At 36.5% G+C, this 71,246-nt stretch overlaps 1 protein-coding gene across 1 annotated transcript; it reads left to right on the forward strand.

The window, feature by feature from the left end:
- Positions 1–42,758: 42,758 nt before the first annotated feature.
- LOC131051129 (protein IQ-domain 26) lies at positions 42,759–47,761 on the forward strand. Its single transcript, XM_057985505.2, has 6 exons — positions 42,759–43,847; positions 44,554–44,719; positions 45,051–45,386; positions 45,470–45,697; positions 46,043–46,156; positions 46,320–47,761. Exons 2-6 carry the CDS (start codon positions 44,594–44,596, stop codon positions 47,103–47,105), a joined length of 1,590 nt encoding a protein of 529 aa, XP_057841488.1. The 5' UTR covers positions 42,759–43,847; positions 44,554–44,593; the 3' UTR covers positions 47,106–47,761.
- The last annotated feature ends 23,485 nt before the right edge of the window (positions 47,762–71,246 follow it).

The following is a 71,246-nucleotide window of genomic DNA, read 5'->3' on the forward strand; positions in this document are numbered from 1 at the left end:
TGGACTCATACGACATATTGCTTTTGTTATCTTCTGTCGTTCTTTATTGATTTATGACTCGTACGATAAAAGTTTTATGTCGTTCCATTTTATGAGAATTATCGTACAATTCTGTTCTCTATTAGATTAAAAACAAGTTTCACTTTTCGGGGTTTTTTTCTTCAATTAAATTTTGATTATGCTAATGCTAAACCCTGAATTGTCTTTTGTTTGCCTAGTATTTTCACAGCCTGACCAGTTTCTTGCAGGACGCTTGTCAAAGAATTTGTCAATCAAACATATGCCTGTCAAAGAATAAAAACAACATGACTACTGATGCGTTGTTTTTGCAGGTTGCCTAAAGAGAAATCAATCAAACATCATGTATTCTTTAATTTTTTTTAGGCACCTAACTTGCTATCTGGGTAATGAACAAATCTGTCTTTTATGTTTTTTTTTGGAAAATTCCAAGAGGTAGGAGAGTATGCTCTTGTCTTTCTAAGACAATCAGAAATCTAGACCCTTGAGGCTTTTTCTTTGTTTGAGATTTGTACAACTTTAGCAGGCCTGCCCTCTCGAGGGGTTGAAAAACTCTTAAAGTCATTACGGCCGGTGTGAGGGGAACGACCTTAGTGGGAATGACTAAATGCCAAGTAATCCAACCCACTATAAAATAAACGTGATTTGATGAAAATCAAGTCAATGACAGTGCTCGGGAATAGCTCTCCTCAGTACCTTCGGGTATATTGAACCTTGGTTTTCAAGGCTGGGAGACCTCTTAATTGAGTTTATACCTCGACGTGACGAACAGAACCCTTACTAGATCCAATTAAAATTAGAAGCTACCTGATTCACCTCTGAAAGGTTGATAATCTTTGTGCAAGAGAGATAGTAACTCTCCCAAGACACTTGTCATATCGTGCCCCCATTAGCGCTTGGAGTTGGCTAATACGGCGTTGAGAATCCATTACGTGAGACTCAGCGGCCGTATTCTGATTAGTTATTGGGTGTGTACCTAAGTCAGCAAGCAAAGGTTTTCTTCTCTAAGCCAACTTCCATAGGGTTTGCATGTTGTGATTGGAGTTACTATTCATACTGCATGTTTTTTGTGTTTTCATCCCTCAAACTAAAACTAAAATACTAAAACTAGAGAAAACAAATCAACAAACTCAGTGATCAAAACTGTCCGTGTCACAAACTAGTCTATCCTGGTCAAAAATCAGTCCATCTCAAAATTGGTCATACTCAGTTGTCATACCCAGCCATTGAAAACCTCATAATTTTTGTCTATGTCTTGTTAACAATCGTACGAGTCTGGTAAATTGTCGTCCTGCACCATATCCTGTGTCGTATGAGTCTACTAAATTGTCATACAAAGCTCAATTCTCTGTCATACGAAACCCAACAGTCTATCGTTTCAAGCTAAATCATGTGTCGTACGAAACATAACTGCTTAGAATTATTTGTCGTTCGAGACCTACCCATTTGTCGTATGATACTAGGCAGCAGTTGTATGAAATAGAACTATCGTCATCCTGAACCTGTTATACTGTTGTACGGTTTCAGAAATTATGTCGTACGGGTCTTTGATTTTGCCAGTCCAGAACAGTCAAACCTATCCAAAATAGTTTACAGCGAGCCTAAAATTGGCTATCATCCTCTTGAGCATAAACAACCTTGACAGTGTACCTCTGTCATTGTGTTGCATGATTTTGTCGATCATCTTTAAGCTAGTTCAAACAAATATCTTATCAAACCTAAGTTAACTTAGATAACGTCTTACACAGTATAGATCATTCCTGAAACCAGACCAGATCTTAGTTACTTCTCTCAATCACTACGTTAAACGAACTACTATCTCTCGGTCCTGTCGGTTACAAATGCCTGTTCAAACCAAAAATTCTCACAGCAAAAGAGACAAAGAAAAAGAAACGCCCTTTTTGTCAAAAATACAATCCATTTTTTGTGGAAAACCCCTTTTACAATAAACCGTCCTCGTCACAGATACCAGTTTACGACATACCAATCTTTGGTCAGCCCCTATCTCCCACCATGTTTGGGGAAAGACAAGAAAGATAAGCTAATAAATGAGACACTCATGATGACTTTAGCAATCATGCCACTGGTAGTGATTCCTCATCGACTGAATCTGAGCTTCCTGATCCTCTTGAAGCTGAAGTACATAGATGTCAGAATGATAAACAATTTTGAAAAATGATGAAGGTCATCATGGATAGGGAAAAAGAAGACTATTTCCTAGAATTAGCAAAGAAAGGCGCCAAACTCCCTACTAGTTATAATGTGGAGTCCCTCGTCACTAAAGAGGAAGAGACACCCTGGGGAAAAATAAGCAAACAAATGAAAGCATTACAAACTGCGGTCACAAGAATAGAAGACAAAGATAAAATGCCAAAACAATATTCTCTGGACACAATATGCCCATTCCCATTTGACAAAAACCTTTACATGTCTCCATTTCCTTCATGAGTTGAGATCCCAAAATTTGACAAATATGATGGTACCTCAGATCCTCAAAATCATGTCAGAGAGTTTTGTGCCGCTTGTATGGAGTTCATGCACGATCAAATGTACCTCATGCACTTTTTCCCAAGGAGTTTAGGGGGTCAAGCAATGGAATGGTTCGCAAGCCTACCCAAAAGGATAAAAATGTTTGAAGAACTAATCCAACTATTTTTACAACAATACTCATACAACATTCGTCACCCAGTCACTATGATAAAGCTTTGCAATACCAGACAAAAGACAGGAGAACTCTTTCTCACCTTCCTCCAATGATGGAGAAAGATGTTCTCTGGATATTCATGGATATCCCAGATCTTGAGAAAATGGATATCTTTGTCAACAACTTAGTCCCTGAATTGAAGTACAATGTCCACATGCAAGTACACCCTTCATTCAACAAAATGGTAGATAACGTCGTCAGAATGGAAGACGTGCTTATCAAAAAGGGAGATATATCACTTTGGAAAAAAACATCGCAAGGTTCTATCTCTAAAGAAAAGAGTAAATACTGGAAATATGGCAAAGATAGCAACAAGTGATAACTCAATGGTGAACGGATAGTACCAAACTGGTACTGAGAGGGGGGAGGTGAATCAGTATAGACAAAAAAAAACACAATCCTAAACCGGTTTGTCAGCAGACACTGTGCTTTGACAGACAAATAGTAACACCGGTCTTAAACATAGTACAACCGACAAAACCCAGAATAACTGAGACAAGCATAAACCAGTTGACACTTATCTTTTCATACAATCTAATACTTCATTTCCATTTCACCCTAGTGCATGAACAGGTAATCTATCATCAAAGATATATAAATAGCTAGATTAACATGATTTACCTTAGACACAAATCACTTATACCTTCACATGAATAACACCACACATGACACACAAATTTTTCACGTAGAAACCTAACTAGGAAAAAACCACAGTGGGGATGAATACCCACAAGCTATTTTTGAACTCTTTAGAAGTCCGCTCTATTAGGAGCCTTGTCCGGTTAAAGACTGATACAATAGGTTCTGTTAGGAACCGATCCTGTTAGGGATCACCCGGTTAAGGGATGGCTAGAATACTCGGTTAAGGGTTAAACCCTGTTAAAGGTTACCTTGTTAGAGGATTACAAGAACTCAATGGTTTTGAGTCACCCTGTTAAAGGATTTACAGTAAGCCAGTTAAAGCTACCTTGTTAAGGGATTTCCCAACTGTTGAAGTGGTTAGAGATCAACAGGTATTACAATGATCTGGTAACAACACTCAATGCGAATGCAAATCCGCTTTAGCTCCTCTTCACCTTCTACACTTACACTCTACAGGTGTCACTTCTCTATTTTGGTCTGGCAAGAATCACGTATCTCTTCACTTGGATACTCACACACAACTTTTGCCAACAACCTCAGAAAGAAACACAATATCGACCTTATAGGAAACAGATAGGTCGGTAGAATAAACCCTAAACCCTAAACATGTTGGGTTGAGCAATTCAAATGGTTCAATCTTGACCGTTGAGCACATTGCATTAAATGCAATAGTCTTTAACCAATCTCAAGACGTTCTCCATCGTTCATTTTCCACCAATTTCATGGTGGCTGATAACCCATCACGCGTTATCATTGTTTACAGACTTCGCACATTCTTGAGGTAGATAGGGACAATCTCCTTCATGCAAGATCCTTCACGCACACAAGGTTGTTGTGGCAACACGATCTGTTCTTCGTTACAATGCTAACTCATCACACAAAGTCACTGATTGAGTCACACAGGCTTGAAGCTTATCAACCGGAAACCCTGAAGTTGAGACTACCAACCAGTAGTCATACAAAGCTTCTATGTACTGGTTCCCATAACCACATGCCGGTTCACCTTGAACAAACACACTGCTTCACTTTGGCACATATACCGGTTCACAATGTTATACCAGTTCTCACATATACGGGTTCTCCCTTCTTCAACATATTGACATCAATGACAACATAAAATGTCATCATGTCCTCATACTGGTTCACATAATGCCAACAACAAGAACGTTGTTAATGATGGAGTGATAGATACTGTCCAAGTAAAAACAAAATCCACAATATTTAACTTGGCCAGTGGCACGTAAGCACTCAATGTAGCTGAAACTACAACAAAGAATCCCCCAAAGAAAACAAGAGAATGGTTTAAACAAAAACCTTGGCTTTCAAAGCCTAAGCGTGATTTTACTCCTCTAGATGAATCATATGAAACGAATTTTAAAACTTTATTGGCAAATAATCTGATAACATTGCCCGACAATTCTAGACCATATGACCTAGAAATTAGACCCAAATGGTGGAGAGAAAATGAATACTATGACTACCACCGGAACAAGGGACATAACATAAACAACTGCATGAAACTCCGACATGAAATCCAAGATCTCATTGACGTAGGCAAGATCGTTGTTGGAAATCATGTGACTAATGTTGATCATAAGGCCTTTAAAGATCCCTTACCCACTTATGAACAAGGAGATTCCTCAAAATCCAAGGGAAGAGATAGAGTCAATTATACTTACACTAACAACGATAATGTGATCAACATGATTGAATCTTCTCAAACTGAATATTGCAATGTGATCATAGTCCCAAATCACTAAAATCAAACACAAACTACTAATGCCATGACTCGCGCTCAAAGGAAGATTACTCTCCCAAGAGCTAGTTCCTCAACTTTCGATCAAACAACATCAAATCTACCAAATAGACAAACATACACAATCATGGCTAAATCAAAACAACTGACTTCATCATCTTCTCTTGGTTATAGTATTGTCGAACAATTGAAGAGAACCAATTCTCAAATCTCCATTTTGGAACTGCTTAAGATTTCTTCTACTCATAGAGAGGTCCTGGACAAGGCTCTACTTACCACCAGTGTCCCTAAATATTTAGACGTAGATCGGTTTCAATCTATGGTGGGTCACCTGACTTCACCTTATTATCTCACTTTCTTTGAAGAAGATGATAACTCATTGAGTCACCCACATAACCAGCCATTACACATTGAAGCCATGATCCATAAACATCAAGTTAAATGTGTTTTGATAGATGGAGGCGCTAGGTTGAATATCTGTACATACAATCTACTGACACAGTTGGGATTTTCTGCAAATTTTATTGATCCAACAAAGAAAATAACAATCAAGGCTTATGATGAAGAAGAAAGAACCTCTAAGGGTTTGGTGCGATTACCGATCAAGGTAGGACTTGTAGAAAGAGAGGTCATTTTTCAAAACCTGGATCTTCATCTTTCATACAACATCTTACTAGGTAGGCCATGGATTCATGAAATGAAAGCAGTACCATCTACGTATCATCAATGCTTGAAATTTCCTTATAATGGAGTTGAAGTCAGTATTCCCGCTGATAAAAGTTATACCTGCAATGCATTAATGCAAAGTGTTGATGCTTTTATTCCTCATAATAGAGCAACCTCCATAGCTGAAAGTTCAGAATCTTTACTGAAAGATCTACAAAAGAAATTGAAAATCACAAACACTAGCATAGATGGCCACAAGATAGAGCCTATACTCTCACTAATGTCTCTTCCTCCAGCACCAAGATAGTCAGGAAAACCATTAGAGGTTATGAAGCCACAAGCTTCAACTCCAAAAGTCATGTATGATGGTCTCTTTATATAGTCCTCTACTTCTCTTGTAGGCGAAATAGAAGAGGATGATGTTATCAAATCACTTTTCAAAGAAGACAGTGCAAACAAAGAAATACAACATTGTGAGATTTCCCCAACACAATATAGTCCAGGCTATAAGATGCTTCAATGCATGGGATATTCAGGTACTGGTCCTCTTGGCAAACATTAGAAAGGTATTGTTGAACCTATTCAGTTACAAAATAAGTCTGCCAATGATAAAGTTGGACTGGGATATGATCCAAGAAAGTCATCAAATCAGAAGCACACGCCCCACCATCAACGTAAGTGGAAGAAAAAGGTACTACCTTTAACAACACAAGAAATTAATACTCAACAAACTCAAGAAGAATGTAACGGTGAACAAAAAGAATTGCCCACCCAGAGAGAGGAAACAAATGGTAATCAAGTTCCAATTATATCAGCTATAATACCACAGGAAGTAGAAGTCCCAGGGGATATGATAGACAAAGTATACAGAATCAGAGAATTGTTTGCACCGTTGAACATTCCGGTCACATATATTGGTAGACAACAAGTAGATGATTTAGAAACTGATTCAAATGAGTATGAATGGGTTCCTGACCATCTCTCAGATACATCTACTACATAAACCCCTGAAGAATCCAATGATATCATAGATGATGCACAAGAGCTGATATGCCTAAAAATGCAAAAAGAAATGGAAGAAATCAGACTAAAAAGACAAGAAGACTATGAACGACAGATGGAGTAAGAAAGGAAACAAGCAATTTCTTCACCTACTAACTCTACCTCTAATGAGGTAGGATAAATCAGGTACGAAACTACAAAAGAAGAATTAGAAGCTACAGAAACAGAACCAGTCATCATTCCAAAGGAAGTTGAATGGAAGAGACGACAGGGATTAACAGAACCGTCAAAGTCATGTCCACAAGTGTGTCAAATACAAGCAATCAATGAACCAAATCACGAAGGAACTTGCAACATCAAAGATGTGGGTGTTGATACTATATATACCTTTACTAAGCCACTTGAAGATGAGTCAGCAACTTCATCCTATGACTCTGATGACTTAGACATGAGCTCTATTTATAACAATAACTATTCAACAATGCATTATGACTACTCTTTCATGAATGATAAGATATCGTCTACTGTCACACCACGGTATGTAGTCCAGTCTGAAGTAAGTGACGACACTAGAAGTAGGTCGGTTGGGTTAGGTCCAATAAATACTAACATGAATTTCGATAATCATGTCGTAACTCTTCCTGGTCTCGAGACACATACGCAAGGTAGTCTTCTGGAACTCGATTGGTTGGTCCGAAGTCATGATGATAGTACCATGAACTCCCTTGAGCCTATTCCAACCTTATCCTTAATGCATTCAGAACTGATTGATTGTACTCTTTATAACCAACCCTTGAATGTACCTACTTTTGCCAATGACTATACATTAGCCTATTATCTCAATGTCGTTGAACCCATGTACTCTTCCACCAGCGAACAAAATGAAAACATGACTGAAGTAGATATCAAGTATCTTAGTCAAAAAAACAAGAAAAATAAAAATACAAGATCTGATGGCGAAAACCACATTGTGGCGGTGTCAGAATCTAAAAAAGTGAAAATAAAGGACGTACCTAAAGGTGAAAACCTCTCTGAGGCACTTGAAGGTGAGATACTTGATATACTGCCAAGTCACTTCTAGGAGAGATCTTCCATATTGATCAAGCCAACTCAGCCAGTGAACATTGGGAGTCAAGAGACACCACACATCATTCATTTAGCTCAATCACTATTAGCAGAAGAGTTAAAAGATTTCAGAAACCTTTTTTTAGAAAAGAAGATCAACTTTGCATGGACATACTCAGATATGCCAGGACTAGATCCTGATCTCATCATGCATCATCTCTCTATTACACCAGGAGTTAAACTAGTTAAGAAAAAACTTCGTAAGATGCATCCTCACGTGGCACTACTAGTCAAGACTGAACTAGAGAAGTTGCTAAAAGCTAGATTTATCATAGCTATAGACTACGCAGAATGGATATCAAATATAGTACCTATACCAAAAGCAGACAAATCTATTAGAGTTTGCACAGACTTCAGGGATCTCAACAAAGCATGTCCGAAAGACGATTTTCCATTGCCCAACATTGACATGATAGTAAATATGACTGCTGGATATGAGATGTATTCATTAATGGATGGATTCTCTAGTTACAATTAAATCAAGATAGCACCTAAAGATCAAGAAAAGACAGCTTTCAAATGTGCATGGGGAACCTTCTGCTGGAATGTTATATCGTTTGGTCTAAAGAATGCGGGAGCAACTTACCAAAGAGAAGTAACCCCTATCTTCCATGATATGATGCATAAAACATGGAAGATTATGTTGATGACACCCTAGTAAAGACTATGAAGATATCTATGCATATTCAAGAGCTAGGCCTCATCCTAGATAGAATGGAAAGATTCAAGCTCCGATTAAATCGTAAAAAGTGTGCATTTGGAGTAACATCAGAAAAATTGCTTGGTTACATAATTTCAAAAAAAGGAATTGAGGTTGACCCTGAAAAGGTCCAAGCTATAATGGAAATGCCTCCACCCAATAATATCAGTCAAATGAGAAGTTTACAGGACCGTCTTCAGTCAATAAGGCGTTTTATATCTCAGCTAGCCAACAAAGCTCAACCCTTTATGAAGATATTAGGGAAAGGGATTCAATACAATTGGGATAAAGATTGTGAACAAAATTTACAACAAATCAAATAATATCTTTCTAATCCACCCATATTAATGCCACTGATTCAAGGTAAGCCATTGATCTTGTACATATCAGCTACATATACTTCACCAGGGGCACTTCTGGCACAACATGATGACAATAAAAAGGAACGAGCTATCTATTACATCAGCAGAACATTGGTGTCATATGAAATGAACTACACTATAATAGAGAAGGTATGCTTAGCATTGGTCTTTGCATCACAAAAATTAAGGTACTATATGTTAGCACACTCCATTAAGTTGGTAGCCAAGATTGATCTGCTCAAATAACTTCTCAGTAAAGCAACGCTTATAGGAAGACTGGCTAAATGGGTCATGGTTCTTACAGAATTTGATATCGAATATGTGGAACGTAAAGACATCAAAGGACAGGTTATTGCAGACCAACTTGTTGATGCTCCACTTGAAGACAATCAACCTCTGCATATAGAATTCCTAGATGAATCAATCATGCACCTTACTGAACAATCATGGAAGATGTTCTTTGATGGGTCTTTCACTCAACATGGTTCTGGTGTTGGAATACTTTTTATTACTCCGCAGAAATATTCAATTCCGAAAGTTTACAAGATTCTCTTCCCTTGCACAAACAACATTGTAGAATATGAAGCTTTGGTAAACGGGATCAAGCTGGACATCGAGTGGAAGATAGTTGAATTACACATCTATGGAGATTCTCAACTCATTATCAACCAAATCAATGATCTATACCAGACAAGAGATGAGAAACTGATGCCTTATAAGAGAATGGTGGATGATCTCAAGAAATACTTTACCTTCGTATCATTTAAGCATATCCCCAGAACAACAAATAGAGCAACAGATGCAATGGCCACTTTGGCATCTATACCACAGCTGCAGGAGTCTAATTTTTGCTTTGAATTCCTGGTGGAAGAGTTACATTACCCTACCTATGATTCTCTCGAGTCCTAGGTAGTCTGTTCTATTATTGGACATGACTCATCTTGTTATAGCCACATTTACTCTTACTTGCGTTACCAAGTTGTCCCGGCTAATCTTTCCCGAAATGAAAAAAAGAACTTAATCCGAAATGCGTCACGGTACGTCATCATTGCTAATGACCTATTCAGGCTAGGTTTAGATAATACTTTTCTTAGATGTCTAGAAACTGAAGAGTCCCAACAAGCATTATCTGAGGTTCATGAAGGTGTTTGTAGATCCCAAATGGATGGTCTAACTTTAGCACAAAAACTACTAAGGGCTAGCTACTATTGGCCAAACATGGAGAAAGAAGCTATAAGTTTGCTACAACCTATGAAAAGTGTCAACTGCATGGGCACCTTATCCATGCTCCAGCAAGGGTTCTCATACCCTTTGTGACACACTGGCCCTTCCAACAGTGGGCATTTGATCTAATTGGTCAAATATATCCTGCATCATCTAATGGACACAAATTTATTATCACTGCCACTGAGTACTTCACTAAGTGGGTAGAAGCGGTTCCGCTCATCAAAGCAACCAACAAACAAGTAGCTCTCTTTATTCTTAATTATATCATCTGCAGGTATGGTATACCTTCATCCATCATAACTGACAATGGAGGACAGTTCAAGAACAAATATCTAGACGAACTCTATGAGAAATTCAAAATAAAACAACACTGGTCATCAGTATATTACCCTCAAGGTAATGGACAAGCAGAGGCATCTAACAAAAACCTATTGACTATCTTGCACATAACAGTGAACAAATCCGGGAAGGATTGGCATCTACAACTCAATCCTGCATTATGGGCTTATAGAACAAGTATCAGAACACCTACTGGGGCTCTACCTTTCTCTTTGGTGTATGGGTCCGAAGTAGTATTACCTATTGAAGTAGAAATACCATCTCTAAGAGTTTCCTTGCAAGGTCTTGTTACTGATGAAGACTATAGAATATCTAGATTGCAAGAGCTCGAATTGTTGGATGAGCGTCGGCAAGTGGCGTTTGATCATCTCAGAGTGTATCAGAAGAGAATGTCCAGAGGATATAACAAAAAGGTTCGACACCAAGAATTTTAGGTTGGTGACTTAGTTCTAAGAGAAAATCCTAAAAAACAACAGTTTCGAGACAACAAAGGGAAGTTTGAACCCAACCGGCTGGGTCCCTATATCGTTACTGCAGCTTTTGGCTCTGGTGCTTATCAACTCTTAACATCGAAAGGAGAACAACTCCACGAACCGATCAACACCATCCATCTGAAGAAATTCTTCACCTAAATATTCTCTGCTCCAGTAGCTTATACAATGAAAACGTCTTGAAAAAAATCCTAAAAATCAGAAAAAGTCCTGAAAAAAATCCTAAAAATCAGAAAACGTCCTGAAAAAAAAGAAAAAAAAAGGAAAAAAGAGAGAAAATGCCTTGGTGAAAACCCGATAAACAAGCACCTCGGTAAAAAAAAAAAGAGGGAATCTCTGCCAAGCAGGTGAAAACCTAGCAAATAGGCGTCTCTTGTACTCAAGTGCTCCATCTATCAACGCAACATTGGCATTCCTGATTTCATGCATCTTTGCTTTCTCTTGTACATATTTCAGTCACTTTTGTGACATCCTAGTTCGTTGGAACCCTCATGGCTTGAAACTGATCATTGTCATAGTCTTAGGTTAATCAACAAGAGCACATTACATGTCCTAAGTAGTGTCAACCAAGTCAACCTTATGTCAGTGAAACCTGGTTGTCCACTCCGAGTCAGTCACCTGTCTCCTGACTATTGAAGAGTTTTATCACTGAGTTAACAAGCAAAAAAACATATCGAAAAACAATCACTAAACAGTTTGAGCTATGCAGGAAAATTTTCTTTGTGTGTTGTCTTTTATTGGTTTTCAATTATTATCCCTCTGAGTAACTCGAGGAAGTCTATCTTGACTAAGAGGAGTAAGGATTGGGGGCATAATATTTTTTTGTTTTCTGCTTGTAGGAATGATCCCAATGATCTGGAAACATCTAAATTAGCTAGGTGTTTGTGTTAAGAGCCTTCACATCAAGGTGAAATCACCTCACATACCTCGACTCCACTTATTTGAATGCTACAGGGAGGTTCCATATCATTCCTTTGTCTGGTTTGAGGGAATTTCTTTATTGTGCAATCCGAGTCCATGTGTAACCTATCCAGGGATATGAACGAAGAAAAAAAAAAGGTCATTGCGGACAAGATAATTAATATTGCACATGAAAAGAAAGGAACTCTAATCTGCCTGCTATGTTTGTAAAACGCTCAATGATGACAATTAAGATTTTCAAAATCTAGTGATAGGTTTAGGTTGCATCGAGTTTTGCATCTCATCTGGCATTTCATTCTACATCTCGTGAATTTAGCGTGAATTCGGTATGGTAACACTAATCTCTGTATCTTCTGAATGAGAGTTGGAAGCATCATCATTTCTTCACTAAGTGGTCTCTTTTCATCATTTCTCTGATTGAGTACTTGTGTTTTTGAGATATTAGCTGCATACATAAGCATCTTATATAGATTCATACATTTCATTATTACTCATTTGCATTCATCTTATTGCATAGAAAAATGAAAAGAAAAATTGCATTACTCATTCTAGTTACTCATTCTCATTCATTTATTTGCATATGAAAAGAAAGAAAAATAGACATTCATATTCCATTTGCATTTATACATTCATGCTAAAAAGAAATGCATACATATAGAATAAAGCATATAAAAGACATCTCATAAGCAAATCAACACAAGTACGATGAAGTCAAATTGGATCTCGTATATATATCATGTCACATCTAAAGGTACAAAATGATGTCAAATGACATATACAAACTCCCATTGGAGCAAGAATCATATAGGCTAAAAAAAAGGGTGTGTCTACAAAAAATATATGAGCTACAAAAATAAATAATCTAGCTAGCACCCTCTCCCTCATCGCTTGGTGGAGGAGGAGGAGCCTGATGCCCGGGATCCTGACGAGGTGCCCGAGCTCCCTTTGATCATGCCATATACTGCGAGTAGGGTATCACCTGCTACGCAACAGGAACTACGCCACTATATGCTGCCACATAGTAGGCTGCCCTACTACTTTGGAGAAGGACCTCCTATCGTAAAGCCTCTATCTCTGCTCTTGACTCTGCCCTTAATGATGTGATCTGGTGATCATGCTCGACCCTCACCTCGACAAGCTGTCGGTCTTGCTCCGCTAGCTGAGTCTGAGCCATTGTCAACTGTGACTATAGCTCTGCAAGACGTGCTCTCATCGACCGCCCTGCATCAGTCCCCTACTCTCTCGCAGGCTCTCCACCCCCATCTTCCCCTATGGCTCCACCTTGCTCATCCCATCGCTGCCAGACCTATCTTGGAGTTGCTCGCTCCTCCTCAGTCCCACCCAATCTCACTCCTACATGCCCTAGGGATCCGCCCTCACCCCTCTGTTATCTAACATCAGCTGGCACCCTGCTGCTGCTAGCACCGAGATCACCACCACTCCATTGTGGAGCCTCATCTCTCTGTGCCTGTGCCTACCTATGGCCCTGTCCCTATCCCTGTGCCGGTGTGAGAACATAATCCTCAACATCCTCAATATGAAGAGCCTGCTCTGCTGGATCTGTGAATCGAGGAAACGAATGTTGTTGAAACCATTCTCTATACTAGGGCAATACCCCCGCATTCGCCACATCATCCATATAATCCCACCTTAGGCGATGTAAACCAGTCAGCTCCTGCATCGCCAAAGCATAGGACAACCATGGAGACCATCCCTGTCTCTCCTCATCTACGTAACGCACATAAGCTGTGTACACCTACGAGATCCCCTGAGGCTGGCCATACTGCCTCATCACTCGAGTAACAACGAATCACTCCACAATGGTCTGTGATCTCCCGATAAGAGGGCATGTAATAGAAAAGTCCTTGTGAACCATCTGCCAGTCGTCCCACGGCTCCAAGCCTCTATACAGTCTCCATACAACGGCTATCAGGTCATCTAGCTATCGTCTCCAAAAATTTGTCTTGCCCAAATGGGGCTGTGTAATGTATCTGACATACCTGTATATAATCAGCTGCCCAGGCTCTCTATTGTCATCTACTATGGGCCGACAAATGGGAAGGTGCTCCGAAGCCCACACCTACAAAATATACACACCAGCGGCCATGCTCTGCCCATCTCTATACACGATCTCAGGCATCTCTCGATACATGTGGGCCAATAAACACGAACCCCAGCCAAGTCTTTGAGGGGTCTCTATCAATCTCTCTAGCATCCGACCCCATCCGCACTAGAAGCCCTGTTGCCCTCTGTCTGGCATCAGAAAACAACCTATGAACCCTGCTAGAACACATGACAGAGGATACTCCTCACTGTACCTTCTCATCAGTATGTCCCAACTAATGCAACAAGTCAAAATGTCAGGATCACTGAAGACATGCCTCACTGCCTGTAATCTTGGAAGATGCTCTACATCATAATCCACCTTATCCCCAGTAAAAGGGATACAGAGGATCCTATATACATCCTCAGGAGTGATAGTCAACTCCCCCACCGATAGATGAAACGTGTTATGCTTTGAATGAAAACTCTCAACTAATGTCGTGAGCATTCTGTGATTCACACGGATATTAGGCAATCTCAATAGATGAGTCAAGCCGCACAAGTCAATATGAGCCTGCTCAACCTCAGGTAAATGTCAAACTAATGTCATTGTAGGAGGATAAACGCATCTAAACAACATAGGAGGTAATCGAATCTGCAAAAACCCAACAACGAAGCATCAGAAAACATTCCACATGAGCCTACAAGAGAAGTAAAACATCACCCAAATCCAACTAAGTCAAATGCAAAATCAAAATTTCATGTTTAGACCTTCAAAACTACTCACTATCTCTCGAACGACAAAACACAGAAAAGCATAATCTCGTATGAGCTAGGAATAGCTCTAGCACGACAAAACAAGCTCAAACGACAAACTATTGGCTTTTGCACAACAAAATGGTATTTTAACAGACCTATCGTACGATACAAGGGTGCATCCCGAACGATAATTCTAATGATCCTAAACGACAAAAGAAATTTTACCAGTTACTCGCACAAGACAAGATCCTATCTCGCATGATAAAACGTGAAACTCGACCCCACACATGCGGAAAACTTGAAAAATGAACAAAAAAATTCAAAATTGAAAACATAAACAGGCTTAAGATCAATCACTTACCACTGGCCCATAGTTTCGGGGTCGATTATGTCTCCTCTGACGCTCGAATCGATGTTGACGAGTAGGGACCACCATTTTTCTTCACAGAAGGCTTTTTGAATTTTCAAACTTGGAGGGTTAAAATGAATTGAAAATGACACTTTTGTCCCATATATAGCCCAAAACCTAATTTTTCAACTTGCTTCGATGGACATGAAAATTGTACCCTTAGCTAATTAGGCTGTCCTGAGTCCATTTTTGGGATCGAAATCAAAATTCGAGATCATTTTGCTAGTCAATTTCAGAATTTGGACCGCTTAGCGCTCTTTTCATCAAAGCTTATTCTTTCTTCTAATTGCGCTCAATTTCTCGTGAATCAACGCTGAATCTCAATCTAATTTCTACAAATCAAATTTGCGCTCAATTTATTATCAATCAACGCAAAAATTTCAAAAATTCCTCTGAATCAATTTATGCTCAAACAACTTATCATCGCTAAAGAAATTGCCTATCATCATGTACCCTCGCTATCTTTTGATTTCGCTCCCAAGGGGGCATACTGGTGACCTTATGACCTCACATCTTCAAATGTCGAGAAAATTTTCAAATCTTCATCGAAAGTCAAGGAAAAAAAAATCTTTTTCAACTAAAGAAAACCAATCAAATAAGACCTCATCGCTAGGGGCATCTCAACTTCATCGCTTTATATCAAGTTGAGATTTCTCAATCATCGGAATCGAATCAATCGCTAGGGGCATATCAGTTTCATCGCTTCATATCAAGATGATATTTGTCTTTTATCTGAATCAATCTCTTAACATTAATCAGTTTCATCGCTTTTCATCAAGCTGATTATTCGTTTAAACTCAATCAAGGGTTTAAAGAGTATCTTTGATCACACTCAATCTAAGCAGGTGTTCAGTATTTGTTGCTTTGGATCAAGCTGGATAGTTTATCTTCATCGTATCTTGATCAATCAAGTTCAAGATCAATTTTTATCATCACTCACTGTGTCTAAGTTCAATCAAGTTCTAGATCAGTAAGATCCGCTTCTTGATCAATCAAGTTCAAGTTCGATATCTTTGTTTTCTATCGTTCCTAGTTCAATCAAGTTCGAGATTGGTATCACTTTAATTAGACTTCATTCACCTTTGTCGCTTTGAATCAAGCTAAACACCTCACTTTTCATCTAGTTCGTGATCAATCAAGTTCAGAACTAGCGTCTCCTAGACATCAAATTTTCTTTGAACCAACGCGCTGCTTGCACATTAATTCAAAGAGGGGCAAATGTAATACCCTAAAAATGGTCATCTAAACCATGGGCCCCTAATCTTGACAACGTCACCAAGGTCCTAATCAAAGGCAATTAAATAAATCTTGAGCACACAATTAATTCTTTAATCATCAATGTCACATGGCGAAATTAATCAACCAATATTAATTAAATATTTATTTAATTAATTGATCATTCCAACTAAATCATTTTAAACAATTATCTTATTTATTTTAATTAAATATCTTTTGCATATTTAATTAAATAAATCAATTTGCCATTAAATCATCAAAAAGAGGAATTAATTTGAAAATAAATCAATTTGCCACAAATCTTCAAAAAAGGAAACAAATCAAGAAAGAGGAAGTGGAAATTATGAGCACAAATTTTTAAAAAAGGAATTAATTGACAAAAAAGAATTAAAATTTGAGAAAAGAAATCAATTGGACATAATCTTGAAAAACAAATTAAAAATTGATGAATAATCTCAAAGAAAATAATTAAAACAATTAAATATTAAAATTGAATGAAATAGAGAATAAATCAATTTTTCTTGATTTTATCTTAATTTTAGTTCAATTTCCTTTAAAACTGAGAAAAGCATCCAACCACATCAATTCTCTTGGATTGTGCTTCCTCTTGGAAAATCTTGACCGCTCATCATCATTTGATCTCAGCCTTTGGTTTCTTTCTGAATATTCTATAAATTCAGGCTTTCATCTCTCATTCAAAAAATCCTGTAGAATATATTGTTATTATGCTATTTTTTCTCTAGGTTCATTAAGAATACTGCATACATATTTAGATCATTTATCTCATTTATTGCTTAAATCTTGTTAGATTAATCTTGCATCCATCTAGCATTAATATCATGCTCATATAGATTAAAATCCTTCATCTTGGTGTTGTCTAGTCACTGGATTGCTTATACAAATCTGAGAGCAATCTTATACTCGCATCTTTTAGAAGGCAATGGGTCGATTTGTTATGGTTTTATTATTCATTGATTATATCTATTTAACCATGCATGTAATGACTTAATTGAAGTGTTGTGTATTGCAAATATAGATACAGGTCCACTTTTCACACACCCAAGGATGAGCTCAAGTTAAGAATCAAGTTTGATGGCAGCAGTGATGCCTTGGACAATATGTTGAAAAAGCAAAAGCATGCCAAGGATACTAGTGGATTAGGAAATGATGTCGGTGAATGCTCTACTAGCAAGAATTTCCCCCACAATGGCATTCCATTTGTCTCCTCAAATGGAGAGAACAAGGGACATACCCTCACTATCTGAAATGCTCCCCAAAAGAAGATTGATCTAACCACAACCGGTGAAGACATGCAGACAAGGATGAAGACCGGTGCTACAAGAAGGAGGAACAATGCAGATCCCAAAGGAAAATGGAAGATGGAAGAAGATAGCTTCACCGGAAGAAAGAACACGAGAAAACAACACAGAAGACCTCCTACCAGTAGAGGACAAGGAAATGCTACCGTCCACAAGACAAAACAAGTGTGGGAAAAGAAGAGATCAAATGGAAGAGCTACAGAGCATGGACAACCTAGGATCCATCCTCAGAGAAGCAAAAATGGAGATTCTAAACCGGTAAGATCTCCCCATGCTTGGCAGAATAAGTTTGTAAGTTATAAACCTTTCTTCTTAGGTTATTTCTTTGTATGTAATGGTCATGGCCAAAGGGCAAAAGAATGTAGAAAGGGATCTAGAAGGAACATTCTAGGATCTCATAGATATCATGCATATGAGCAACAAAGACCTGCATTGAATCAAAGGAGAAATGTCCCTGGAGGATCAAGAGGACCACTACTTCTAGTAGCCGGTTACAATCGTATGACCAGAAGAAGATGGTCAAACCGACATGTTAGAGGTTTTCCCAATCATGAGATTGGCATGGATGTTGTGTCCTACTATAGAACTGCTTCCGGTTATGATGTTGGATCCAGAAATGTAAGGACCCATCAGCAAAAGAAGGTAACACCTACTCCCAAAACTGAAATTGGGAAGAAGAATGAGACCAAGTAGGTATGGAGGAAGAAGCAAGAAGATGCAACCATGGACCGACACTGTGCATTCAATGCATAGGTGATATCTCCTAAGGCTTAAAGGAGATGCAAGACCTTAGGGGGAGTAGTACACTGACCATATCATTCACCCCCTCAATGAAAGAAGACACATGGAGGAGCAATCTGTTGCTGGTATGAAGGAAGGAAATGAGAAGATAAGTGTGTGTAGTGGCTGCTTTGGCTACACACCTACATATGAGAGATGGATCACTACTTCTTGTGTCAATGGCTAACATATTTACAATTGGCATCGGATGCAAAGTGACACAAGAGGTCAGGAGCTACAGGAATGTTCTCTGGTAGTGATGATGGACCGGTACAAGAAACTGGTATGAGCAGGATGTTATCGATATGAATGCTAACTGGTACTTGCAGGTTATGTAAGACAATGAGGTTTGAGATCATTGCATTAGCCCTGGTAGCATGAAATGAGGAGTTATGTCTCAAGTGGTATTGGAAAAGACCTGAATGACACATGATGGCCCAGTTGTTGTTTATGTATGCATGCATCCTTTGAGGGCTAACTGGTTTGATTTATGGCATGATGATGATATTGTATGGCATTGTGTATATCTAGGATCATGTCATAGGTTGTGGTGGATATAATGGAGCTAAAAGATCATCAGTTGATCACATATGCACAACTCAACCATACATGGTGAAGATTGGAGCTCCAGTTTTTTTCCTAGCAGGCAATGAGGACCTAAGATGTATGACTCAAGGGCGTTCAAGTGCTTATGATGTAGAGTCAACATGCTTGAACTTAGGGTGTACCAACTGCATCAACTATAGAAGATGTAAATTGTTGTAGGAATACCCAAGAGAATTTAATGATTAAGGGTATTAGAAGGGTGATGATGTAGTTTGACCGACAAGTATGTTGTATTCACTGACATATGGGCCTTCGATTAGTTTCAGTCTTGTATATGCATTAAGGTTCCGGTCTACATATACACTTGGTTGCTGAGCAATTGGTGTCACTTGGTGGTTGTGCCCTCTATCTCAAGTGATGTAACTTGAGAAGATGTAACAATTGGTATCAAAGGGAGATGCATCTGGATTAAGAAAAAGGGGTGTATTAAATTATCAATGCTCGATAGACACGAGGAGGAGAGAAACCCTGACAGTGCCCTTTGCCATTGCTGTCAAAGGGGGAGAGAGATTTTGTAGTCTACCGCATACTACATGTGTGAGAATCCATGGATCACACAAAGGGAGAGAGAGAACATGTAGTATGTTGGATACTACATGTGTTGACATCAATACCAAAGGGGGAGTTTGTTGGCATTGTGTTGTCATTGATATCAACCAGTATAGGATGTCTACCATTATAAGAGATGTATGTATAGCACTGTCATTGATGCATACCGGATGTGATGTCTTTGATGTCACCTAGTATTGCAGGTCACCGGTAAGGGAGAGAATGTCATTCAGTACAATGACCATTGGAGTCACTGGTACAAAAGTTAGTGTTTGACTTGTGTGGAAGATATGGACAGGAGACCAATATGATAACAACTGGTAAATGATGACATCTATAAGAGAGAAAGATGTTGGTTGGTTGATTATGATGAAGAGGGGGAATCTTATATAAATCACATCAACACCAGAAGAGAAGGATGTACAGGTCACCAGTACACTGTGTGGATGTCAAACAACAAGATTCCCACCGGATAAAGATGCAGTCACCATTTGAAGAGATGATTGACAGTGAATGTGCCCCAACTGGATCACATGTTCCTATTTGAAGATGCGATGCTCAAACAGGGAAGCCACATTGGTGCATGGAAGGATACAGATGACAAGGATCCACTCCCACTGGTAAGTGGAGCTTATCTCCTATTATTCACGGTGTGCATCATAGTCTTCCGAGATAAGAGAGAAGAATAAAAGGAAGGTGATTGAAAGCTCACACCGGATCTACCGGTGAATCACATGTGCATGAAATTTGAGATGTGCATCGGATAAAAAAGAGTTGGCAAGGATGAGCAGATGCAGGTAGAGAGTACAACCGGTATGCAAATGTTTCAAATGGAAACAGTTGAAGGTTGATGACATGGTGTCATCAAGGTGTCAACCGGTAAGTATGAGAACCGGTAAGAGAGCATAAAGGCTAAGTGATGTGCTCCTTCCTTATGAAGATGAGAATATGGTGGAATGATATGTTTGGCAACTGACAAAGGTGTTCCATCGATAGAGTAGCAAAGTGCAGACATGTTAGTTAACCAGAAAAGTGACAGATATCGACAGGGTTAGAGAATCGACAGAAAAGATGGATTGGTTGTGTGTTGATTTCCGGTGACCAAGTCTAGCTGACACAGAGGTTTTTGATGAGATGGATATCAACAAGGTTGCCACGTGGACTTGAGGTGGCATGCATGTGCAGGTCAGCGAGTGTGTTGTTCGCGAGGTAGATGGTGGCAGGTCAACATTTATGTTGATTGTGTGATTCATGGGATACGTAGCATAGGTTTGTGACTCGAGGTCAAAGGGACAATAGAGATCCAGAACCGACTGTTTGAGAAGATCGAGGCAGGTGAAGGGAACCGCGAAACCATTCTTGGTGATTGACCAAGAAATCAGCTGACAAGTTAAATGCAGACTGCTAAATGAGGAAGGCGTGTTCTAGAAGGCATGACAATGGTGGGATTGATTGATATGTTGCAGTTCATCAATCAAGGAGATCAGATCTGATAAGATCTGATTGGATTTGGTTTACCTTGAGGTCGATGAAGAAACCCTAACCACCTGAAGTTTGAATTGGTTTTTGGTGGGAAAACTAGTTTATAAATATGCAAGCCAAAATTGATGTTGGTTTTCGCTGAACGATAGAGTATTGTTGCATGTGAGAGAAGAAATTAGTCAAGTGCTCAATGAGTATCAGAGGAGAGACTATGTGAGAGAGAATCGAGTTGAAGAGTTGAACCGGCAACAATGAGGCAACCGACAGTCAACCATTGAGTCTGACAGAGGAGTAAACCGGTAGTGACAGAACTGACAAAGAAGAGTTGCAGAAGATTGCAGAGAAGGAAAGCAAAGAACCGGCAAAGTGTAGTACTGGTGGAGAGTAGTAGTGTAGTAGAGAGATGAGAGAACCGATAGAGAGCAGAACCAACAGAGAGCTAAACCGGTGAAGGTACAATAGAGAGTAAGTTGCATCAGGAGACAAAGTTGTAGCTAAGAGGTAAGCAGATAACCAACAGAGAATTGGAGAGACAAGAACTCATAGAGAGATTTATAGAAGAGTTACAAAATTCATTTGTAACAAGACTATTACTATTGTATTTAAATATACTCATAATAGAACATTGAGTTGGAGCTCGGTGCAGGGGTTGTAGCTCCTTGGGTTGGTGCCCTAAATCAGGGGTTGTAGCTCCTTGGGTTGGTGCTCCTTGGGTTGGTTCCGTAAACATTGTAATCAGAGTTTCATTGTGAGAGTGGATTGGAGCAGTAGATCCCAACAACATTTCTCACCAAGGTTTTTCCCATCTTGGGTTTTCCTCGTATATACTGGTGTCATGTGATTTTCCCTTGTCTATGCTTTCATTTTATTGTCTTGGTTTATCTTATCAGTAGGCCTACTGTGTATTAGGTTGTTAATTGGTACACATACTTAGGAGCTTAAGGGTAAAGGAATTGGAAACCACTGATTCACCCCCCTCTTAGTGGCACATTGTGTCTAACATTATGCATAAAAGAGTTTAAAGCTACATCAGCAATTCAAGAAACCGGTGATACAAAAGAAAGTTTGAAAAGAAGTTGAGGCTCTTGCAGAGAGCATGGGAATAACCAAGGAGGTAGTCTGAGAAGCAAGATAGAATAATATCCTCTCTAAGGAGCAAACTATTAAGGTGGAAAAGAGGGATAAACTGAAAGCATCTACACCTAAGACAAGGCAATCAAGAAGAGTCACTCCCTCCTCTAGTCCTACAAAACCTGCGCGCAACCCAATCCATCGATCAAGCCATCTAATATTGGTGAGAAGAAAAGGAAGTCAGTCAAATTTGTGACTATAGATGATGAGGAAACAAAATTTCATGAAGTAGACAATGAGGTTAAAGCCAAAGCTGCTAAGGCCACTAAGATCACTAAGGAGAAGCCATTTGGTGGAAAAAAATCTGGTAAGAAATCTAAGCCATCCGGTGGAAAAAAAATCTGATAAGAAATCTAAGCCATCTGGAATTTATGAGGCAATAAAGAAAGGAATACATGAAGTTAAACCTCCTATGTATTTGAATGAGTTTGTAAATGAAGTAGTAAAGAATGGTAACTTGAAGCCATTATCAAAATGGTATGAATTTTTTTATGAGAACTATAAAAGAACTTTAGAGGAAGCAACTATAGAGTACTTGAATGCATTTAGTTGTAAACACCTAAAACTTGCACAACTAATTAAATGAATTTTATACATTTAATCATCATTTATTAATTGATTAATTAGACTAAGGTTTAACTAATATCCCTATTCTTCCAATGAGCCTATTAATCAAATTAAAGATTTGATTAAAATCCTTTTCTTCTAGCCTAACCTATTAATTAAACTAAGGTTTGATTAAGCACCCATTAGCCATTTAATTGAATATCTTATTTATTTAATTAAAACCCCTTTCTCCCTTTTAATTGAATTTACATTTGATTAAAATCCCTTTGAATTTAAATAAATTGTTATTTATTTGTGAATAGTACCCCTACTTGCAAAATCCTACAAATGCAAGTTGCACCCCTTTTGGCTAAAATAAATCTTTTATTTTATCTAAAAAATAACTATTTCCCTCCACTTGCATTCTCCTACATTTTCCATTATCATGCTAATATTCTTCTAGAGCCCCTCTTATCCCTCATTAACTAGCCTAATTCCTCTAATCATCTCACATCCCTAAATTTGGGGGTCACTTCTCCAAATTTAGGGGAAGTCTTCAAAATGTGTTGAAGAATTTACCTTCTTCAACAAGTTAACTTGTTGAGTCTTCCAAACTTGTAAGGATCTTACAAAAGCCTTGAAGGTTATCTAACTTTCAAAAAGTTAACCTCCAAAGTATTCAAAGATAATTTAATGCCTCTTACAAAGACATCACCCTAGCCCATGATGGTTGTCCCTTTGACCATCCTTCAACTTTGCAAAAGATTTTACCTCTTGGACAATAGCATGCTCACTTGGATAATGGCATTATCCAATGATGTCATCCCTTGAGGTTATCCCTAATGCTTACTTAGCATCTAATGCTTGCTTAGCATCCTCTCAAGCCATCTCAAGGTGACATTTGTCAATTTGGGATTGGATTGAATCCCCCTCATGGATTGATAACTTTCAATCCTATCCCTTGTTAAGATTGCTCAATCTTGGCCATCCATTTCTCTATTTTCTCTCTATATAGAGCCCATTTCTTCAATCTTAAGATCCATCATCTTGTGCATCAAACTTATAGTCATTTTGCAGGTTATCAAGGATCACAATTTTTTTTATCTTGAAGCACTTAGATCATCTTATTTGCATGATAGTTTAGCTTTCATCATGTTGATAGTATCATGCTAATCCCATTTTCATGCTAGCTTAATTCATAGCCATTGTATATCAATTTCATAGAAATCTCCATGTTAGTTTAATTAGCACACCTAAGCTTTCAATTTGGAATCAATATTAGTCTCATATCTTGCATTCCATCTTGCATTTCATCTTTTCATATCATTTGATCATCTAGCTAGGATCTTAGTTGCATTCATTTTGATTTTGGAATATCCTTCAATCTCCTTCTTTAGGTTGACATCTAAAAGATCAAGTGCTCTTCCAAGTGAGAGCCACCTTGAATCTTGAAGATCCTTGGAGATAGAGGAATATGAGATGTGCTTGGGGTTCTTGATTTTGAAGCTAACTTAGTTTAGTTTCTATTTTGATTTCTAACTCTAACATAATGTTTCATGTGTGTGTTTGATGTTGTTTGATTCTTATTTTGCAGATTCCACACCTTCTGAGCATACATTTTTGGCACCCACTATGAGGCATGATGATATGCTTAGTGCATAAATATATGTAATGTATTATTACTAACCAGTGAAAATATTGATTGAAGCATTCATTTGTAAGACATTTGTTTTCATTTCTAACTGTGTGATTTCGCTATGTGAATTTTTCAAGTCCTTGGGATGTCGTATGCATAGAGTTATGGGCTTTGAAAATAAGTTTAGAACATGGTTCTTTATATTTACACATTAGATGTCTTTTTGTGTTAATCTCAATGTCTCATGTTGGCACAATCACTTGGTATTTCCGTAGTCTTAAATACGCTTGCCTAAAGTGGTTGTTAATTATTGGAATGTTGTAGATGTTGTAGTTTATACTGAAATGAGCTTTTAGAGAATCAGTTACATTATTTGATTTCCCCATTGTAGTTCTTGTTACGTTTGGGTGCACAAACTGAAATGATGTTAGTCGAGAGACCACATTTTTTATCGAAAACACATTAATCTATTCTCACATAATTGAATATAAAGCTATGATTACGCCATACGTAGGGAAGAACCTGTCAAAGAATTTAGCTTCACACCTGCAAATGGCACATTGTTAGATAATTTCTAAATCATTGTCACTATAGTCATTTTGTGCATATCTTATAATCCTGGCATTTCGTGATTTGACATCTCTTTGGCATTAATTGTTCAAATGTTTCACTTTGGCATGGACTGTATTCAAATCTCCCACTCACATAGACAGGGAGAACAATAGCATAGCCTCTTTTACAAATTCATTTTGGTGCATATTGTGCAACCATTGCATTTTGTGAGATGACACATTTTTTTGTGGTATTCTGACAAGCTTGTCTTGACAACATCATCGTATTTTCTTGATGGCTCTCAAACACCTTTTCCTTTCTCTCCATGCAATGACAAATCTTTGAGGGATCCTCTCAAAAGGCACTGTCAAGTGTATTTTCTACAAAGATGCTAACTGCCTTTTCAACGCATCGATCTTGTACTTATCCTGCAACATTACATTCCACAAAATAACATCATTGTCAGGCATTTTGTCAAATAGCAATCTCTAAAGTTTAGCTTTACACCCACCAGTTGCATTTGCTCGAAAAATTTTAAATTCTTTTCAACCAAGTCCATTCTACGCCTCTCCTGCAACCAACGTATTCCATGACATCGACATATTTTGGCAATATCTTGTCAAAACTTGTCATGGAATCCAACATTACACCCGCGCCCTGCATTTACGTGAAAGCTTCTAACACCTGTTTCTGCCAATCCATTTCGTACATATCCTGCAAACACACAGTCCAAGCGATTAACATCTCTTTGAGGCTTTTATGTCAAATAGACTACTAACAACAGATGTCAAATTTAAACTTTCCACATCTGAATTGTATTTTCTTGACAACTCCTAAATGTCTTTTCATTGAATCTATTGTGTGCATGGTATATAATCATTGTAATCCATGAGATAACAAGTCTTTGAGATGTACTATCAAAACAAACCATTCCCTCACTAATGTTTCAAAGCCCATCTACTGAATTCTTTGATGATTTATCACTAACATTTTTTGTGGTTCCTTTATGCTTATATAATTCAAAGTTTGGAGCGGCTTATTGGAAATATTTCAAAAGGACTAAATGCTTGAATTTTTGTTTGGTTGGAAATGATATAACACTTAATTCATGACAAGGGAGGCGACAAATGGAAGAAGTAAGGTACATTAACAACCACACAAAGTAAACTTTTGTAAGTCCTGAACTCATTTATTAAAGGTCATTTTGTTCATTTCATTGGATTTTCACTAATCAGTCATCTAACAAGGTGCAATTGCAGGTATCAAGGAGAGTTTTTCTAACACATTGTTCTTGGCAGGTTTTGAAGACTTTGAATTTGCAATATTTTTTTTGTAAAATCTCTAAATGGTGTAAATTGATCAATCCTAGGATAGACAATTTTTATTTTGTGCAACAAATGGCTTTAAAATGAACAATCAATTTGTCATTTTCGGGTTTAAAAAGAACAACGATTTGTAATTTTGGGATTTTAAAAAGAACAACAATCTTCCATTTTCTTGCAAAGGTAAAGTTCACAATCAATCTTTATTTGCAAGTTAAAAAGAATGATCAACTTGTCCCTTTTACAAAACGATTTACTTTATTGCAATAATTTTCATTTTGTTGACCAAGATTTCCAATTCCTAGTTTAGAAAATCATTGCTATGTGGGACTAAAAGAACACCATGTTTGACTGGAGCAACATCTCCAGTTAGGACTTAGAAAAAAATTGCTTTGAAAGGGTAAAAATAACTTTGTGTTCTTTGTCTTGAGTGGTAGGTATATGCTCTCCCCTTAATTGGGTGACCAAAAATCCAAACCCACTCTTTTCATGCTTTATTTACTTTCAAGCATTTAAAACCTTTAGAGGGCCTTCCTTCCTCAATGCCTTGAGGGGGCTAGTGAGAAGGGAATGACCCAAGTGGGCAATGACTAAAGCCAAGTTTACCAACCCACTATAATCAAATGTGGAGGCTGATAAAAATCTCCTCCAATGACAATGTGTATTTGATAGCCTTCCCCTAGTATCCTTGTGATGCGAAAGGCCTTTGTTCTAAATGTTGGGAAGTCTCTTAATTGAGTTTATCATTTGTCGCACTGAATGAAACCTTTACTACAAACCATAGAGGTAGAAACCTTGAGCCGAGTCAGTTGCCATACATTGGCAATATCATAGTGCAAGGGTGGGGAAGAATCCACCCCCAAGATCACTCACCATACATCTCCCAAGATAATTACTCAATTGAGGAGCAATCCACTTTGGGTTAATTTCTGGAAAAAGGCAAAAAAACATGCACCCCTAGGGGGTGACACGACTGTTTGAGCTGAAGGAGTATCGAGCTGTGGGCTATGATATTGTCAATGACCCTTGAATAAAGAGTCTACTTGGGGTGTCTTATTTGTATCCAAACCAGTGAAAACATCGGGGATTTGAACGCATCCTAAAAAAACATACACTAAATGTTTAGCATTAGGATGACCATTGTCGTCATGTGTGCTATTTATTCTTGTCACAAATGATCAAACATCTTGCAAAGTATCAATCAACAAATTAAAAAAAATCAGTTCAAACAAAGAGAAATCATAAGTGGAGGAGATTTTCAAATCCAACAAAGCACCTTTTGAGATGGTTATCAAATTTTCAACTATCTTTAGGTAGTACTTTCATCCAACAAGATTAGGGGAGTATCAAACCAAGTGATCAAGAGTTTATCATCCAACTATCTCAACGACAACAATACCTAGCTAGGTATTCAAGTTAGTCAAATCAAGTTTCCATATTGGGAGACTTTGTCCATATCATTTGACGTGATTTGTCATAGGGGCCTATCGAATAAACCCTCTATTTGACTTAGTAAGCTTGAGTATTCAAAATGAAGTATCCATCAAGTCAACAACATCAACCTATCCAAACTGAAACTTTGATCACTCATGTGACCATCCCTTGTCATTTGAAAAAGAAGAAGCTTATTCAAAGGAAATGAGTCCTAGCCTAAATCAAGATCAAGATATCATGGCTCTCTAATCTAATCCCATTTTTTTATCAAGATCCCACCTATCAAGAATCTTATGATGATCCCCTAATATTTTGGTATTCCATCCATGATGATCCCCTTTTATCTCAAGAGTAGAGTCCCATTCAACATCCACCTCCTAAGAAAGAGCATGATATCCCTTCCATCTCTTTCACTAATCTAATTCAAAATAAAGAGAAAAGCACAAACTCAAATGATCCTACTCCAAGTCAAGATCAAGATCAAGTAATCCTTTCATCCTCCAAATCCATTTTAGGTCCTTTCATTCCAAAGTCAAACTCTTCATCCTCCAAATCCATTTTAGGTCATTTCATTCCAAAGTCAAACTCTTCATCCTCCAAATCCATTTTAGGTCCTTTCATTCCAAAGTCAAACTCTCCATCGCTTCCATCCATCTTGGATTCTTACCTCCCTCTATCCACCAATCCATCACCTCAAATGATCCATAAGAAAGATCAACAAAGGCACACATATTTGAACTTCTTTCAACCATCTATCTAAACATCTTTCCAAAACTATTCTTCCATCATTTCCTTTATCTATTTTGGGTCCTTATGTCCCAAAATTCAATTTCCTACATCTCTTCATCACTTCTCGAGTTGTGTACCAACACTCATCTTGAATACATTTCCATCTATCCTCGCACAAATTTTCAAAAATTCTATCTATTATCCAACACCTCTTTTAATTTCTTTCATCCCTTTCATTCAATCCTTTGCATAAATCTTTCATCTATGAGATAGGTGTTTGTGTCATTTTATCACATGCTCGTCCATTCTCAAATCTCATGTTCAACCCATTTCCTAGATATCTATTCACGAAACACTTCAGAATTTGAGGTTGTTCCTCTTTAACATTATATTTTGGCTGGGATGCACACTCAATCCAGAAAAGAATCACTTATCATATCTTGGTATCAACATCTTTTTTATTACTATATCTCATACACTTAATCAATTGCTCTAAATCATTGTGATCTCTTAGTCGAAGACGTGGTAGGTGAAAAATATAAAATCCTACTTCAACACCACTGTAATTATCAGACCCATGTAAGTTTCATCACTTACAAGCCAATGCAAGAAAAATAAAAGAAAAAAAAAGTATCAAAAGATCAAAAGCATGAGCAAGAAAATAAATATCAAGAAAAGAGAAAAATGCAATATCAAAATGCTTGGCTATGGGAACATGTGAGTAACTCCATCGGGCTATGGATGCCTGGATGGCAATGGAGCAATATTTGTGATATTACATCGATAACCTCATCGGGGCTATAGACGCTCGCTGGCAGCGAGGTTCTATCCAGGATGCTTTTGAAGTCAGGGTAACTCATGTAGCTATCAACGCTGGATTCTGAAGATTACAATGATCATATGAGCCAGAATGAACCCACTTGCACACACATGGCTAATCAAAGACTAAATACCTTGATCCAGTTTGGGATTCTTCTTCCCTTTTGAGTATGCTTCCTAGTCGCTAGATATGTTCGGTTGAATTTTTCTGGAGGTTCTAAGTGTTGGTTGGGTCTCTATCTTTGAAAAGTTCAACAACACTTATTCGGGTGGTGCTAGATGTTGTGACAATCTTACATATTGCCTTTTTTCAAATGGAAACCTCTATGCTTGGGGCCAAAGTTCATCCACTTTATTCTTCCTACCATATCTCCCATTATCCTTCCTCCAATATCCATTACCCTATCTAAATTCATCATTATCTACGATCTTGCTTCACTTTATCCATACCACCTATCCTATCTATTCATTGCTTCCATCATCCAGTGCTATCTATGATCTTGCTTCACCTTATCCATACTCTCTAGTCCATATCCCTTATCCTATCTATTCATTGCTTCCATCATCTCTCACTATCTATGATCTGGTTTCTCCTATCCATATCCTATCTCTATCCATATCCCCTTTTCCATCCTTGATCTTGATCAAAACTAAGGACAAATCATGATTTCAAAAATCTCTTGACGTGTCCCTTCATGTTCCATAATAAGTTACCTCCATCTTTCACCCATTCATCTTCACCTTAATAATTCATTCATCCATTCCTTGCCTTGCTAGACATTGGGGCAAACAAGTACATCTTTCTTCTAATCCAAAAAATTCTACAAAATCATAAAATGTCCAAAAACTAAAAATAAAAAATCGACAAAATCAAATAATAAATGAAAAATCAAAGCATGACAACATGGACCATCCATCAAATCAGATCAACAACAGGCAAACTCTCTAAATTATACAATCAAACTAATCACATGTCTTATTAATCAATCAAATCTATGAACATCAACATATCTTATATAGGGAAAGGTACACTCGAAACCAGACAAATCTGTCTTATATGGGGTAATCACTCTTTGAAACCAGACATTCCTATCAATCATCGAGTAATCAAAACAATGACATAGATCAGTGTGACTACTAGATTTTTTCCTAGTTAGTCTCGTCTTTATCAATTGATGGTAGGATATGTTTCATCTCTCAAAAAATCAAGAAAAAGACAAAAACAATCAAAAAGTGCAATAAAAACAAGTGTTGAAAATCTGGCAACAAGAGCTATTTGTGATAGATCGTCTCTTCTATCTATTGGTACATATATCATATCTTTTGTATCCATTTGATTTAAGCCATCGACAAAGATTCACAAAGCTTTTTAATGCAGCTCAATCTTGGACAGACTGAGCGTAGTCACTATCCTTGATTATTTGAATAGTTATCCGCATTATAATCTCACCATGGCTTGGTGATCAGTGTACACATCCATATCAAGAGTAGTATCTATAACTGGGGGCAAAATAATGACCTTCGCTAGGGGCATCTCGCCTTGTGGGTTTAAACAAGAAAACAACTACAAACATGGGCATCTGAATAAAACCAAAGATCATGACTATCAATGGTAAACATCAAAACAAGAATTGAACAAGATAAACAAAGGTCTATTTGCAAGATGTTTTATCTAACAAAATACATAGGGTAGCATGCATGTCTGTCATGGTGTTTTTTAAATTTTTGTTATCATATCTCCTAAGAGACTCAAGGATGTCTCAAAGACTAGAGAAGCAAGGAAGGAATGTGATGTTTTCTTTGTCTGTTGTTTGGGAGTGAAGCCTTCTACTATACAAATTTCTCTTACGACGTGATCAGGCAACATATCACTAAGGACATTTCAGATTTGTATTGGATTAAGGTTAACTCTTGTCTGTTTTAAGAAGCAACACTCATGTCGTCTTGGTTCAATTATACCTCAACGCTTGTGTCATCTTGCAATATCAATATCCATGTAAGTTATACTCAGATCATTATGGTTCAATCATACCAAAATGCTTGTATCAACTTTCAACATATCAAAGGCTCAATGATGATAAAAAGGAAGCATATCTAATTTGATAAAAAAGGTGACAATATCAAGAACTAGAGTGCATTTCATATAAGGTTTCATATCATTGTTAATTGCTTAGGTGCATTTTTCAGATCATTCCTAAAATCTGCATTTAGTTGCATTATCATATCATAGCATTTAGTTGCATATCATCATCATCATCATCATCATCATCATCATCATCATCATCATCATCATCTAGTCACATTCATCATTGCATCCATCACATGCATATCTATCACATCATCATGGAATCTTTCTTCACTTTCATATCTTCATCATTCATCCAACTCTCATCTATCATGTCTTATACAGGATGTATCTTTCCTGAAACTAGATGTTTTGACCAGGTCTTATACAGGATATATTGTTCCTGAAACTAGACGTTTTGATCATCTTTGTCTCATATAGGAGGTGTCATTCTTGAAACTAGAATTGATCTCAATCTTATCAATTCTATGAATCCATTTCATCCGATCCATTCTATCATGTCTTATACATGATGTATCTTTCTTGAAACTAGACGTTTTGATCAGGTCTTATACAGGATATATCGTTCTTGAAACTAGACATTTTGATCATCTATGTCTTATATAGGAGGTGTCATTCCTAAAACCAGACTTGATCGCATTCTTATCAATCTGATCAATATTATCAAACCCATGCATTTCATCAACTATCCACTCTCCTATCTTTCAAATAATATTATTCTTCTTTCGAGAGATCATTCATGCCTTTAGTGCACGAACAATCTCCCAAGGGGGCATTATCATATCGAATCTCCATATCAATTTCATATCAATCTCATATCAACACCAACTTCATATCGACTTTTCATATCAAATCAATTCTTCATATCTGGGGCATCATATCGATAATGTTGGCAATGACATCATATCGGAAAGTTTTGGTGACATATCGAGTGTTTTTCTTTGAATCAACATGTGGTCACACTGTTGGCATTGTGTTGTCATTGATGTCAACCAGTATAGGATGACAACAGGTATGGGAGATTGATGAGAAGGGTTGTCATTGATGCATACTGGAAGTGGTGTCTTTGATGTCAACTAGCATAGCAGGTCACCAGTAAGGAAGAGAGTGTCATCCAACATAATGGTCATTGGAGTCACCGGTACACAAGTTGACTTGTGTTGAAGACATCGATTGGAGATCGGTATGGTATAACAACCGGTATGTGATATGTTGGCAATGCATTTTTGCCAACCGACCTGTGAGCAAGCAGGGTGAGCTAATGCAGAAGTGCCAACCGGTATGTTGTTGGATGTTTGGATGTGAAACAATAGGACTCGCATCGGATTAAGATGCAATCACCGAATGAAGAAGATATCACAAGGTGAAGAGAAGATTGACAGCGAGTGTGCCCAACTGGATCATATGTGCATGTTTGAAGATATGCCTACTCAAACAGGGAAGCCATATTGGTGCAATGTCGGATATAGATGACAAGGATCTCCTCCCACCAGTAAGTGGAGATCATCTTCTATTATGCATGGAATGCATCATAGTCCCCCGAGATAAGATAGAAGAGTAGAAGGTAGGTGATTGAAGGCTCACACTGGATCAACAGGTGAAACACTAAGTTGCCTTAGGTACATGAAATCGGAGATGTGCACCGGATCAGCAAGGGCTAACATGATGAGTTGTCGGTACAGAGAAAGAAGGATATGTTTGTCACTTTGACAAACCAGTTGATAGGAGAACCGGTTAAATGATGAAGAAGGCAAGGTTGAGTAGTTGCAGACAGACAATGCAACTAGATTGCAGATGCGGACAAATGGAGATTGTTGAAGGTTGATGACATGGTGTCATCAAGGTGATTACTAGTGAGCATGTCCATCGGTGAGCAAGCATAGGTGAAAAAGTGAAAGGCTCCCATCTGATGAAGATGTGCATGAGGTAGTTTTTTAAGTGTGAGGACCAGTAAAGGTGATCCACCGGAAGAGAAGCAAAATGCAAGTATGAAGGTTACTGGTTAGGGTATAACCAACAGGGTTAGAAAACTGGTAGATGAACACAGTTGTGTGGTTGGTCGGTGATCTTGTCTGAACCGACTTAGACGGCTTAGCAAAAACAGACATCGATAGAGACGCCACATGGATTCCAAGTTTCAAACCAATGGACCATGCATTGTCGATGAGGTAGGTAGTGACTAGTTGGCATTGATGTCGACAACGTGTTTCATAGTTTGAGACTGATTAGAGGATAGAGATCTGATTTAGTGGCTTCATGATCAAGGCCGAGTGTTTAGGTGTTGATCAGGGTAGGTGAAGCTATCTGTGTGATCACTTCATAGGTGTTTGACAAGTGAAAACTGGAAGAGGTGTCATGTTTGCCAAATATGGTAAATGTGTTCTGGACGTAACAGGATTGGCAGAGTCTGATTGATCCATTGCAGGTGGTCGATCTCTAGAAGGAGATCTGATTGGATTTGGTTTGCCTTGGGGATAATAAAGAAACCTTAGCGTGCCATAAGTTTGAATGTCATTTTGGCGGGAAGGCTTGGTATAAATATGCAGATCGAAGACTAGATATAGTGCTGCTGCACAAGAGAGAGTGAGGCTGGTAAAGAGAGTGAGACTAGATAGATAATCAGTCAAGTGGTCATCGACAATTATAGAGGAGACTAAGTGTGTGAGAGAGAATTGGTTATAAGAGTCCAGCTAGCGAGGGTAAGGTAACTGGTAGACTATCATTGAGTTTTACAGTGAATTGCATCGGTGGTGACTAAACCGACAAAGAAGATTGCAGAGAAGAGAATAGAAAAGTGAGAATCTGTGAGATCTGGTAAGCTAAGAACCTACAGTGATCAGATAGAAGAGAACTGGAAGAGTGAAGAAGACCAATGGTGGCTAGCAGCAGTGTGTTAGAGAGAGAAGAGAACCGACAAAGAGCAGAGTATCAACAGAGAAGAGGTAGAGGTTGAACCAGTAAGGTTGCAACAAAGAAGAAAGATTGCAGTGGTTACATAACTCATTTGTAACCAGGAGATTACTTTTGTATATATTATATGATCTTGTAATCACTGAGTTGGAGCTCAGTGCAGGGGTTGGTGCTCCTTGGGTTGGTGCCCTAAAAGCAGGTGGTGGTGCTCCTTGAGTTGGTGCCCTAAAAGTAGGGGTGGTGCTCCTTGGGTTGGTGCCCTAAATGTTTTAACCGAATGTTTCATTGTGAGGTTGGATTGGCGCAGTAGTCTCCAGCAGCATTTCTCACAGAGGTTTTTCCTCGTACGTCGGTGTTATGTGATGTCCCTTTTGTGTGTGGTTGCATTTGTGTCATCCTCCTATCTAACTGATATGTGTGCTTTATGTTAGATCTGCTAACCAGTATATACACATAGGATAGAAAAGGGTAAAGTTTGGAAATCACCGATTCACACCCCCCCCGCCTCTCAGTGGCATCTTGTGTTCAACACACACGTCACTTCAAATAGGGGCAAAATGTAGACACCTAGAACTTGCACAACTAATTAAATGAATTTTATTCATTTAGTCATCATTTATTCACCTATTAATTAGACTAAGGTTTAACTAGTATCCCTATTATTCCAATCAACCTATTAATCAAATTATAGATTTGATTAAAATCCTTTTCTTCTAGCCTAACCTATTAATTAAAATAAGGTTTTATTAAGCACCATTTACCCATTTAATTGAATAAATTTTATTTATTTAATTAAAACCCCTTTTTCCCTTTTAATTGAATTTACATTTGATTAAAATCCCTTTGCATTTAAATAAATCATTATTTATTTGTGAATAGTCCCCCCACTTGCAAAATCCTACAAATGCAAGTTGCACCCCTTTTGGCTAAAATAAATTTTTTTTCTATCTAAAAAATACCTATTTCCCTCCACTTGCATTCTCCTACATTTTCCATTAGCATGCTAATATTCTTCTAGAATCCCTCTAATCCCTCATTAACTAGCCTAATTCCTCTAATCATGTCACATTCCTAAATTTTGGGGAGTCACTTCTCCAAATTTGCGAAAAGTCTTCAAAATGTGTTGAAGACTTTACCTTCTTCAACAAGTTAACTTGTTGAGACTTCTAAACTTGTAAGGCTCTTACAAAAGCCTTGAAGGTTATCTAACTTTCAACAAGTTAACCTCCAAAGTCTTCAAAGAGCATTTAATGCCTCTTACAAAGACATCACCCTAGCCAATGATGGTTGTCCCTTTGACCATCCTTCAACTTTGCACAAGAGTTTACCTCTTGGACAATAGCATGCTCCCTTGGATAATGACATTATCCAATGATGGAATCCCTTGAGGTTATCCCTAATTCTTACTTAGCATCTAATGTTTGCTTAGCATCCTCTCAAGCCATCTCAAGGTGACATTTGTCAACTTGGGATTGGATTAAATCCCCCTCATGGATTGATAACTTTCAATCCTAGCCCTTGTTAAGATTGCTCGATCTTGGCCATCCAATATTTCTCTATTTTCTCTATAAATAGAGCCCATTTATTCAATCTTAAGATCCATCATTTGTGCATCAAACTTATAGTCATTTTGCAAGTTATCAAGGAGCTCAATTTATCATCTTCAAGCACTTAGATCATCTTACTTGCATGCTAGTTTATCTTTCATCATGTTGATAGTATCTTGCTAATCCTATTTTCGTGCTAGCTTAATTATAGCCATTGTGCATCAATTTCATATCAATCTCCATGTTAGTTTGATTATCACACCTAAGCTTTCAATTTGGAATCGGTCTTAGTCTCATATCTTGCATTCCATCTTGCATTTCATTTTTTCATATCATTTGATCATCTAGCTAGGATCTTAGTTGCATTAATTTTGATCTTGGCATATCCTTCAATCTCATTTTTTAGGTTGACATCTTTAAGATCAAGTGCTCTTCCAAGTGAGAGTCACCTTGAATCTTGAAGACCCTTGGAGATAAAGGAACATGAGACGTGCTTGGGGTTCTTGATTTTGAAGCTAACTTAGTTTAGTTTCTATTTTGATTTCTAACTCTAACATAATGTTTCATGTGTGTGTTTGATTCTCATTTTGCGGATTCCACACTTTCTGAGCACACATTAGTAAAGCTCTAATTGAACTAATGTCAGTCATACCTAAGACCTTGTATGAAATTTTGGATGCTAGGAGACTAACAACAAATAAGGAAGATGAGAGATTGAAAGAATATGTATTAGTTAATTTATGCTCTGTGATTTTTGAAGAGGAGATTGCAAGGTTACTTAAGTTAGCTAAGCATGAGTTCAGGATTAAAATTGAAGTGGATAAAATAATGATTGGAAAATTTGATGAGGTTATGAAGGAAATAGAAAATTTTGACAAAAGCGTTACTTGAAAATCAATATGAAGTTAATCCGACAAAAGGACAAGATGATACTCATTCGTAAGCACAAAACATGCCATCTCAGGAAACTGATCAAACAAAGGATGATACTTCTATTCTGGAAGTACTGATTGATTATCAGGGAGGATTAAATGTGCTGGAAGATGTTAGAGTTGAGGATGCAGAAGATAAGGGTAAAGTTGATGTGGGTGAAGCAGTCAAAGTAGATGAGGTTGAGAATCCTTTGATAGACACTACAAAGAAGGGTGCAAAGAAAGTGCAGGTTGAGGTAAAGCAGGAAACCATTCCGGGAGCAAGAGACACTGCAGAGGTAGTGAAGGGAAAGCAAGTCATAGATGATCCAGAGTTTATTCAAAATCCGGTTAACCCCGCCTCTTTGTCCCCCATTAAGAAGCTTCAGTTAGCATCATTTGCTCAAGAAAAGGCCAATGAGGATCTTCTAAAGTCACACATTGAGGACAATATGTTGCTAACCCTAACATCCATTATTTTGGAGAAATTAATGCCTTCATTTGAGAACGATACTTCAGACACACCATCTAGGTAGTTGAAGAGTCTAATAAACTCCGTGGACAATCACTTTGAATCTTTTGATAAATTTGCTGAGGAGAAGGTTCAAAATGAATTCAATACAAAGAGGCTCCGAATTTTGAAAAAGATGATTGCAAATGACAAAGCCACATTAGATGCTTGTGTGAAGAGCATGAAGGATGCATTATCCAAAAGTGGAAACTTGTACAAATCATGCCTATCTTTGAAAAGGTTCACTGGGGACTTTGAGAAGAAATCTAAAGATCATGATAATGAGCTAGCACGCATATCTCATTCGATTGATCCTCTGTCAATTTATTTGAGTAGGCATGAAGATCAATTGATATTATTGCTTCAAAAAATCATAAGCTTGAACCATGATAGGGAGAGAATAATTGGAAGAGTTGGAGAATTTCGAAGTTGCATTACTCCTAAGTTAGATATTATGCTTAGTGCTTTCAAGGATACTCAAGATGTTATAGAAAACAATGATCTAGAAGAAATAAAGACTGCAGAGGCGCAAGCCTACCTTTTCAGTGGCCTTATAATGGTGTTGGAGAGTTTGAAGAAGGGCTGGGATAACCACTTGGTTACATTGAAGAATTATTATGCAGACATCTTCAAATTTTTGTGAGTATGTAAGGACTGTGTGTGCATATGTAAATAGCATTTTTGGCTTGAATTTTTTATCTCCAGAACCCTACATTTGCCATTTATGTCAAAGGGGGAGTGTAGAGGAGTGAAAAATATTGATCTTAGGGGGAGTTGTTGATTTTTGGAGTCCAGTAGTCATATTTTTGGTTGCAGTGTACAATATTTTGGTTTTGGTCCAACACTTAGTCATTTTTCACTAAGTGTTGCCATCAACGCCAAAGGGGGAGATTGTTCACAAGAGACACTGCATTGTTGTTCAGATGTTGTCATTGATGGCAACTGGAGTTAGATATTCAATCCGCAGTCCATAATTCATTCATACCAAAAGACTGATTGAGGTCCGGTGAGATAGAACAATGTATCTGACAGTGTATAGTATTCTGGGTGGTAGATCATTTGTGTTGAAAATTTTATGTTGTGGATCTCAGAGAAGCATTGTGGATGTGTAATATGCCTTATTCCAGGTTTATGGTCTCCAGTGTTGAGTTTTGAGTGAGTTGGAAGGTCTGATATACAGGTTTTTGGTTAGACCAGTGTTCATTAGCAGTAACGTGTGGAAATTCGTTGTGCAGATCGTGCAAAGTAATTTTGGTGATTGTTTGTGTGTTTGAGGATGTTAAGATGACATGTGGGAAGCATGTGGACAATTTGTTTTGATCTACATGATTGTTATAGATTGGATTGAACTGACTTGGGTAACATGTTTTATTTGTGTGTTATGTATTTTTAGGCCGACAGGAAGAAGACCTAAATTGATGTTGCGGATATATAAGACTGATTGATATGATCATTTTTGATATCAGTAGTTATGTGTGAAGTGTGTATGAGTGATTGTGTGCAAGTGAATGATTTGAGCTCTGAAATATAACAAAATGCCACAATAGAGCAGTGTAGCAAAGAAAAATAAGATAAAGTATTTTGTGCTTAACTAGAACTATATTTTGGCATTTGTAGATGTTGTTTATCAGTTCAGACATTCCAATTATTATCTGTAATCATTTGTAAGGAAATGAGCCTTCTGGGGTTGTATCCCTTATTGTAATTTGAGGAGTGAGCTCTAGGAAGTGTGCCCGAATGCATGTGCATTCCCCTTATGTAATATTATTATACTTCTAACAAGGTATATTATTATTGTGGGTCTCAATCCCATCGTAGTTTTCCCCTTAACCGGGTTTCCATGTAAAATTTTTGGTGTTATGGTGTTGTGGATCTTTTCTTTATGTGTTTGCATCTTTCTTTTGTTTAGTTGCTTTAAGTGGTTGAAGAATCAAATTAAGAATGTTAAAAATTGCAGAACATTGATTCACCCCCCCCTCTCAGTGTTCCTTGTTTCCAACGCACCCTTCAAGAAAATATATCTCAAAGAGGTTCATTGAGTCCATATTCAATAACACACATCATTAGGCATGTGAGAAGGTGCATACTCATCATATGTTAGTGAAGGTGAAACATGTGGGTCGAGCAAGCAAGAACACAACACTGTGCTCCTTAAGAAATGATGAATAAGGAGTAACACATAGAGGAGAGCCCTCATAAAATACATAAAGACTATATTTGTTAGGTTTAATGACATCTCATGAATACTATCCCTAGATGCATTAAGTGAGTATAGGATAATATTATAAAACATACAAATGTAGGAAGAAAATATGTGGTGAGGGTAAGAAAAGTATCAAGAAACAAATATTTAACAATGAAGTACAAAAGAGAGAGGGTCCAAACCCTAATCAAATCTAAAATAAAGGATAAAGTAATTTGAAATATTAGATCCAAAACTTAATAATGTAAGTAAGGTACAAAACTTAGGGAAAAATTCTATAGTGGTTCAAATGGCAGGTTCATCAAAACGTAAAGAAATAAAAATGCACGTTTACATAATCTTGGGGTGGATAAGTAAGCAATAAAATGTCATATAATACCCTAAGAATGAAACATGTATTGAAATAAATGCTTGAAAATAAAATGAATAAATTAATGATTCTTAACTATCTTAGAAATCCAATGTGTGTATGTTATGACAAATGTTTGGAAGTGATTTGTTGATATGTAGAGAAATCAAGAATGTTCAACAAATGTTTGGAAATCTAAGAGCTCATTGTTTATTTGTTAGGTTCAGTTTTGTGCATATGAAAGTGTTGTGTGTGAGTATAGAGTTATTCTTGGTTTGTGGATTTGCACTAGCATGTGTATAAACTTCATTGATGCCAGTTTCTATGATCTATTTTTAAATTTAATATTAATGACCTATAACAAGTAACTCACAATGTTTAGGAGCACTTTGGTGGAGTTCACTATGCAAGGATTGTTCTCCTTTTGTCAAACCCTTATGATACTAATTTACCAACTTTGACAAAGATTGATTTAAGAAAATATCTAGTCATTAGAGTATGCCCTATGATGAATACAAATTATTATTGATGGATTCTTTGAAATACTCTTCGAATGATTATACAAGATGGAATGATAGCTCTTTGATTATTTTTAGGTCATGTAAAAATGAATTAGGGTTAGTCCTTAAATATAAATCCAACTTGGTGTAAGAAAAATGTTTCTTGCTTTGAGCACACACATTTTAACTAGTTGGAAGAGTAAGGTTTGTTCCAAATTTGAATTTGAAATTTGAAAGTTTGGGATTTAATTTAAAAACTCGTGCAACTAAATTGAGTTAATTCCACAAATAGATATTGTATACGGTGAAAAATGATGATGAGAAACTATTGTAAAACCACAAAGATCCAACCACAACAAACCCTAGTCCTACAATAAAACATTCACCATACACCAATGAAGATTCCTAAGAACATGCAAATCAACAAATTGAACAATTATACCATTCACATGCCAAGTAGGGTTTTTATCTCCATTGTCTCCTATCTCCATTGATCTTGCTTGATATATTTGCTCTCAGATTTTGTATGTGTACAAGAGCTCAACAAAGAACATATTATGGTTGTGAAGTCGCTTGATCACAAGAAGGTTTGATTGCATAAAGTACTGATTAGGTAGACACATTAGGTGTTAGAAAGAGAGAAGATGCTTTAAAAAATGGAGGGATACGATTAAGAATTGAAAAGATAAATGGTCGACTAGGATTAAAGGGTAGGTAGAGGAAATAATAAAATAATGAAGGCGATAGGTAGAGAAAAATTAAGAGATAAATGACATGTGTCTTAGAGGAAAAGGCTAATGAATTAATTAAATAAACAAAAATTTATTTAATAAATAGAAGAAGTGGGACCAATTATATAATTAAAATATTTTTTTAATTTAAGGAAAAATAATTTAAATAAAAAATATATTTATTTAAACGAGGAAAAGACTAGAAGAGGCTAAATGAATGAATTAATTAAATAAGAATTTATTTAATTAATAGAAAACTTAGGATAAAATAATTAAATAAATAAAAATATTTATTTAATTAAGGAGGACAATTTTAGGTGTCTATAGATATAAAATTTGATGAAAAGTGGATGAACTAGAATGAAGAGAAGTATCTAAGCATTTGTGTAAATACGATTAGGCAAGATTAACAATAGATATTAACTTTCAACAAAAAATCATAGAGGATAATTATGCATGAGTTGGCATGTAAAACCTAGTTGGAAGACTTCAGTTGGTCCCAAATTTGAATTTGAAATCCAAAAGTTTGAGATTTATTTCTAAAAATTGTACAACTATATTGAGTTAAGTCCACAAATAGATCTAAACTTTGACGAAAAGTGGATGAACTAGAATGAAGAGTAGTCTCTAATAATTTGTGTAAATAAGATTAGGCAAGACTCATAATATTTATTAGCTTTCAACAAAAAAAATACAAATGACAATTATGCATGAGTTGGCACATACAAACTAGTTGGAAGAGTTAGGTTGGTCCCAAATTTGAATTTGAAATTTGAAAGTTTGAGATTTATTTCTAAAAATTGTACAACTAAATTGAGTTAATTCCACAAATAGATTAAAATTTAATGAAAATGGATGAACTAGAATCAAAAGAAATCTTTAAGAATTTGTGTAAATAATATTAGGTAAGACTCATAATAGAGGGTAGAGGGTCCTATAATGTAGCACCCTAACTTCACGTCCCCCAAAATTTCATGGTTCTATGATGTATCATTCTCAATTTTGTACAACTTACTTGTCAAGTCCTTGATAGTTGTACGCTAAGCCATTTTAATTGATGCATTGATGTGGCATCACATAATTTGTTGCATTTTAGATTTGAGGAAAACTTCATTGAAAATAAGTATCATATGACTATAAGATGCTCTCCCCTATACTCTAACTTCCAATGAAAAATAACAAATTATACCAAAATGACTCAAAACTTCTTCTTTTTTTAAGTACTCAATTTCCCCCTCTATTATAAATACTAACATTGGAGACAACTACTAAATTCAATTCTACATTAAACTTTGGTCCTCTAACTTCTGTCTTAATATTTATTTTTAAATGTAATGTACCTAGTTGTTGAGGGATTTGGTGATATGATATTTTAAAACAATTTTCGAAGTCAAAGATATGGGGCAGTAGCTTTTTCTCTACCAAACTTTTTTTTTGCAGAAAAAAAACATTTCTTTATTTGCTCATAACATACTTTTAAAAAATGCCCTTTGTTTATTCCTTTCTAACATCCTTTTCACCAATCATGAAAATACTCATTCCTCATCCCCTCACATAAAAAATCCAACCCTTGAATGACTTTATAGAGGAGAATGTCAAAATACAAGACAAAATTCTCATAGTCTGTTCCATGATGAAAATATAATCCTGGGAAATCATAAAAATCAAATAGGAAAAGACTAAATCTAACTGTACTCCAACTCAATCCTCCAAAAAAACATGCCACATGTCTTCACAGAGCTCACATTAGGGGCCTGCTCAGACCCTTAATCCAATTATAATCCAAAAAGCTCAGATAACGAAACAGTTCGATTGCCCAGTCAAATCATAGCATAATAAAATAAATCACGAGTCCAAAGCCTTTCTAAGCTAAAGACCACAAGATTTAAAAGATTTATTAGAAAAATCCACCCAAATTAGCATATTGGAATCTCACGGATTACACGTCAACCTGCACAAGATCAAAACGTAAAAATAGTGGTCGTTTGCAGATCCCCAGATGTTAGTACATTTCAGACAAACCCAAAAGAGAGAAATTTAAGACTAATTAGCCTTAGCCCATGATCCATCTCAGAGCTTTGGAATTTGACACAGTCTACTAAGCTAAAAAGAATGATTTTGTGTATATTTATATATGCAATGTATATACATACAGTGGTCGGTTGGGCTTCCCAATATAATTGTGTGGAGTACACAAGATCACATGCAAAATCGGGAGAGCTTGCAAAACGTCACTTGTTGGATGTTTGTATTTGTTTCTTCTTGGCCCTTCTCATTTCTTTTCTCTTTTGTTTAAGCTCTAGGTAAACAGTGTGAATTGTTCAATCCCATTTCTTGCAATCGATCTGACATTTGTGCAGAGGCCATGATGTGCTGCTGCTGCTGCTGTTATATGCTCTGTATTTCCTTGTGAGAAACTTGGTACAGTGTCCTTTTTATTTCTCCTCCAGTACAAGTCACAGTCTGGTACTAAATCAGTCAAAAACAAGGAGCCTTCTTGGAGGGTGCCCCTGGTCATAGTGGGGATCCTCTGGTTTTGTACTTTGTCTGCATGTAACAGAGCTCTGACCTTCGGAAATTCTGGGCTTCCTCAATTGGCTTGACTTTTACTTAGCCTAGATCTTGGTTACAGAACTTGTTTAAGTATAATGAATTTGTGTTCCTGAGTCAGACCCACTTTCAGAAATTTGGCGTTCCCATCAGGTTTTTGCAGGGAACCCAAATGATACATTGAAAAGGAATAGCCTGGGCAACAGCAAAAGAGCATTATTTCGTTCTGCATCTACTAGTACAGGTATCAATTGTCTCTTGGCCATTTTCACATGGGCTATTTTAATTTTGTGGGACTTGAGATGTTTTCAGTAATCTATGATTAATGGGTGGTTTTCAATTGATTTATGGATTAAGGTTTGGGACCTTTTTAAAAATGTAGGATTACTGGGTTCAAAGCAAAATGAATTGCACATGTTGGTTTTCAAAGCTTAATACGAGATACGAGTTTGTTTGTTGAAAGCAATACAATGAATGTCAGACATGTCGGTTCTGTTTGTCTTTTACGCAGAGTGCAAATTGAGAGTGGATGGAATCGGTTCTGATGTTTTTTAGATTAGTGTATGAACTAAAGCTTAAGAATAGGCTTTTTCACAAGTGATGTAGAATTATGGGGTTATCTTGAATTAGTATCTGGTCAAAGATTTGGAATCAGGCCTTTTATAAATGTAGCAGTATTGGGTTCAATCATCAATGCAGAATGAATTGCGTTTATGGGTTTCGAAGTTCAACAGAATTTCAGATATTCTAGTGGATTGAAGTAATTTAATGAATGTTAGTCATATGGATTTTGTCTGTTAAGTGAAAATTGAGTGTCGACAGATGGTGTTTCGATTACTGTACGGACTTATGACTAAGCTTGGGTTTGGGGTTTTTCAAGTCATGTTGGGATAGATTACATTGTTGTTATAGGCAATGCAAAGCCAACCCTGAAGCTTTTGTTTGTGTAGGATATTGAATTGTGCTTTGTGGTAAGGAGGAATTTGCACAATGGGTAAGGCTATGAGATGGATTAGAAGCATCCTTGGAATGAAAAAAGAGGCCAAGCAACCCCGTCAAAGCCTACCTCTTCTTCAAGATGATAGACAGGAATTAAGATCAGGATCAGATGTGTCTGTGAGTATATTAAAACTCCGACTTTTGCAAGCTCCATTTGTTTGTGTTTATAGGATTTATTCTTATTTCTTGTGTATATTAAAACTCCGACCTGATGCAGAGATGGACATATGCCTATGTTTGTTAGTTAAATTGGAGTCCCAAGATCATTTTTATTTGTGTGTAGCGTTTTTCCAGTTATGTCCTGGTTTATGTACTTCGTTGCAGAGGGATACAGCACTTTGCATATACATACTTAAAACTGTAATATGAATAGTTTTGTATTTATTATTTCTTACGGGATTCTTAAGTTTCTGTTAGTTACGGGCTGATTTCATTTGTTTTGGGACAGACTAAGTCAAAATCAAAGGATAGACGGCGATGGAGTTTTGGTGGAAGATCTGTTAAAAATGCAGATACATATTCAGACCATGGTTCTGAACTTCTTGCAGAGCCCAAGGCTTTGTACATTGAGAATCATAGCTCAGGACAAGAGCACGAGCAAAATAAACATGCTATAGCTGTGGCTGCTGCAACAGCAGCTGCAGCAGATGCAGCTGTTGCAGCTGCCCATGCAGCAGCAGCTGTTGTCCGGCTAACAAGTACTGGATATTCTTTTGCCTATGGAGGCACAGACATTGAGGAATTTGCAGCCATGAAGATTCAGTCAGCATTCCGAGGATACCTGGTATGTAAATTTTCCTGCTATTTATCTAAGGTGCATGTTGTAATGGTATAACAATATGACAGGTTTGTAACTGAACCTTGCAGGCAAGAAAAGCACTATGTGCCCTGAAGGCTCTGGTTAAATTGCAAGCATTGGTTCGTGGGAATATTGTGAGAAAGCAGGCAGCTGAAACACTGAAATGCATGCAAGCCCTTGTAAGGGTTCAGGCTCGAGTTCGTGCCCGCCGAGTTAGGAAGTCTGAGGAAGGACAGGCAGTTCAGACAAAACTTCTGCAAAGGCGCCAAGCGGAATCTTATTCAAAGAAATCTGTGGTAAACACTTGCGATTCTAGTTCATTGATTTTTCTTCTCTAAAGACACATTTTTGGGGCTTCATTTTATGTATCACGAGATTTATGAAGCCTAGCATCTGCAAATGAGTGTGTCTCCTTTGTAGACTGTATGCAATATGGTTGAAGCAAATCTTCTTTTATTCACTCTCAGATTTAATGAATTTTCATTCTGAGTCTCAAGACAACCATATCTGTAACTATGTGGATGCGAGCAAATCTTCTTCCATATGCAAGGACGTTTATTATGCTTACTTCATAAGACGTTTTGGAGAGCGAATTCACTTTGTGTCTCACATTACCATCAATTGTGTATTTCCATGTGCAGGAAGGAAGGAATCTGAATACTGCTGGTTTTGGTGAATTGGAGGGCAGAGTGCAAAGCAGACAAACTACTACAGTAAAAAATGATAGAGGGTTACTTTCTGCGTACACTCAACATGTAAATATTTACTTTAATTGGTTCCCTAGGGATTTCCCCTTCCTGTTCAGTTAGATATTTTCCTTGTAGTGCTTTTCTAAAGTTAAGAAAACAGGGAGCATGTGGAAGTTTGAAGTTTGCCTGTGCATGTTTAAGTTCTAATGTCTCTTGCTTGGGTGAACAGGATATGGAGAGTAGCAGCTTAGATGGAAGTGCAAAGATTGTTGAGATGGATACTGGAAGAACAAAATTGAGTTCAAAGAAATGGATGGCATCAATATCAGATTCTATTTCAACAGAGCCAAGCATATCCTCCACTACTTCTGCACTTCATTATCCTCCACGTGCTAACCACATTCCTCAAATTTCTCATCGAGTTCACCCTTCTCCAAACTCCAAATACTCAAATCCTACACAAGCTTCAATTGAGACAATCCCTCCAATATCTGGACTGTCCATTCCTAGGCCAACATCAGATATATTAGTTTCTCGAGATATCAGCCCTCAAACTATGTATACAGATTATGGCTATGTTGAAGATGGTGCATTTTCAACAGCACAGAGCAGTCCTCAATTTGCAAGCTCAGCTGTCTCAGGTGGATGGAAAAGAGGCCCATTTACTCCTAGAAGTGGATATGCTGAGAGTTACCTTGATGGTTATTCTGCTTTTCCTAACTACATGGCTAATACTGAATCTTCAAGAGCCAAGGTTCGTTCGCAGAGTGCTCCAAAGCAAAGACCAAGTACTCATGACCGAAATGCAGTATTATCGAAAAGGAGAATGTCTTTGCATACTGCAGTGGATCACAAGTCATACCTAAGTAGTGTGCAGATGCAAAGATCATCTTCTATGGTTCCATCAGTTCGCAATGGATTTCAGTATCCCAATCCCCTTAGTCTGGACAAATCAACTGTGTCTCTAAGACATGGTGAATTTGATGTAGCTTCCATGGCAAGTAGTCGCTATTAAATTTTTAAGTTGAAGTATTGTCTTCTGTACAAATTAACAAAGTGTATCCAGATTGATGCATGGTGGATCAAGTTGAGTGCCACTTCCCTTATTGTGTACTAGGTGCTTCAAGATATTTCACAGTAGTACTCTGATGTGCCCTTTTAACCTATAATCCTGAGCACTTTCAAAAGTAGGAGAATATCATTATGATTGATTTGTATAATAGAACAAAACAGTTTTGAGTTCACAAAAAAGCTGCAATTTTTATATGTTGATTTTCTAGTTGCTATTATTATTAGCACCTTGAATTGTAGCTTGGTCCTAGACTCCTGATGAGTAGAAGAGAACACAGGATAATCATGTTCTTCACAAAAACCAAGGATTGATAATTCCTGGACCTGTGATTCTGTAAATGTTTTTCTTATTGAAGCTAATTGTAGAAGTATAGCTGGTGTCCTAATTTCTATACCATTCATGTAAGGCTAAATGACTCTCTACAAATGTTACAGTTCGACTGCACTAATTCACCATGAGACCATCTTTTCTGGTCCATGCATGCTCTCCTCCTTTGTACACAGAATTTTGTTGTATCGATCCATTCAACGATCAAAAAAGGATTCACACTTTTGTGAACAAAATCATAATATCAATGGACAAACTTTTTGAGCCTATAATTGAGTTTTTAATAGTAATGTTGGTATTGATGCATGGCATGCTCTTCTACTTTGCACAGTGTTTTGTTGTATTGATCCATTCAACTAATAAAGAAGGATGCACACTTTTGTGAACAAAATCATAATATCAATGGACAAACTTTTTGGACCTATAATTGAGTTTTTAATAGTAATGTTGGTATTGGTGCATGGCAAAAGATCAATTTATTGCACCCACTTTATACGTTTATTTGCCTTCTGACATAACAAACAATCATTGAGATATGATATGACAATAACTACCATAAAATAGCTAGAAGAAATTAGTGATCCTTCTGTTAGCTAGAAGAAATTAGCGATCCTTCTATTTTCCACATTGTTTATGTTGACAAAGAATGCCTTATCTTAGTTCATGAAGTTGATTTGAGTATTCACATTATTAGAATCATGCTTTTTAACTCTAAAATTTGTTCTTGATGGTTTCTCAGAATGCGTCTTTCAGAAAGACTTTCCTTTCTGTCTCATGAGTGAAAAATATCCAGACATAGAAGACTAACTTTTGACAACCATCATGACAAAACCTTATTACACTGGGGAAAGGTTTAAAAATAGATACATCACATTAAATTTTAAGTTTTAAATGTTAAGTTGGCTCTTCTATCATTGTTATGTTGATTGCCTGCATGCAAAATTTTCCATTGACCACCTAGGTCCTTGATGCCCTGCTCCCAGTTAACCTAACTGTGCTTGGATTGCAAGATAGCTCATAAGGTATGAGACCTTTCTTTAAGCCCAGGTGAAACCTATATTCTATAGAGTGTAAATGCTATAGTCCTCTCAGAATCAGAACTAATGAAATCAGGTGTGGGCCTCCCTACATTTAGAATGCCCTGTACAGGACGCCACATTAACAAGAGGACCTGCCAGCAGGTTTTTGAATCCTTGATGTCCTTATTGGATGCACCCAACTTATTGCTAAATCTCAGTCTCACTGCCCGCGTAGAAATGTCATTGAATTAAGCTACCTGTTTGTAGGGTCCAACATTCCATGAATTAATCATTGAACCTTGAAACTCTTTGATCTTTAGAATGCATTGACTTTATGGTAGGTGATAATAAATAAGGGAATATTTAATAACCATACTACAATAATTTGGTGACTGGGTGTTACTCTTATTCAACTCTCAATTTGCGTGGTCATATTCCTTGCATATTCTGCGTGAATGAAAACTATCTGATGGCCAAAATACAAAGCTAAAGAAGAAAAATCACAGAAAAAGAAAAAGCCAAGGCAAATTGTATTTTGCATTTTCAAAGACGAGAGAATAACTGGTGTTTTAAGCAGGTGAATCCTGATGAAAAACACATCACATTACAAGAGAATATCATGAAGGCTGTAAGGATACCATTTATGAGGACATTGTGATCATGAGATTACTGTTCTCACACACTTTTATCATTATATAGATGAAATCCACAACTGACAAAATCTTTTTACAGCTCATGCTACGCTGTCGTTTATGTGCACTGGGTCCTTCTAGCCATACACATTTAGGAAGCAGTCTTGATGGCCTGCCGGAAAGTGGGTCCTACTTTATCTAATTTTGCTGCTATACAGGTCAAAACTTTGGTAGCATCATGCTCAAATTTTCAAAGTCACCTGCAGAATTGACCCACAAAAAAATTCTAGAAAAATGAAGAAAACCCTAATCTTTCATGGGGTCATTGTGACCATCCCTATTTTCAAGTTTTAACCACATGAAACCTTCCCAGTAGTTGGTACCCATATCACGGGTGACTTTGAATTTTCCTTAGAGCAAGCATGTACATTGGTACCTTTTCAACGATCCATCAATCATTCCACCACAACAGAACAAATTTCATATTCAGTTGTGTACAGTAAATTTCTACGGAAAGTGGTGTCATTAAACTACCATATCCGCTAATAACACCCCACCAACGCTCCTACTGTTTAATGGACCCCTTTGCATTGTAGCAGTTGATATTTCCTTATTTGTAAGCTTGTTCGCTTACCAGGTGGCAGAGTACCCATTGTCAAAGCTTTAAATCAAATGTAACTCTCAGGCGGACAAGCCGGCCCTCACCATAAAGTCTTTCCAATAGAATAGGGTAGTTGTGTGGTCATTGTTTTCTGCACTTAAATTTGTAATGGGAATGTTGAATTGAAATCCCTTTGCCGACCTAATGAAAGGGACTGGGACTCCCTTACCCACTTGTTTGAATGGCCTCCGAGACTTCAACCACACGTTCCAACAGCTAATTAATACAAAATTTTGTGCAGCTCAAGTGCTTGGATTGATTTCCGCCAAAATGAAGTAGTTGAGATGTGTATTCATTCAACTTCTCTTTGAATTCCAATCGTTATAACGTGGGGTAAGGGAGTTTGTCAGGGTAGCCCACTATCTAGAAAATACCTTTCATAGACTCGAACCTCGATCCTATTGAGTAAATGCACGCATATAACCCTTTGATGTTGATTTGTGGGCAGCATTTTTCGCGGATGCTTCTCTCTTTCACAAAATATTCCATGAGTTTCGAAACTAGAGAGGGGGGACGGGTTTTGCGGACAAATGCGATTATGGATCAAAATTTGAGAAAAGGGGAAGTCGGTGACAGTAAAGTATATATATATCGAGAGAGTTTTAGAATTTACTTTTGATTTACTTTTGATTTACTTTTGAGATAAAATTTTGATATATCAATGTATTAGTAAATGGTGTAATTTGGAGGAGGTGCCTGGTTCGTTTTGTTTAGAGTTAAGTTTTAGTTTTAGATTGTTGGGTTGTTCTTAATGAATTTTTTCAGTTATAAAAAATAAATAAATGGTGCAATTTTGTATACGATTGGGTCTTTTGTTTTATAATATTTATCCACTATTTATATATATTCTTATATGCCTACTACTTATCCCATACACATGGTTACAATCCACTTATTTACAACTATGCTTGCCCCTATTTCCATGCACACATTAGACTATGAGATTTAGCCCCTCACCTATCTTATGATTAGTTCTCAATTGTAAGATCACCTTTGTGGTTGAAGATCCATCTTGCCTAATATAAAACTTTAAATTTAAATGTGACTAACTATCTACCTTTACCCTTCCCACCTTAGGTTGGCTAAACACAAGTTTATTTAATGTGCAGGGCACATCATATATTGATGGCCAGGGGACAAGGTGGGGGATGAGGATGAATCAGCATATACAAATTTTAACTTGATTAAACATTTATTGTCATTAACAATTTCTCTAAACATAAATCCCAATTCACCAAAGCAACATTTACTAATCTATCCTTAAAAATAAAGTAATTAGTCAACATTTATATTTTAAGAAAATCTTAAAAATATTCATTGTAAAAAAATATTCAGTTTATGAATAGTTTTATATAAATTCTTTTATATTTAAACATTTTTATCAATTTAATCAATAATATATATCAAATATGAAGCATATTTTTATTTTTAATAAAGTAATGTGCAAATAATCTAGTTATTTTTTTTAAGTATACTATTTTTTTTTTTAATTGATAATAGTATTTGATTTTATTAATAGACTTGAAATAAAAGTTTACAATGCAAAAGTCCAAAATGTTTGATAAATTAGACACTCCCACTAGAAACCCCTACCCATCTGCCATTACCACTTGCTACATTTATGAAAATATTGGCATTCTCAGAGAAAATTTGCCAAGAGTATATAATTTGGGCATCATGTATCAAAAGGAGTCCCAGACTGCTTAAAAAAACCCGAACCATACCCCCAAAACCCACCAAATCATCACCCCTGAACATGACAACATTACATACACTACATTGCATATAACAGAGCAAGAGACCACGATCAATGTACAAAGATTTACATGAAACAAAAAACATATATGCATTGACCACAAAAAACCATCTGACAAAACCTGCCTTGTAGAAAAAACTACGGCACAACCACTTGGCCCTTCACCAGCATTATTGCTACCACCACCACCCTTCTCAGCACCTGCACACTCGCACGACACCCTGCGCACTTTGGCCCTGCGCTTGCCCGAAACCTTCGTCATTCCTTTTCCTTGAATTTTTAGCTTCACCTCACCTCACCTCCCCTTGCAAAATTACTCACCAAAGTGCATCGGGCTTCCACCACCTTTTCTCTCAGAAACAATTTGAGAGAGTCCCACACAATTGTTGCCTCTGCCCGATGTTCATCTTTATCCAGTCCAAAGGGCCACCGAATATATGGGACCAATTCACACAACTTGTGAATTCCACCGATGTACAATCCTTCTCCAGCATCAAAACCAACCCTCGACATTGCCATTGCCAAGAGATCAATTGGACCACCCAACCAGTCGTCTTCTATGCATTGCCTCATGACCTCCACCAAAACATATTTCCTCTCACCCAACTCCAGACCCCATGCCAGAACCATGGTCATTATATCCACATTGGTCCTATACTTGTGCATGATCTTGAGGAAGCAATCCCCCAACAACATCGTCACAATCTGAATGAAGGTGTCTTCATCATGCTTGAAAATGCACTTCAGCCGCTTCTTTGAGACATCCACCACAAATACCAATTGTTGTCGAGAGGTGTACAAAGTAAATGTGGCCTCCATACTTGTCACCTTCTCACAAAGCCTGCAACCAACATTGCCAAAAATGGGCCCAAAGTCCTATAAATAATTGAAAGTTTGTCCTGTCTCTACGATCTCCCATTTCATCAAATGAGTGGTATTAATAATACCCTTTTAAATCACCTACCACATCGACCTCTTCCAGATTTCGAAAATCTTCCAAGTGGGTTTTGTGCACTTCATCAAATGATGTTGCCCACTTGGACAACACATCAACCACCTCATTTCCAGTCCTTCTCACATGTGTAATCTTGTAATTATTGAAGATATTTAAATCATTTTATGATTTTGGAGATAAATTTATTTAAAAACCAAGCATTAGATTCCCCTTTAATGATCTATGAATCCCCTTCCAAATGCAAATTTTGAACACCAAGCTTCAAACTCCACTAAACTGCCAATAATGTTGCTTGGACTTCACTTCATTATTGGTGCTCTTTTCAAGTTTTTGAGCACCCATCATCACAATATTCTCATGCCAATCCCTAATCACCACACCTACTCTAAAAATTCTTGGATTTCCTTTAGAGGCACCATCAAAATTGACCTTAAACCACCCTATCTATGGCCTTTCACATTTCTCTATAGAAGTCACAGGAGCATCAGATCAACCCAAGAAGGCCCATGGACAGGTCGGAACTTGATCCTCGACCAACAATTCTAAATGTGTGTATCTTCTTTTGAGAGCACAATCCTGTCTAAGGAGAACTTAGAAGCAACATCACCTACTATTTCCTCAAAAGAAATGTTGATTCTATTAAGAACCTTGTCCAAAGATTCTGATTTATCTTGGAAAACCCGCCTGTTTCTCTCCTACAATATTTCCCAAATAATAACTGAAGGGAAGATTTTCCAAACACAGGAAAAAATAGACTTACTTGAACAAACCGAACAACATGTAAATACATCCTTAAGAGTTGTCGGCAATGGCCCTTGCCATGACAGTTTCAATTGCACCATTCTCCAACACTGAGATGCGAATTCACAATTTAAAAGAAGATGATCCACTCTTTCTTCCTCCTTTCACAAAGAACACACTTTGTAGGGCCCAAAAAATCCAACCTTTTCCTTCTTTCCCCTATAAGAATCCTTCCTTTCGCTGCCAACCATGCAAAGGTCCCTGCCTTGGGAAGACATTCTTTTCCCCAACAAAGAGCAACTAGCCACCCTTCCTCTCTCTCTCATCATGATCAATTAATTGGTACCCAATTTTGATAGAATAGATACCATTCTTTTCTCCACACCACACCACTTCATCCTTCTTGTTAGAGAGGAAATGTTTTTTGTTCTTGAAGATATTGTCACTAGTACATTTGGGTCAAGATTTCAACAGCAAATCGTCGGAATTTCGACCACATTTCGTCGCACTACTGACAAAAAAAGACGTCGAAAACTTTGTGTCAGAAGTTCCAACTATCCTTGTGGTCGTCGCAATTCTGACATCACCTCCAACCTTTCCGACGGCCACCATGGATGCTCATTCCCCGAAAGAATACTGTCGCGATCTCGGGCTATCGTCGGAATTTCGACTCCAAAGTATAAAATTTCGACAAAGGAGTGTCGTCGGATGCACAACATCCTAGTCAGGCGTTTCATTAGTTGTCGTCGGAATTCCGATGGTGAGAGATGATGTGGGTCAAACGGCTTTGCCATTGGTGCATGAAAGCATTGAACGAATTCTATTTTTAAAAATTGCATTAAACATTTTAATTTATTTGATTCAGTGTTATTTGCAAAAAATGATTATCAATGATGTTTCCTTTCTCCAAGAATTGTCTAGGATCTTTCCGTCAGATAATATGTAACATCGAATGACTAAATTTTTTCTTTACAAATGCTTATTTAATTTAATTATTATCTAAGTGTGAATTAAAATTTATATCTGTACGGAAGCAGAACATACAAGTTGAAGGGTCTCTTGCAAGCAAATTTCCTAAAAGAAAGCAAGCAGGCATTATCTTGAATGACATGGAAACAAGCTCATCAGCTGCCTAGAAGAGAGCAATTAGAGAATGGCAAAGGAAAGTGTTTAAAGGTGATAAATAGATAGATAGTGTGCAATACAAACAAACAATGTTTGGAGTGTCTAATGTGACGTCTCTAATTTATGTCCGGAGGGACTAACTGGTTTTGGAGTTCTGGGCCACGATTGGAGGAAATCAATGTGTTCATGCAAGGAGCACCTTTTTTCTATTATGAGAATGATACTTTTGCACCAAGGGATACTTGGAAGTCAATATCCAAAAATTTCTGTAGTGTGGAACAAGAGTTGGCGGACTCGAAGTATAATTGTCAGCTTTCAGAAGACCAAGAGGTTATGTACACAATCTCCCAATAGAAGAGAGATTTCAAGAATTACCTCTCCCCCCCATGACTATTCAGGAAGCACTTCCTCAAATAGAGGACTATTGGCCTCCATGGGATCAAAGAAAAAAATTAAAGCATAGACTCTAGACGATGTGGTGGTGTCCTTCATGAAGAACTCTACACTATAATTGAAAATTCACGAGGAAAACTGCAAGATAGTGAAGAGAAATACAATCTTGAAAAGTGGGAAGAATGGATCTTGGTTTGGGTGGGGCCAAGTCAGGTGGCTCCTCTAGAGGTTGACGAGATAGAAATCATATTAGGATTTGAAAAAGATCACACTCGTGGAACTTCATGTGCGAGTGATCGATTGCAGTGTTTGGGTAATGCATTCCAAATAGATGCAGTTGCATTCCAAATGGGTAATGTCTTGATTAAAGACTTTTATCCTGATGGCATGCAACTATATCTATTTGGAATGCATTACCCAAACACCACAATTGATCACTTGCACACGAAGTTCCACGAGTGTGATCTTTTTCAAATCCTAATATGATTTCTATCTCGTCAACCTCTAGAGGAGCCACCTAGCTTGGCCCCACCCAAACCAAGATCCATTCTTCCCACTTTTCAAGATTGTATTTCTCTTCACTATCTTACAGTTTCCCTCGTGAATTTTCAATTATAGTGTAGAGTTCTTCATGAAGGACACCACCACATCGTCTAGAGTCTATGCTTTAATTTTTTTCTTTGATCCCATGGAGGCCAATAGTCCTCTGTTTGAGGAAGTGCTTCCTGAATAGTCATGGGGGGGAGAGGTAATTCTTGAAATCGCTCTTCTATTGGGAGATTGTGTACATAACCTCTTGGTCTTCTGAAAGCTGACAATTATACTTCGAGTTTGCCAACTCTTGTTCCACACTATAGAAATTTTTGGATATTGACTTCCGAATATCCCTCGGTGCAAAAGTATCATTCTCATAATAGAAAAAAGGTGCTCCTTGCATGAACACATTGATTTCCTCCAAGCGTGGCCCAATAGATTTTGCAGGAACTCCAAAACTAGTTAGTCCCTCCGGACATAAATTAGAGACGTCACATCAGACACTCCAGACATTGTTTGTTTGTATTGCATACTATCTATCTATTTATCACCCTTAAACACTTTCCTCTGCCATTCTCCAATTGCTCTCTTCTAGGCAGCTGATGAGCTTGTTTCCATGTCATTCAAGATAATGCCTGCTTGCTTTCTTTTAGGAAATTTGCTTGCACAAGACTCTTCAACTTGTATGTTATGCTTCCATACAGATATAAATTTTAATTCACACTTAGATAATAATTAAATAAAATAAGCATTTCTAATGAAAAAATTTAGTCATTTGATGTTACATATTATTTGATGGATAGATCCTAGACAATTCTTGGAGAAAGGAAACATCATTGATAATCATTTTTTGCAAATAACACTAAATCAAATAAATTAAAAATGTTTCATGTAATTTTTAAAAGTAGAACTCATTCAATGCTTTCATGCACCGACGGCAAAGCCGTCTGACCCACACCATTATGCATAATAGAACAAATCAATATAAAAGGCTATTATAAAGAATATATACAAAAATATGAAAGAACATTAAATTACCATTACGAACCCATAAACCATTAAATAGTGAAAATAGATATAAATTTGTAAATGTCTCCCTATAAACACCACAACCATAACCAAAACAAAAAAATTTCTTACCCGCAAAAACTTAGCTGGTGAGTTGCAAGTCTACAACATCTCTCAGATGATCAAACCGTTTCTTAATTTTGTTCTTCTAGTTAGTCAATGGATTTAGTTGCATGTTCAAGTTTTCTATTTGAAGCCTTCTGTTTCCCTATATTTGAGACATAATAAAATTCTTGTGAGTAGGAAATTGATTCAAGAGTTACATGTGAAGAATTTGGCAAAGTAAATGATGACAATTAAACTCAAATTTTATCTGTCTTGATTAAAGACTTTTATCCTGATGGCATTAAATTAAATTTTTTTCTCTATTTTTTGGTGATCTCTGGAGTAGAGGTTTCTTTGCATCGACCTGGGATACATTTAACTTGTGTTGTATCTGCGGAAATATGTATCCTAGGATGATGCAATGCAACCTCTGCTCCACCAATACCAGATAGAAGAGAAAGTACTTTAATTTAAAGCCATCACAATAAAATGCTTTCAAGACATATATTAGGTATAAAAGGAAGCCTACCCTGTCATTTGAAGGGGTTTACCTACAATTCAAGTGATCTCTTGATTATAAAATCAATTCAATTCAAGTGAACATGCAATCAAGCATTCATCAAGAATTGAAGAAGAAATCAAGTTAATAAAGATATTTAATAAAGATATCATCTTTTAAATTAAGAAATGGGCAGGAGATTAAGAATACAAACCTTCCATATTGCACACTTCAAGCTATATTAAAATCAGTTTAAAGTGTATTCATTTAGGGACCTTTCATAAAATATTCTCAACTTACATATCATAAAAGGATCTGCTCCACCAATACCAGATAGAAGAGAAAGTACTTTAATTTAAAGCCATCGGGATAAAATGCTTTCAAGACATATATAAGGTATAAAAGGAAGCCTACTCTGTCATTTGAAGGGGTCTACCTACAATTCAAGTGATCTCTTAGTTATAAAATCAATTCAATTCCAAGTGAACGAGCAATCAAGCATTGAAGGAGAATTCAAGTTGGTGCAGGTGAATTTGGAAGACAAAAGGACTCAATGAAGCCATTAAAGACTTTTGAAGGTCTTAGGAGTGAAGAGCCAATCAATTATGATGTCTTAAGGGGGCAAGCTTAAACAACACACACTAAGCTTTGACTACTTAGGTGTGTTGTGGGCCCATTCCTTCCCTTGACGTCCCTTCCCGTCTGTTTCCGTTAAAAAGACAATCACCGTTAGCATTTGAATTCAAACAATGTTCTCGCGTTTGACTGCATAGAACAAAGCAAATGGCATAAGAAACTCTCATCTACCTTGCAGCTGTCATAGAATACCTCCCCAAGGATATATTCTCATGTCCTTTCCTGCTTTATGCTGTCAATGAAATACATAAGCATCCTCACAATGCAGTCAATGCAACAAATAGATTTCCATTTCGATCAGTTTTATTTGCCAACGTACTCTCTACCTGTGCCAAAATGGGAGCTTTGGAACAGAGTATGGGCAATTAATATCAGATGCTTACGGTTGGAAATGCTCTGTTTGACATGTTTGGAAAATGTGGAAGTATAGACATGAAAGCGCATGAATTGTTTAGTGAGATGCATCAAAGAAACACGATCTAATGGAATGCTATGATTGCAGGATATGCACAAGATGTGTTTGAAATGGATTTAGAAACTTCCAACCAAATGTGATTAGTGAGTATAGATGTTGTAGTGCAACTGCCCAGGTACACATGCATGCAAAATATGTAAGCTTAGATAAGGCACATGAACTATTTGACATAATGCCTCAAAGATCACCCAATATCCAATGACGGTTGGGAGAAAGAAAACATCAATTTTTTGATAATCTTAAATATTTCTTTATTCATCACTATAAATCTATTATGAATATAGTCTCAATATTGCAGAAATTTATTCCATTATGAATGCAATATTTAGGGATGTAATCTTTATATATTTTTTTTAATTAGGAAAAGGTCCTAATAGAATCCCCAACTAATTAATCTACAGAAAGATACCACTAAAGAAAGAAATTCAATCCTCACCACTATGATCTTGAAGGCTTTTAAGACACTTGGATTCCTATTTTGGCTCGCTTTTCCTTGACCCTATGTTAAGATAGTAAACTAGTTTGAGAGATTCTATTGGGTGGGAAATTGTGTATGGTTGCAATTATTTTCATGCATGGAAAGTGATTTAAAGTTTGGACCAATAGAGGATAAGTATTTCTTGAACCTTCAAGGACATGTGTAGAGCACTGCATGGATGTTTCTCCATTATTGAACTCTTTGAATATGTAAGTAAATTATTTTTGGTTGATGACATAGTAAGTGTGGTATTTGTCTTTTTGATATGTTGTGGATAATATTAATCAAATATGAAAATTTTTTGATTCTATATACACTATGTTTTGGATTGAATTTAGGTAAGCGAAGAGGTAATGGAAGAATAAAAGAGGTACACAAAGGAAGAAGAGTGAAATAGGTGGTTTGGGATGGAGGTTACAAGTATATATGATAATTCGTATGGATAATTTGTTGTCTATAAAGAGGCAAATAAGCTATCACAACTTCAACATGAATGAATGCCTCATCTACAGATGTAAAAGGTACCTCTAATGGTTTCAAAATTTATCAAAATAGTTATGATATACCAAATAATCAAGTGGAATATCCTTTAAGTAACTAATATTATCTTCAAACTATTTATTTTGATTTTCATCATATCCTTTCCATGTGCATTTCCCTTGGTTTTAGTCCCATTTTTTCTTTATTTTATTCAAAACAAAATTTATAGATGCCTCTACTTGTCTCACCACTCATTAATTGTTTGGGATTTTCATTCCATTCACCAAGGTTGGCATCTATTCTAAGACTTTGTGTCATGGCCAAGCTAAATGATTTGCCTCTAGTTTCTCTCCAATCTAGTCACCTAGTAGCATGTGAAATCTATCTCTTCCTAATTATTATTCTCTCCATCTTGTTAATGACCATTTCATTAATGAATCCTTCCTCATAATTTTGGATAAGTGAGACAATGTTAGCTCGAGGAATCTTTTCAATCCTCTTTCAAGATTCTTTCCCAAGTAATAATCTTGCATATTGGAAAATAAATTACGCTTCTATTTTTCCAAGCGACTCTTCCTTATAATGTTTAGATTTATTCTAAAGTGCTCATTGTGACTCATGTTTACTACTCTTCCTATTAGTCTCATTCCAATATCTCCTACAAAAATATGGAATGATTACATTTATATTTTATTTGTGTCTCCTAAATATCCACAAAATTTGGAACAATAATACAATTTATTAATAATATTTAATTGTAAAAGAAAGGAGTAAAATGGAACTAAACACTCTAAATAAATTAATCAGGGTTAAAGGGATAAACTAGGATCAATTCATGAAGGCAAGATCTGTTATCTCAAAATTAATAGATTCATGCAAGAAAAGAAATATTAAATCTAGAGATAAAATTCTTGAAAAATTTAGCTAGCTAAAAGCGAAAGAATGTTGTCAAGCTCTCATTTTCGCACAGACTGGCAAAGGTTGTAGAGGAGAAATCACTATTGAACTTACCCCTGTCTCATATAACCCTATGTTGAGACCTCGCTCAGTAGGATTTCATCTAATCATTCATCCATCTTCTTACAGTCTAGGCCTTAGAATAGATTTTATTAACACTTCACCTTTTGCCCTTTTTTCAATTCAAGTTAGTTTAGGACAAAAAGCATCGTGAGATTGAAATATCAGATGATCAAGTTCCAGCTATTCAAGCATTCGACAATTCAACGTAAGTCCCCTTGTGATAACAGCAATCACATCAACCAACTATGTTTATCCACACATCGTGACCCGACATACCATAACCTTGGAGTTGTCTCAAGTGATCCTTAAGCAAATCTACAGCATTTGAGTAACTTTGTTCAAGAGAGGATAAGATACTTTTGGGTATTTTATTCTACATTCGCATGTGCATAAAAAACACATCAACACCTCCCACTTGTCAATGGATAAGCTAAAGTTGCTCTATAATGAATGGTTTATAAGGCACACCACTTGATGAAGGTTTTGCAAATGGGGTGGCAAGTTGAATGGGTTTGATCTTTGGACAATCTACATGGTTAAACGTGCTTGATTTAGAGTAGTATTAGTATGGGTGACCTCCTAGGAATCCCTAATGCTTCACCGCTATGAGCATCACTTTGATGAAATGAGTACTAAGTGATCCATTCTTATGAGGGGTTCATGTAAACTACTCATGAGAATGGGTCAGCTTGAGTCTAAAACTATGCAAGTGAATCTTGATATAAATATCATAGTATGAAAGTCTTGTGAAAACACTCATTCTTCTAGCATTGAAAGTTGTGAGAGAGTTATTAAGGGGATTCTCGTGTGTATAGATTCAATGTATAAGTTCAAGACAGATTTTGAGGTGATATTTCTTTCCTTTTGTTACATCTATCTTTAAATTGGATGTTCTTTTGCCTTCATGGTAGGGAGTAAGTAATTTTTATGTGAGTTCCTTTTTTCATTCTTGGATTATTAAGGAAAACATAGTTTGTGAAGAGGAGGTTTTGCTTGTTATCTTATTAAAAAATTGGGTATTAGCTATTATAATAAATGATAGACAAAACAATGTCCTCTAAGGCTTTTGAAAAGAAATATCTATATGATGGACTCTCTTCCCAATTTATCTTCAAAGTTATTTAGTAAATATTTGGGAAACCAAAATAGGGTATGTTGATTTGCAAAGGAAGAACTAAATCTCCCAAGCTTGTTCCAACAACCATAAAATTTTATGATTGGGATGCAAGGGAGATTAGTGGATTTGATGGGTTGGATTTGGCTAGATTCACCTAAGACAATTGATGATTTATTAGGCATTGTTGTCGTCGATGCATTGTTAAGGTTATTATGGTTGATTATCAAAGCTAGTGGGATTCAAATATAGAGGCGTGTTTAAGATAATTCTTATCATTGGTTGGTTAATAAAAATATGGTTTCAAGATTGATGCACAAACATATTAGAAGGGCACTTTGATGATGTATGTGAAATAATCACATTATTAAGCAAAATAATAGGTAATCTATAGGCAATAATACTCCATATATAGATATTATATATGAGGGACATGACTAATTCCATAAACTATAAGATTGACTAGGCTTTTCTCATTAGTGGAATCATATAATAGCTAGTGTGTATTGTTGGCTAGATGCATGAATTTGTAGTTTCCATACAACTAAGAAATGATAATGTTTCTAAGTACAAACCAAGTGGGAGCTATGGACCCACTAATCTTATTTGTAACCACTCGCCACGACTATATTATGATAACTCTCTTATTGATAAAAGAGAGTATCTAATACATTTATTAAGACCCTGACTATGGTCATGGTAGACCACACAAAGAATGACTTCCATAGGAGGCTAAGAAGGTGATCCATGAACAAGAGTTTGTTTCATTCAATCCTTAACATTAACTATCATTAAGGTGGAAGAATTTAGTGAACAACCTCTTATGCTACCTAGGTACCCTAATCTCATATTCTATTAGAATTAAACAAGTAGTTAGAGTTCATTCTATTTTTAAATCGAAGCATAAAGGGGGGACTATAATGATCCATCATCATTGAGTGTTTTTAATTAGATAAGAAGGGACTTTGAAAGGGCCCTGATCCCTTGTGCAAAGAGAAAGATGAAGCATTAATCCCAACAAAACAACAAAACAAAACAGCTCCAAAACAACAAAACAACAAGAGGCGGAATAACTAAAGCAAAAATGAACCATCCTAAAATCAGGGTGGTTTAAAAAATTGATCCAAAGCTCTTTGATTGAGCACAAAGGAAGGACCCTTCTCTCCAAATCCTATTTTCTTGAGACAATGAAGGGACATAATATCATTGGCACATCCATCATTAGAACCCAAAGCATTATATATCCTTGAACAATCCAAAGGGGAACTCCCTTGATTAGAATCAATATTTTGAATCTCCTGGGAAATAGGGAAAGTTTCATCCTTATTTTTCTCCTTACAAGCATGACAAATAACTGAAGAGTACTCATACTCAAACTTCTGCACCCATTTTCCAAATTTAGAGATAGGTTAATCTGGGTAGGGAGAGCTTGATCGCCATTGAGTGAGGATGCCAAGAATATCTTTCATATAGATAAAAAAAAATGGGATTAAACCAGGGCTCAAGGACCCATCTACATAATAGCAATCATATGACAAGAGTAACCACTACCATGAGATATGAAACTTAAAACAATGTGACAAAGATATTACTATGTATAACTTGAGAGCATTCAGAATTATACCCTTATTTGATCCAAGGGGTTATATGGAGGGGAAGATAGTGAGAAAGTATGTTTATGTGACTAATTTAGAGATTTTTTTGGAAAATTTTGCCAAAAAATCTCAATTTAGAGAAAGTGATTATTGTACTACCTTACTTTGTTTTGTCTTAGCTTGAAAAAAAAAAGTCTAGTTTAGATTATTTTCCTATAAAGCAGAATGCTCTAACAATATTGTTATCAAATGCAAATATTTAGAAGCTATTCCATATGATATTCTTGATAAAACCATTTCTTTTATAGAATCTAGAAAGGTAAATATTTTAAGATTTGACTATGGAGATAGCCACCCAAGATCTAGAGGTCCAATGGAAAGCACAACAAAATGAGAAGATCAATATGACACGAATAAACTATATTCCTATCAATGAATGCAAGTTTACAATATGAATGAATGAGATTATAAATAGAACCCCTTGATTATATAGGTCAAGATGAGACATGTAGGATATCATAAGATTATGAAAGTATCTTAATCTTATGATATGAGACATAAAGTGATAAGTATCCTATGTATACCTTAAGTAAACTTAAATGATAAGGCATAAAAATGACCTAATAGTGGAAGTAGCTAGGTAATATCCCTATTACACCAACAATTATTGCTACTTGTTCTTTGATTCATCTCATTGATATGGCTCAAATTGAAATAATTCATTTCATCAATCAGAACAAATATATTCAAAATTTTACTAAGCAATAAAACAAGTCTCGTGATCCTTACCTTCCTTAAACTGGCCCCTTTGGTTGCTAGCCCTTTACTCACAAGCATTACTCTCACAAAAAATACAAACTCATTTTTTTGTAAGTGATCCTTTAATCATCATCATTTTCATGCTCTGAACACACTTACCTTTGCAAGTGCAAGTATCCCAAGCCTCGATCCAAAACTATAATCTACTATATTTGCAACAAGCTTTGCCACATCACTTCAAATTGCTCTTGTAAGAACACAATTGTTAAATTAGTCTACATGACTAATGCAATATCATGGAGGGGTGTAGTAGAAGAAGACATATATCTCTATAAACAATATGACTTTTTTGAATCTGTTCCCAAAGATCACTGATGAAAATAATGAAGATGGGGTTTTTAGTATGATATATGAATTAACTGAACTACATACTATAAGAATGAATAGGTCTCAAGAAGATCAAGGAAGTAGAGGACAAAGGATCTCCCTATACTAGTAACACATTTAGAGGAAGCTGGTAAATCACAATCTTCTTTTAAAACTTTTATAGTGACTCTACAAGCTGGTACTAGACCTTTCCTAATTTCTTTCAAATTAGTAAACTAATGAAGACATGACTGTTCTTTAGAGAACATCTAAGAACTAGTAGGAAACACCAACACATATATATCCATATAAATTGAGAAACAACAGCTCATCTAGGTTTTCATAGTTATTTCTCAGTTATGGACAACAATAGTATATGTATAGGTTTAAAGTTTAAACCCTTGGCTGTGGAAGTATTCTGATTTAAAGTTTAAGCAGTGAGTTGTCCCATATGCATCCCATAGTTGTGGTCTAAAAGGTTGCAGTGGAATGGTAATGGGAGACACTCACGACAGTATGACCCAATTGCCAAATCTGTCTAGCAAAATAAGGTTGTCTATTACTCCACTAGACATGTGATTAAGTTGTAGCATAACAATTATAGGCGACATTCAAGTGTGACTCAATTTATAAATATTCAAGAATGTGATCAAAGCATTGTTTTTATTGCATTAAAGTTGGCCTCACCAAGCAAAACCAAATAAGTGCATACAAAATTATCAGATAAATTGTGCATCACAATGACACACCATCCATGCCATGCCAATATTTTTCAATTTATGATCACTATTTTCATACAAAACTCAAAAAAAGGGAACAATATGATTCACATGAATAAAATAATGGAAGGGATTGAAATGAGGGCAACCTTGTAATTTGACAGGGTGGTAAATCTCCAGAGCTTCCAACAATCTGAGTTCCAGCTCTACTTTGGGCAGTTCCTTGGGAAGTGACCAATGATCTTCCCCGCCATGATTAAACCCTCAGGTTCGCTACAGAGGCGACACGAATGAGAGGCAGGATTTTGTAAAGAGGCAGGATTTATGAAATGACTTGGTCTTTTCTTTTTTTTTTTAAGTAATGCACGCGGTCGTCGGAATTTTGATGAACACGGACACTTTTTCTAAAAAAACCCTAATGTTATTGCCAATTCCTTCTACGTCGAAACCAAATGTTGAATTATCGTCGGAATTCCGACGAAAGCGGGCATTTTTTCAAAAAAAAATCAAGTTTGATCACAATATACCTTCTCCGTCGGAAACCTCCATCGGAATTTTAGGCTAAATGTATTAGTGTGTCCATGATTTGTATATGATTTGGGTCCTACAATAGACCATCAAACAATTTCCATACCCATTCAATTCTACCATCAATATATTTGTGATCCATATAATCTCTAACCTTTGTCCCCCAAATATCACATAGAATTATTCTTACTTCATATGAATTACCTATATTTCCTAAAATTTCCTTGCCATCCCACGAATCCATCTATAAATCAACATCCAAACCAATCCCAATATGCCAATATATATGTTCTATAACTACTTTCTTGCAAGACACAATAAAATTCCTGGCCGATCCATGTGGAGCATTTAAAATAGTGAAAATCCTCCAATCATCCTGGCAATCCAAATATTTTGCTCTTAAGATTTTAAGCCAAAGCTGATTTGGATTTTTGTAAATAGCCCACACCAATTTAAACCCCATCACTTCATTCATTTTCTTCCAATTTCTCAAACTTGCCCCCCCTTGTTGCTTTGATTTACAGGTTTTCTCCCATAGCAACAGGGGGATTTTATCTTCATTCTGAGCTCCATTCCAAAAAAAAATTCTCATTTTTTTTCTATGACCTTAAATTTTTTTGCATGGATCTTCATGCACATCATGCAAAACAATGGGATAGCAAAAATAAAAGACTTTAGCATTAGAATGCGACTTGCAAACGTTAACCACTGGCTCTTCCATCCATCTATTCTCTAAAGACAACAATCAACTAAATTTTTCCAAATTGAAGATTTGCTAGCATCACTAAAAAGAGGGATGCCCAAATACTTGCCAAGAAGGCCTCCAATCCTCATCTCCAAATTGCAATAAATTTCAATCTGTTTCTGAAAGGCGTGTTAAAAAAGCAAATTTAAGATTTTCTCCAATTGATTAATTGTCCAGACCATTTGCTAAATGTATCAAGAGAACCCTTCATAATACGACCTTTTCGTAGAGAGGCCTCCCCAAGCAATACAATGTCATCAACAAATTGGAGATGAGTGACAACTCTAACCCCCTGCACCACATTAACACCTTTTCACAGTCCATTGTTCCCTTTTTTTAAAAATCAAACAACCTAGGGATTTTTGCAATAATGATGAAAAGGAATGAGGAAAGAGGGTCAACCTGCCTTAGACCTCTTGAAGATTCAAAAAAACCTTAAGGGCTTCCATTTACCAAGATAGAAAACCTTGGAGTCAAAACACAACTTTTGACCCATCCTATCCATTTGCTGCTAAAACCAAACTTTTGCAATACCTTGAAAAGAAAGTTTCATCTCACCTTGTCATAAGATTTCTTGATATCCAATTTTACCATCATTCTATATATGTCCCTGCCACCTTGATGGAATGAATCGCTTCATGAGCAATAATAATACCTTCCATAATGGATCGACTCGGGGAGAAACTACTCTGTTCTTAAGAGATAATAGATTTCAAAATACCTTTCAATCTATTAGCAATAACTTTTGAAATGATTTTTTACACATTATTACACGAGGAGATGAGCTGAAAATTATCAAAGGAAACCACCTCATTTTTCTTAGGGATGAGAGCTATAAAAGTATTATTGAAATCCTTTAGAATTAATCCTCCAACTTGATATTCCTCAACCACCTGTAACAGGTCATTAGCAAAAGGATTCCAAAACTTTTGAAAGAACTTCATAGGAAAGCCATCAAGACTCGAAGCTTTATCACTGCCCAAAGAAAAAAGTGCACTTTTGACCTCTTCTAATGACACTTTTTCCATTAACCTTCTATTCTGGTTCTCTGTCAAGCAATTAGGTATAAGTTCTAAAGAGTCTCCATCCACCTCCGTCTGCAAGTTGGCCTCAATCAATAATTGTAAAATGTATTGAATTGCAACATCTTGTATTCCTTTATGATCTGCGACCATACCCCCATCCTGATTTTGGATCAAGAAGATCTTATTTCTCGATCATCTGACTTTAACAAAGCTATGAAAAAACTTTGTATTCATGTCTCCATTATTTAACCACATTTCATGAGATTTATGTTTCCAAAAAACCTCCTCTCTTGCCAAGATTTCCAAATAATCATGATGAAGCCTTTTCTCTTCCTCATAGTCTTTGTCTGACATTCCACTTTGAATCACCTGATTGTGCAACACTTCCAACTCCCTTTTAATGAGAAGTTTTTCTGTGAAAATATTTTTTAAGTTTTCTCTATTCCATTCTTTAAGACGTTCTTATAGATATTGGAGCATTTTATGGAAGACAAAGGCACAATTACCATGCCACTTTGGCACATTCAACCACCATTCAACAATCCGCTCTTTGAAGTGAGTGTCTCTAAACCATAACAATTCAAATTTGAAGGGACATCTAGCAGGGGAAAAGTCATCTTGAATGATGAAGCTTATCAGATAATGATCTGATCCATGAATAGGAAAAATATCAGCTTTAGTAAGCCAAGATTGCTCCAATCAATTACAAGCTAAAAAGAATCGATCAAGCTTTTCCGCAATATTAGAAAAAGCCACCCTTCTATTTTTCCAAGTGAAAGCACCAGTTTTGAATTTCACCTCAACTAGACCATTCTCAAGAATGAAATCACTAAATTCTTGTTGAACTTGAATATGCCAGTTTGGCCCACCTCTTTTATCAGTTGGGGAGCATTGAAGTCACCCCCCAAAATACTCACTACATCACCCAAAGAGGAAAGAAGCCCAGTTAAGTGGGCCCATAGATTTCTTTTGTAGGAAGTGCTTACATGACCATAAATGTTAAAAATTTCAAAGGAGAAATGAATAGTCTTAGATTGAACCCTCACCCATTGCCAATTCTTCTCTTGTCTAACTGGAATAATATCCACTGTAGAATTATTCCATAAAATCTCTAAACCACCCGAGGCACCCTCTGCTTCCATAAAATCACTTCCCCACCTTTGGAACCCAAGTTTGAAAGCTTGAATTTCCAAGTCCTTTAACTTTGTCTCCTGAAGCAAAAGTATGTCTATCCGTGCTTGATCAAGACATCTCTTGATCAAATGTCATTTGTTAGGGGCATTGCAACTCCTAACATTCCACGAAAGGAACCTCATTAGATTCTTGTGGATTTAGGACCACGAGACTTCTTCTCGCCTATTTTAGGTTTACCCTATCTAGATGCAGTTTGGTTAAGAGTTCAAATTGCCAAATTTCCACTGCCCACTTGCATACCCAAGTCATTTAAATCAACCCCTTCCTCACCCTCTTATGGAGACTCCAAGCCTTCCCTCTCAATCGGATCCAATTCTTTATTATCTTCATCATTAAAAATCAAGGTCCGAATTGAGGAGATCTATATGTCTTTGAAGACACCATAATCAAACATATCTACATCCTCATCCACCTCCTCCATATTGATATGAGGACCATTGTCGGTTGAAGAAATGATAACTTCAGAAAAAGACTCAACAATAATATTTTTAATACCAGAGCCTTCTCTCCCTTCCTACCACTAGCAATGCATTTCACTCCCACACCTTCCTCTAGTGTCAACTAATTATGCCTTATAACATTCTGCAACACTTTTCCTACCAAGTCATTCACCTCCTCTAATGACGGGTCTTCTGACAATATATCTAAAGCATTTTGAAGCTCAATTCCATCACTATCTTTAAGAGAGACAACTTGATTTACAGGGTCCCTACATTCCTTCGATCTTGTATCCATATTCAAACCCCCTGTTTGCAGAACTTCGTTATTAGCCCAAACCTTATTCTACTATAAATATTTTTCCCTTTCATTCTCAACTCTGGTAGAAAACCCATCCTCTTCAACATTTACATTTTCCTTGTGAGGGAGGATGTTGCATTTCCTACACCTTCATCTTTGTCCTTCGTTAGTTTAATGAGAAGGTCTTGCAGGGTGTTATTCTCTAGCCCTTTGCCCTTGGGGTCTTTGTAACATTTCACTTATGTATATCCTTTACCTTTATAGACCATACATGCGTCCATGAGACCTTCAACCTCAATGGGTTGACGCCACACCCCCTCACCCTGTTTTAGCTCAATATATTGCAGGAGAGGATGAATAGACTGCCATTGGATACAAATTATGGCATACATATTGTATTCATTGAACTCCAAAGCTTCATCCGCTTTCAAAAAAACTCCCAATTTATCTCCAATCATTTTGAGGGTCTCCAAGTCCCAATATTCATGAGGGACAAAATACAACCTTATCCAAAGTGGAACACTCTCAATTGCCTCCATTTTTGGATTGAATTTTGGTTTCCAATCCTTGATGTAAAACCCTTTACCCCCCATAAGGAAAGGGCCACTTTTCAGAATCCAATCCTTGTCTTTGTCACTCGAGCAGATGACATGATAAAACCCATTTGGAAGGGTTTTCAAGACATACATTTCTCCCCAATGTGTCTCAACCCAAGACTAGGCCCTAGAAAAAGTTGGCCATTCCCCATTCCATTTCATAAAAAAGGCTCTATCTTTCAATAGTTGAACTGAAACCCTCCACTCCGGATTTTCAATGAGAAGGGACACCACAAGCGAATGATCAACATTAGTGCATACCTTTTTTCTTGTTGGCTCACCTCGCTGCACCTTTGGCCACCAAAACTTTTTTTCAATCGTTTTGAAATCCACCCTTGGCCCTAAGTGTATTGTTGCAAAACCCCAGCTATTTCGAGTGGGTTCTTAGTCATGGGAAAAAACTTGTCTTTAACCATATTGTGATCTCATGTTTCGACTTGCCTAACCCTACCATGCCCTAAATGGGGGATGTCATTCTCGATTCTGGTAACCTTGAATCCTTCTACCTCTGTAATGTTAGACCAATCGTGAATGACCATCATGCCTAAACCCTTGCTCTATCATCTAAAACTATTGTTGACAATCTTATTGTTAGGGGCATAGATATTTGAGGTAATCCAAGAAGTATCACCTCTCAAATGTTTAAAAAGGGTGGCAAAATGATTTTTTTAAAGTGTATTGTTATATATTAATAAAATTGACTAATTATTTTTAATAGAGATTATAATTATGAAAAATGCCACTAAAGTAAAATATATAATAATCTACAATGAAAGAAAGGAATGAGAGAGGAGAGTCTAATACTGGAATAGAGTAATTCAAGAAAATATAAATTTTAATAGATTTGGAGCTACACCAAAATCAAAGAAAAGGGAGTCGAGCTGCCATGCATAAAGAGATTCAGAGAGTTAGATTAGAAAGGTGTATGTTGTGTATACAAATGAAAGCACAATTATTCGCATATGAAATGAATTAAATTCTGATGTTTTAGATAGAACATTAAATATATTATTTTCTCTCACAAAGAACTACACAAACAATGGTAATTTAAAGTTTTTAATTTTGTTGATAAATAAAAGAATTAGAACATAATTGTACAAACTACAAAGTATATACCTTAAGCTTCACCTATGAGCAAGCAGAGATGTTTCTTGAAAAGCAATGAAAATCCTTGTCCTTTCATTATATGAATCACATACACATATGGATATCTTTTATACATATGGATATCTTAAAAATAGATAAAAAGAATGTAAAAACTAGACAATAATGATAAATGAGTAATATATGCAAAAAAACTTAAATTTAGTAAGTTTGTTTCTAAGTTCATAGAGAAAAATATTTTTTATAATTAAAATAAAAACTAATCTAAAAGTTACATCCTATTATTTCAATTATGACAAGTTTCTAAATTGATATTTCAAACAAATTTTATTAAAATTTAAAAAAAAAAAAGTTGACGAAGTTTTTAATTTTATAAAAAAAAATAGATACTACTTGAAACATTCATATTAAATTACTATAAAATTAGAAACAATTATATCATGCTATTACAAAATATTCTAAATAAATTTATATTTTATAATAAACATTCTAAAATAATATATATCTATATTATAAATTATAATATTATATAATATATATATTACCTACTATATTTTTTTAGAGTTTATTAATAATTTGAAGTGTCATATATATAGTTTTAGAAAAAAATAGCATGTTAATGAATACAATCCAATAATTTTTTAAGGTGTCATACATGGTCTAAAAGTGAAAAAATGACCATGCAGACCCTCCAATTTCATGGGTCAATTGATTGGGGATAAATATTTAGAAAGTGGAAGTTAAGTGGGAGGGAAAT

The sequence above is a fragment of the Cryptomeria japonica genome, chromosome 3 (assembly GCF_030272615.1).
Source record: "Cryptomeria japonica chromosome 3, Sugi_1.0, whole genome shotgun sequence".
Lineage (NCBI taxonomy): Eukaryota > Viridiplantae > Streptophyta > Pinopsida > Cupressales > Cupressaceae > Cryptomeria > Cryptomeria japonica.

Coding starts and splice junctions, on each gene's coding strand:
- LOC131051129 (XM_057985505.2), top strand. CDS start 44,594: ATGGGTAAGGCTATGAGATGGATTAGAAGCATCCTTGGAATGAAAAAA. Junction 45,387..45,469: donor CAGCATTCCGAGGATACCTG/GTATGTAAATTT, acceptor TGAACCTTGCAG/GCAAGAAAAGCACTATGTGC. Junction 46,157..46,319: donor TTTCTGCGTACACTCAACAT/GTAAATATTTAC, acceptor TTGGGTGAACAG/GATATGGAGAGTAGCAGCTT.